This window comes from Cupressus sempervirens, chromosome 9, assembly GCF_028749045.1.
Source record: "Cupressus sempervirens isolate cs-2001-9-10 chromosome 9, ASM2874904v1, whole genome shotgun sequence".
In the NCBI taxonomy this organism is placed as follows: domain Eukaryota; kingdom Viridiplantae; phylum Streptophyta; class Pinopsida; order Cupressales; family Cupressaceae; genus Cupressus; species Cupressus sempervirens.
In genome coordinates, this window is record NC_143126.1 from 233,159,372 (window position 1) to 233,231,460 (window position 72,089).

Genomic DNA, 72,089 nt, shown 5'->3' on the forward strand with positions numbered 1-72,089 from the left:
GACGGTGGTTGGATAATGCGCCAGGCATTTTGGGTCGCCAAACAGAGTTAGACAATAATCCCAAGTCTGTGAAGTATAGATTTTCGAGATTGTTGTCTTCTTTGGGCTGTGATTACTGTGGTTGGGAGGCAACATTGATTGCTGAAGCTGATCGTCTTATATTAGCAACTGAGGGCATTGCATACTGGGTGCAATTGGCTATAAGGGCATTCTTCTTGGTTGGCTGTGGAGACTTTCTTCTCAGACTGTGATCTCCTAAGTTTCGCTGCCAGAAGCTAAAGAGGATTGATAGAGACGTGGTCTGCTGCAAACTTTTGGAATCAGGTTCTTTGCATTTGAAACTGTAATTTGTTGTGCATTTAATAAAGGAATTAGAGTTGTCGATTGAAGTTTTATTGTAGATAACTCATAATAGAATGATGATCTCTTATTGCAAATTGGCCATCAAGAGCAATTTATTGCAGCCTGATTCATTTAATCTCAGTATTTGGCATATCAGTTGTGGCTTGCCTATTTGCATCTAACATTGTTCAAAAGCTATAAAACAACAAACTTGCACAAAGCAATACTTTCATTCGGGTTGAGTTTGTTTGCCAAGTGCTCAACAAAATGTCAACAATTGAATGGTGAAGAAATCGGTGTTTGTCAAAGTTATAACCAGATCGGGGATATTTCAGTGGTATCAGAGCTGAAGTATAAAGAGTTTTTTTGGTGCTGGAGAAAGCAATAACCTGTCAGGGTTATTACAGGCGAACTTTGTTACGAGGTGCATCATGGGGTTGATGTGGCCTCGCCCTAGATATGGAACAACTACTGCATGCCCTGCCATTTTCCCGTGCACCCAATTCCTCGTCAAAATAGAAAAACTGAGTTTATGTCATTTTATTATCTTCAAATGCAAGTTCTCTTGTGTGACTATCCAATGCCAAATGACAGCAGAATTTAAGACCTTCTATGTAACAGATATGATGGTGTCAGAACTAGTTCCTGAGCCTGAACCTCAGCCTGACTGCGAGGTAACCTACCGAAATGATGATGACTGTGAGGCTATGAGTGATGATTCTTATTGCGATCAAATAGGAGCTTGTAGCACCGATGAAAATGGTGAACCCCTGGGATATTGCTATGCATTGACGCTTGCAAGGAATGGCCGCATTGCACTGTCCTTGTAGACTGCCCTGCAGATGGGAATAACTATGTCGATTGTTGCGAATTCGGAACTTGTCTCGATGGATTGGGATACTGTTGTTAATCTCTTTGGTCCACTGGGACTTCTCTTTTCCACTTCTCAAAACAAATGGTCTTTTATGCTTTGGACTTTATTATTATCATATTATAGTTTGATTATGTTTTATTTGATCAGCTTGTGATGCTCTGGCGTGCTGTAATGTGCTATAGGACTCATCTATTATAATAAAGTATAATAAAGATATGTCTTGTTACACTGAATTATTTTAGTATAATGTAACTCATTTATATTAAATTTTTTATTATTATATAAATTATTTATGTTGATATAAAATTAAATTTTGATAGTAATGATATCTTATTTATCTTTATCTTTGATTTTTAGAACACATATGTTTATTTAAGTAAATTATAGGCACAATTCAGCTATACAATCATTTTAAAAGAAATGATGGTCATTTTATTGCGTATAGTAAATTATTTGCTAAGAACTAGAGTAGACAAAAGGGAGATGGTTATATTTTAGTGTATGACATCTCACTTAGTTAAACTAATTATATATAATAGGAAGATGTTTACTGCATTGAATACAGCATAACATTTTCTCAAAATGGACATAGATCAAAGGTAAATGGTTATCTTTTATCTCTTTTATGTATATTAAAGGGATCTAGATAGCTATCTTTTATTTGTAGCAGGTTCTTTTCTTATATTGATCATAGATAAAAGATGGGTGCTATATTTTCTTAGCTACTATATTGGTTTCTTGGAATGATAATAGATTAAACAGAGATGGTCCCTTTAGGCTGTACACACTCGACCAGAGTTATGCTAATAAACTTGATGATTTCTTTATCAAAGTAGACAATGTTGGTTAGATTCTTGCAAAATTATAGAAGTGATAATGATAGGGGAATTAGAGATATTATGTCATAATTGTGAGTAAATCAATTGTATCTACTAAACTAATGAGTTACTCTCCATAAAATTTCTATATGTTTATGTACAAGTATATTTTTGGTAAATAATCACAATTTAGTACTTGTTAATATTGGTGCATAGTGCTACTTATCATCCTAATAATTACATTATTATCCTTGTTTGAGGATAGCCATCTTAAATCATTAACAAAATATATATGTTTTCTAGTTGTTCCTATCTTGAATTGTGTTAAAAGATATTCACGATGAACAAAAGATAAAATATTCATTTATTTCTTAGTTTCTAATAGAAAATACTACAACTAATGTATCTAGATAAGTTATTGTGATAATTTATTTTGTGTCAACCATTATTCTTTTATTCTTGATCCAGTGGAGTAATCACTTGCTATAAAATTAGAAAGATAATTGCAATAGGAATATGTTGCATTCCTACTTTTCATTGCAAAAACATGAAACAAGGAGATGGAGTAAGTTTTTCTTATTTCTCCTTTTGAATTTGTCCCATGATTGAAGAATATTAGAAGAATGAGGAACCAAATCAGAGAAAGATGATTATTGAAAGGAAAGTTGACACTATCTAAGAGAATTTCAAACAAGGAGAATACTCAAGATACAAGTATGATATTTTTTATTTAATTCAGTGATTAAATAGAAAATAATATATTAATTAAATAGACAATAATATATTTTATATAGCCAAGGGGAGAATAGTGAAGATGATGATGATGGGGAATAATTTCATCTCCCTTTTGGGGCATTGGAATGTTCTAGGAAGATTGGTTTTCAACAATTTTGGACTATGCAAATTTGTGATGGATTTCTAGAGTTGGGTTGTGCTATGTTGAGCTATGCTAGGGTTTTGAGTGGCTATTTTTTTTTTGCAGATAGATCTTGATGAAGATGAAGACCCAAATGGATCTTGCTAGTGTCTTCACTAGTGGGTGGGTGATTTATAAAGAAATAGATTGGGAGTTGTTCTCTCGAATCCCCCCACTTTCCTAAGATGCATTGATGATCTCTGGTGTAGCATATTGGGGCTATTTTTCCTTGATATCTTCCCTTTTCCAAGATCTTTACATGGTCTTTAGTGCTACGAAATTTTTTCTTTTGGCCCTATTATCTCTTCTTTCTCTGGAGTTTTTTGTGTGGGCGCTATCCCTACCCAAGACTCTATTGTGTGGGGATTATGGTGGGAGTTGTGTTTTAGGATGGAGGGGTTCTCCACCTTCAATAGATGGGTTGGATCTTCCTTCCCCTATAAAAAATTTAGTCTTTGGTGGAGGTGTCCTCTGGTCTTCTCCTTCACTTTCCAGCATCTTATTGAGGTGGGGGAAAAGCTTAAGGAGGTAGCTTAAATTATTTGGGGAAAGTGGTGCTGAATGGGTTGAGCAGGTACTCTCCTTTTTTTGTTGGAAAGTATCCCTTTCAATCATTTTAAAACAATATATACTTCACACGGTGAAGAATGTATGAATCCTTAAATAAATGCTTTGTTATGGAGATGGGTGTTACTTCTTTTGAGGATGGCTTGGGTCTTTCTTTTTGCTTCTAAATTCATATCTCTTCTAGATGTTGCACAATCTCCTATTCAGGTGGAGATCATATCTGGGAAATGGGAAGAAGAGGAGAAACTCATCAAAATGTTTTGTACATGCACTTCTTTTGGTAGTTTGTTTAGAAAAAGAAGGGAAAGAAACTATTACCTCTGGGTTGGTTCTTCCTCCTCCCCTATTCTCTCATTTCCATTATGATGTGGGAGTTTTTTGGGGGGGATCTAAAAGAATTTTGATTGCATTTTCCAAAACGAGATGTTGATCTTTGCTTGAATCCATGGTTGGGAGATATATCTTATGCTCGCCAAAACTGAAAGTATAGCCTTCTTTGGTTGTATATTACTCTTTAGGATTTTGATAGGTGTGAATGGCTTCAATTTATGTCTTTATTGTGTTGATGATGTTTATTTTTTCTTTTCCTTGTGATCAAGTGATTACTATCAATTTTAAAGGCTACACTCTAGTCCTTCATTGTTGTTTCTCATTTAAGTTTAAAGCTATTGTTGTGGTGTGTCCCAAGATTTTCATTGACACTATTGACCATGGTTAGTGGATTAGTCACTTGTGGACCTTTGTTTTTGATAGAGGAAGATCTGATCTTATGGCATCTTTCATTATTATGCACTTATAATGTCTAGGTATTAGTGTATAGAGGTCTAATTATACTCTTGGCCAACACCCACGTATTGTTTCTTTTCTTAATAAAAAATATTTGTCAAATGGAATGAATAGTCAATTTACTAAATAAAATTACATTTATCTTTGTATAAACATACAAATAAATGATTATGGTATAATTAAATAGATTCAATTATATTCTTCTGTTTGTGACCATATTCTAATGTTGAATAAAATAGGCATGTTCATTGATTTCATATTGATATAATGACTTCAAAAATATCTAATATAGATAAGGGATGAATATGACTCTATCATTTTCAATTGAATTTTCTATGTAAGGTTATTTCAAGAGATATTATACATATTATACATTGATAATCAAGAGTTGCAAACATATAAAATTTTATATATTAATTTATTGCACTATGAGAAGAGATAAAGAAGTCAACAAAGAAAAAACAAGTCTTGAATAATTGTTTGTCAAAATCTCAATGATCTATTACTCATCTTTCATTTTAATTTATATAAATCTAAATATATATCTTCGATATTTTTGAAAAATAATTCTTAGGTTCAAACTCATTCAATGTTTGATATAATTAATAAAACTTATTATGTAGATTACTAATGGAAAAATTGTTAAATAGGGATTCTACATGATCCTTCAAAATGCTATATATTGTGTCTTGATAATATTGCCAATTAGTAGGGACTTACATGTCAATTCATCAAAATGTATTCAAGTGGAGCTCAAATTGGCTATGTACCAATCCTAAGGAATCATACTCCAATTACTTGTTTCTCCTATCTTATTGAAGCATGAGAGATCATCAAGATGACTCAACATACTTGGCATCATGGTAATGAAAAAGGATCTTGGTCTCAAGGGAAATCTTGCATCACCAAAAAATATGTTATGATCCTAATGGGCGACCTTCACTAGCACCTAATGGTTTTTGTGCAATGGTTCGTATCATGTGGAATTATAGCCTCCACCAAGGTTTGAATCTCAAAGTGGGTGACAATGCTAGCATTGCAGTGTTCATCTAGAGCTCATATGGCCAACGGAGGGCCCATCGTATGGGTGCACATTTAGCCTAGAGTCTAGATTGTGAAACATGGTGGGATGTCATGATCTTGTTGGGTTGCCTTCACTAGCACCTTAGGGTTTTGGTGCAATGGTTCATACCAAAATATTTATGTTCTTGTCTTTTCAATAAGGTTCATTTCAGTGTAGTGTTTCCATTTGTGGATACTTACTACTTTTAGTAAGTTGTTCATAGGAGCTTAAAATGTTCTCATTTCATAGGTGCAACATCATTTTCATTATTATCCTAGTAGTCAAATTTCATCACCATACCATTTGTATCATTGAATGTATTATGAATTTTCAGTATAAAATATATGAGCTCAATTTTGAAGGCCTTAGAACCTGTAAGAAGAAGTTAAACCCTGGCTAATTCATGAAGGAGATCCTAAAGTACAAAAACACAAGGAGGTTAAGATTCCTTATATGGGATATCAAAAATAGTTTGATTCATTTATGATGTATTTGAGTTCATAACATAAAGATGTAAAGGCTGGGGAAGTAATTTCTATATTGTTTTTTTCATTGGTTTTTCAGTTTGTGTGTTGTTTCTAGACCTTGTACTACCATGTATGATATGTGAACCATTTATAATATGTATATTAGATATTAGGATGAATAAAATTCTTTCTCTTTTTGTTTGTGATTAATTTCACTAATTTTTGAAGATATTATGAGTATTTTGAAAAAAAAATAGTTGTATGTAGATACGAGAATCCCTACAAATAGTCATATTGAAAGATTAGGTGCAGACACATTGGGATATCTTTGAGAACCTAAATGGATTCATTAGAAGTATATGTGAATCATATTTCATTAATCTGCAATGTTAATGAATCTGAACCATTCTACTTTATGTGGTTACTAGAGCTCGTGGAATGGGTCAGGAATATTGTAAAATATGTTCTTTAATCATTAATGTGTAGGGAAGAACCTAGAGTTAAGTTTTTGATGCCCAAGGGTATGGGGTTAAGTGAGAAAGAGTGCATAAAAAGGGGTATGTGACTGCTCCAAAGGTGGATTTAGTGTTTTCTCCAAAAAATAGTTGCATTTTATGTTGGAAGTCATCTAATATAACCAAAGTGAAGGTTTTTGAACCATCTTGGGGTTCTAGAGATGTTGCAAAATAAGATTCCTAGAAAGCCCTAGGATAAAGTGGCTAGAAAGGAGGGTTTTATAAAAACCATTGTAAAGTTGATCATGAGAGAAAAAAAAAGAAGAATCCTTGTATTTGATCATGTCTTATATTTTTTGGGGTCATGGGAGTTCCAGCAGTGAAGGGATTGTGAGTTTCTTTGTAAATGGCCTCAAACTAGGCCTAGTTAGCAGACTGAAATAGCCAATTTTGAGTGATATTTTACAAAACAAGTGTAGTCAGTTTTGGAGTATATTTTAGAGTGAGGAAAATGGTATTTTATCACCCAATAGTTTAGGAATTTCTATGGGAAATTTTGGAGAAAACAAAAAATTAGTCACTGGCAAGGGCTAGTTGGAACAAGCCTAGAAGTCGCAAAATTAAAAAATTGTAAGAGATGAGTTGTTGAAAGTGTGCAAGGAGTTGGAACATGTTAAATGGGATGTTTTGAGATGATCGAAGGTGTTTGGGTCATGTATGAATCCAAGGATGAGTTTTGGTATGTTGGAGGCACTACGGTACACTAGGTGCATGGTGAACAATGTGAGTGTTTAGAAGACAAACTAAAGATTTGGGTTATAACCTCTTAGAAATGGTTGTAGGAATATGTTACCAAGTCAGAGACCTCCTCTTGAACCCTAGTAGATTCTAATTCCTTAGGTACATTCCAAGAATACAAGAGAATCCCAGAGTTGAGTTGTGGTTCCTAGGGGAATATAGGAGGGCTCTGCATCAAACACACACACTTGTTGTATAGTCACAAATATTGTTATCATTCATGAACTTGAACAAATAAAACCAAGTTAGAAATAGTGTTGTGAAAAAGGACTACAAAATAGAGGGAAATGACCATCAAATATGCATGATTTAAATAGCTACATTAAATCACCCTTTGCTTCTTAAATCACTTCAAGTCAATCAGTATGTTGTACAAACAACCTCATCATATGTCACTTGAACAAACCTATCATGTACAACATGAGGAAAAAATCCACAAAATTAAATCTTAAAATGTTACAAACCTATCATCAGGTCGAGACCTATTATCCTTCTTACTTTTTGATGATTATGATCCTCTGCAATTCTAGGCATAAAATGATTAACAAACAATGGTACTTGAACAAAAAGAACTAATAAATATTGAACAAAAAGAATTAATCAACCAAAAAAATCTACAAATTGTAGACTCACCTTCCTTACCTAGACCCATTGTAGCGATATACCATTGGACGATGGATTTTGTATCTATCAAAATTGCTCCATCTTTGTACTTTAGTTCTTCATGAGCCAAGGCTCTTTTAATGCATGCGTGTGCACCATCATGCTCTCCCTTTCCATGACCGGCCTTTGTGAAATTCCACATATATTGAATTCTACACAACCTATGCATTTTGCTCAACCAATAGAACATTCGTGCATTCTTGAATTGAGATGCACAATTGTCTGACCAAATAATGTGCTGACAATATATTATGTCCCTGTTAGCCAAATCTCCACAAAATAGTTGAAAACAACCATGTACGAACTCTATGGAATGTGATTGATCATCGCTGATGTAAAAATGGTACTCCCTCAAAATCTTCCTGTCATCCTCTGTACTTGTAGGTGAATGCATGAATGTTATGTGAACAAATATGGAAACCTGTTGAGAAGTATAATATTTTGCTTGCACCTCATTTTGTGGTTGTAGTGTGTAGTTCTCTATGAAATCTACAACGGAAATAGTGGTATACAATGGAAATGTATCATTACACAACTTGAATTGCAAATCTAGCCATCGAGCTCTATGGGTATGCCTTGCATACTCACAAATAATATTTTCACAAAAAACCTTGGAGCAGTCACAAAAACCAAGAGTACATAGTGTAAATTTGGATCAATACTTGTTTGCATATTTTTCTATGTTCAGAATACATTCCCATCCTTTGGTACAGTTGGTTGGAAGACAAACAGATCAATAGCTAAATAGATCAATGAATATATTGAGCAAATGGGAGAGAACTTTGAAACTATTATGACCGGCTACTTTGAAGACTTCAAGAAGTCTATGAAATAAAGAATGAGGATACCTATCTCTTTGGTTGAACAATACTACAATGATATATGCTTTCTTGTCAATATTTATTACACATAAGTATAGGATACCATATGTAGGGTAAGATGGCTAAGACCCTTAGGGTATGAGATTAATGTTGATGAAGCCTCAGCTGCCATCACTGCACTTCTTGCTAAAGAAATTGATAAAAAACAAAAATATTTGGAAATTATGATGTCACGAAGTCCAAACTACAAATGGAATTAAAGACAGCCTCCACACTAAAGAAGAAAGACAAATTTGAGAAAAAACTTAAGGCCAAATTTGATGAAGGTGTTGAAGTAGAAGATGATGAAGAGGATGAAGAGGAAGAAAAAGATCAAGACAAAGAACCTCTTACATTGACCCAAGGCATGAATGAGGACAAGGAATAAGAAGAAGGTGTCGAGGAGGGAACTAAAGAAGTACCAGTACAAGTAGAAGTAAAGAAGAGAAAGGCCAAGGCACAACCTATGGTAAAAATAAATGCAAAGAAGCTTGTTAAGCCAAGCCCAACAAAGAAAACAACAACACCAACAACTAGGGCAAGCACATGAGCCACCACACAAAAGGCCAAGGAGAAATCCAAAGAGAAGACAAATGGTACAGAACAAAAAGGCCTAGTACAGAAGAAACAAAGAACGAAATACATTGCACAACTAGAAATTGATGACGAGAGAACAAAATTAGAAGATACAAGTCAATTTAGAGTGCCCAGGTAATGCCAAAGCTGAAAAAAAGGGTAGATTGTGAAAGAAAACAATAAATATGGAGGAAGATTTGCACCAAAATATAGGGCATTTAGCATTCTTCAGAATAACATGGAAGATGTTGTGAAGAAATTCACTCAAATGTGGAAATTGATTTATGGATTGACAACTATCAAAGAAGGAGAGGAAGATCCTTTGAGGGAAAAAATAATGGAGATGAAGATGAGGAAAAGGATAACACTCTTGTCGAGGAGACATTAAAGAAAATAGATGACATGGATATAGCTTAGGAGCAACAGGAAGTGAAAAGTGTGCAAGGCACACAAATGCCAAGTATGAGCCCTCATCATGACATTAATATACTTGCAAAAATTATAATTGTTAAGGATGTTCCTAATAGTTCAGCTCAAAACATCAATCCTTTGACTACAGAAGATCTAAAGAAGATTCATAACCAATCTACACTTCAAGCAATATTATGTGAAAATCCAATAGTTTAGATGAACTCCAAAAAGCAGTAGCTGAAATCACAAGGGATAAGGTGAATACACAAAAACCACCTTCTTCCATCCCTTCAACTACTAGTGATCAAACTTTAATACAAAAATTAGTAGACACATCCATAAAGGTTGACACAAATATTAAAGTTTTTTTGGTTGAATAAAGGCAGACTGCAATAGAAGAGAAAGAAACAAAAAATGATCAACCTAATGCACAAAGACAAGGTGCAAGTCAAATCATTGTGATTGACCAAAGTAGATCTAAAGAAAGTAATGGCACACCAAAGGAGAAGGAATAGGAAGCCATTCAAGCATTGGTAACTCAACCAACATCAGACACTCCTACAAAAGTCCTTCAAAAGCTAAACATAGAAGTTGTACTCCTACAAATTTCAACACCAGGCCCAAGCTTGGCTAAGGTTGAAAAGGTAACTCACTATAGAGATGTAACTTTAGATGAAGAGATAGTGATACCTAAGTATAGACAAAGGCAAGCACTGCAAGAAATTAAAGACATTTTCTTAGATGCATTCATCTTGCCAACACTTGAAGAGACAAAGCCACTATTGGAACAATTGTTAGAAATTGTGGAATAGGTGAACAATGAAGGCCAAGACACAAATGCCAAACTTTTGGAATGGTCTAAAAAGGAAATTTCAAGGGAAATTAAATGAGAAGATATCAAGTGACATAACACTGACAAAAGTTGCATTAGAAACAAAGATTGAGAAAGTGAAGAAGGTACTTGAGAACATATTCTCATTGTACACCAAAGTTTGTGATCCCACACTCTTCGCCAAGACACAAACCATAGAATTTTAAGTCTAGATGGGAAGATATCTAGGCATGGAAAGCTCTAGAAACTATAGACTTAACACTAGAAGACAAAGAGAGGCTTGAAAGTATCCTCAAATAGTGAAAAGTAAAGCATAAAGATAGGAAAGACAAGCTTATCTAGGGAGTTTCCAAAGGAAGATCATACAAAGTTAAGATAGGATACAATCTAATTATTAACTCACAAAGATGGGAAAACATAAACATTTCTCTTAAGGTATGTTGGGATCCAACATGTCTACCAAAGGTAGGAATCTTCTTATGGGCAAAAAGTCAATAAAGAATTTTAATAGTTGATAGGTTTACAAAGATGGAATCTAAAGGCCCATCAAGATGCATTCTTGTAAGGAAAATACTGAGACAAAAAATTATTTACTTTATAATTGTCCCTATGCTAAAGAAAGTTGGTATCTGGCTCTGACAAAAGTTAAGTTGGACTTCCCCTCTTCCTAAGAATCTTAATAGTCATTTATTGGGATGGCATAAAGAAGATAATTATAGCATATATGGTAAACTATGGAACATATCTCTTGCCATACTAATATGGGAAATATGAAAATAACAGAATAGGCAAATATTTAGCAACATAGAACTAAGTATTCCCTCTTTTCTTAACAGGGTAGAAGCAAGCATAACAGAAGTTATGAATAACTACTTAAGAAAAATAGTCAAAATTGAAGGGAAAATTAAAGAATTGGATGAAGAAGTAAAAAAGAAGTGGAACTTCCTAATCAATCCACTATTAGTCTATGAGAAAAAAGATCAAAAAGCAAGAAAAGAGTGCAAATGGGAACCGCCACTAAAAGGATGGATGAAACTTAACTTTGATGAAGCATCAAGAGGTAACCTAAGAAAAGTAGGAATAGGTTGTATAATTAGGTCAGTCTATGGAGAATGGATTATTAAAAGAGCTAAACCATTGGGCATCACTACAAACAATATGGCAGAGTTAGAAGCTCTCAGTGACGGGCTTGCAGTAAGCTTAAAAATGAGAATAAAAAGAATTATCATTGAAGAGGATTCCCAAATCATTTTAAATTACATTAGAAAACAAAAAAAATCCAAATTGGGTCATGTACTCAAAATGTGAAAGTGCTCTACGTTTAATTGACTAGTTCGAATAAACAAGGTTTAAACACATATATCGAGAAGGTAACATAGTAGAAGATTCTTTAGTGAATAAAGGAGTAGAAGGAGAGGATTTTATTCTTCTTGAGCATAAGTATTGCCTCTAGAATTTCCCCAGGGATAGTCTTCTCATTCCTTCCCTTATCCTTAGTTTTCAGCTTCACTCTTTCTTTTTCTTTTTCTTTTTTTAGTATCATCCCATTTAAGTCTAAAACTTAATTTTAAAATGTTAAGTATATATATTAGTGGTTATCTTAACCCTGATTACTAGAGATTTATTAGAAGATCAAGATCACAAGTGATTCAACAGTCATGTTTCTTACTAGGTATTAAGCATGATAGTTAATGATTGATATGGGTGGAACATGAGTATCTCTCTACTTTCTAGATCTTTCTAGGTCTTTCACATAGATCCTTGGCTTCTAGATTCTATTTAATCTTGACCTTAGTATGTACTCCTATCACTTTCAGGTGTATACAACTTTCCATTAGCTTTTAGTCTTTCTAAATCAACATGGAGTCAATGATTTCCTTGTATAATGCTTTGGAAGTCTACACCATGGCTTTTCGAGGGACCGTTAAACCAAAGAGATGGAATAGAATTTTGAATTTGGTAGAAAACATAACAAGGGTCACTATCAACTGGGCTATAGGTGAGGAGGCCTTCAATTATGATTTCATATGGCATACTAATAACTCTATCATAGGCTCCTTCATAGGATGTTTAGCTAGGGCCAAAGTTGGGAAGCATGATATTATTCGTCTGTATCTAAACATCTTCCATCCCATCTAGTTAGAGGGTCTTGAGAATTTTTTCTTAGCATTGATCATAAATTGATGATTCCTCTACCCAAAATGTATATGTCTCATCCCCTTGGCAGTCTAGGGATAGCTAATGTATCAAGGAAGACAACTCTATACATTCGTGACAACATTCAACTCTTCAAGATATGGCCAAATATGGAAGCCATTATAAATTTCCTACTTTGGTGGAGGGGAATTATAAAAGAACATAACAAGAATTGGTTATTTAAATATCTACATATTTTTGATGCCTACATCGAACTAGAGGTGGACTTTGACAATTTCAACAAATTGGAGTTCTCAGTGCCAAATTTGTTCAAGTTAAGAAAAGAGCAATCGACTTTTGCATTCCCACCAAGATCTAGGGTGGACAATCTTGAGAAAGTAGTTGATATTATCATAGTTTGTTAGAAGAAAGGGGAGGATGTGTAACCCTTAAGCATTCTAGGTAGGTTTTGGAGAGGATGCCCTATTTTGAGATAGTTTTTTGGTTCTCTCCATTTTGTAGCTAATGGCTTTGGGCTAGGCTTATTTTCATTAAAAGTTTGGTTTGGTGGTTGGGTATCATTTCCTTTTCCTATCTCTAGGTTTTTCTTTGTCTGTTTAGTTTCCTTGCATGGTTGGATACATCCAGTTTTGTCTTTATCTTCAAATGTTTTGTCTAGTTTCTTCTTACCTTGTTAGGTTGTTTTCGTCTGATGGGTTTAGCAATGTTCTCTAATATTCCTCGACTTGTTCCAAGTATGTTTTTTACTACATTTACAAATGCAAATCACTAATATAAGGTTACTATTTTAGATATGATGAGCAATGACATCTTGTTTCCATCTTTCTAGAGCTAATGGCAATCTTATTAATTAGTTTTATTCCACTTCTCGTAATAGTTTTTTCTCTGTTCATTCTAATCTCTAGCTTAAATTAGCTCTATATCCAAATCAATTAATTTCTAGACTTGTATTAGCCTAGCTTTTTGAACCAGGAGGTCAAATCTCCATTGTTTATAGTTTAAATATTTAATCCTAACCAAAATTTTCAAGTAAAATCAAGGAAAAAGAGATTCAACCTTATAGAATTATGGGTTTCATTATTAATTTTTTCTGTTAACTTAATAATTTGACCATTTTTTAACTTCATTTTGGTACATTCTCACATTAAAATGGATGAATAGTAAGGAAATATGTATTAGCATATCCGATATCTATTAAGGTGTCATGGACTTTATATCTTCCTCTATTTTTTAAAGACTAAAATTTAAAGATGTATTGAAGTGTTTGAGTTATTGAATATTGAATTGGAATAGCAAATATAGACAATCAAGTTTATATTCGAATGGGAAAGAAGCTGCAATCCTAACCATCAAATGCATTGACGTCTTATCACTAATTTTAGCAATGATACATGATAACCATTAGAAGGGGAAGAATGTCTCCCGGAGATACCTCCTAAGTTTGAATGACATATATAAATTGAAGGAATAAGAGTTTAAAAAGATACATTTTTAATAATATTTAAAACTAGGTTATGCCCCTTTCATTCATATAATTTGAAATGACTTAGGTCCCAAGCAAGACTAGAGCTTTTTTTCTCCATTCTTTTCTACTAGTACCCATTTAAACAGAGAATCATGAATCATATAATTTTTACTTTTTTTATTGTTATAATTTCAAAGCTTAAGTCATTTAAGATCAAAAATAAATTATTTAAATTAATTAAATAGATGATAGTTATCTTTTTATAAGAAGAAAAAATTAGAGAAAGTATTTATTTAATTCTTATATAAAAAGTAATTTAAAATTTACAATTTAAAATTTTGAAGATATTATTTCAATTTATTTTCTTTAAATATTATCATTATATTTATATATTTTTTATTTTATTCACTCAAAAAAATTATTGTTTTTTATTAATAAAAAGGAAATTTTGTAATAATTATTAATTAATTGAAAGTTAATTTTTTTTTTGTTTTTACTGCTAAAAGAACAATTAAATCAAAGAAGAAATAAACTTGTTATACTATAATTTATTAAAAAAATAGATTTTTTTAAATCTAAAAAACACATTTTTTAAATTTTAAGTAATTATTTTATTTAGTTTTCCTATTACTTTATACAATGTTATTGTTTATTTTAGTTTTCTATTTGGTTAATAAAAAGATAATTAGTAATAGTTATTTTACTCATTAAAAAATAGATAAGAAGAGTTTTTTCAAATAAAATAAAAAATATATAATGTTGGACATCATTTTGTTATGATAACAGATTTTCCAACTAGTACAAAATGGTTTTATGAGTTTCTAAATGTTGTTTTGTGACTTTTAAATGTGAGACAAATTTTCTATACAAAAAGTATAAGGGCAATCCCACATTAAAAGCCTATCGACTAATTATATTAACAATTCATTTATTTAGTGGTTATGAAAATTCAGCCTAACAAAATAAAATATGGGCAGCCTCTAAAATAAAGGGCTCATATAACACAAAGTAAATTTAGCCAATCATATTTAAGATAAAATTTAAGAGTATAGGCAAGGCACATGAGCCATTTGACAAAATTCCTCAAAAAATGTTTTCCCATGGAGCACCTTGATTGCCCCATATTAACACAATAAATTTTCTGCAAAGGTATTAGAAATTTACAACCAAATACAATCAATGAGTGTGATGTAAAACACTACAACCTCTCCACCATCTAAGCTCAGTGTGTACCAAATAGAGGCTTTGGAACATGCTACAGACATTCATCAAGCATATAAATAGAGGTAGTTGCAATTACTCTGGTGAAATGTTACACACATTGTAACTATACATTCATATATATTGTTAATATAATAGGAAATTGTACCAAAAATTTACCATTAACATTAGGAGGAAATATTTAATTTTAAGGGAGTTGAAGATGTTTAGGTAAGGTATGTTTTTAGTGGAAACTAATGAAATAATTAGTTTGTGTTTGTGTTTTAAGATGTGTGACTTCTAGCTATTAAATTGTGACAACCTACATTTGTTGTGTGATTTTCTCTTCTCCTACCATTTCATCTCTTCTTATATCTCTCTTTAGACATCATCCAATCTACCCATGCTTCTTATACCACTGCTAAGTGCACTTATAAACCTTCACTATAGTAGTGAAGTAGTCCAATAGACTTAAGAATAAAATTTATAGCTCTTACTCTAGATTATTACAAAAAACCATCTACATTGCATAATTTAATCATCCACATTGCACACATATAGCACTTGAAATTATCACTATGACTGAAACATAATCTCTTATTGTAATATTTTTTATGCCTAATACTAATATTCTCTATTTATCCCTCAATTGATCTTCTATATGTTTGATGTACCCATTGCTCCCCAAGATGGATTACTAATATATAATCTATTTTCCTTATTCCATAGATAGTCTAGAATGGTTAGGGCCCGTTTGGTGAGTGGAATAGGAATACGTATTCCAAAAATTTTGAATTTCTTGTTTGGATGCACCAAAACAGGATTGGAATATGAAGTAAAAATGGAATACGTATTCCATTTTTGGCCCAAAACTGGGGTTTTGCAATTCCACCAAAATAGGTGTTATTGAAATACGTATTCCTATTCCATTTTTATTTATTTTAGAAAACATAAATTTTCGGGTCCGCGAATTCTTATCAAATATCGGCTGAACCAAATGGAGAACATGAATATATTCTATTCCAGAATACATATTCTAGAATACATATTCTTATTCCGCTCACCAAATGGGCCCTTATTACGATGATCAAAGTGACTTGCCGACAATCAATTTTGGTGCAATACATTCTTCATGTATTTAATCTATTTTCCCTATTCCTAATTTGCAGCAACAGTGGTAGGCATTTATAGATAGTCTATAATGGTTACTTAAAATGCAATCAATTTTAACTTCACAGATATATGAAGTTTTACATCATATAAAAAATGCTCATGCATGACATCATTCATTCACAAGTGAAGTGCATCGAATTTGAAGTTCAAAAATAGTAGGTTGATAAGGTGAAGTGCACTACATTAATTCCCCCACTCTCTGTTCATGAAATGAATATGAAGATTTGGGATGCAGAATCCGCCATGGAAGGGGTCGATTGTGTTTGCCAGAGAATCATCTATTTTCTAGTCCTAATTTTGCAATTGCATTTCGCTGATTCTGTTCCTAATTTTGCTTATTTTTAGTAGAGGATAGGCATTCATAGATAAATAGTATCATCAATCCTCCGCATTGTTCATCAAATGAATATCAATCTTTGGGATGTCGAATGCACCATGGAATGGGCTGAGAAACCATTTTCAAGTCTTCAAACCTTGAAATCAAAGATTTTGGATGATAAAGAACTTGAATTTGCCATGTAACAGGCCGATTGTGTTTTCCAGAGAATCATCTGCAGTCTACATTGCTTGAATTCAAATCTTTGGATGATACAGAGCACAAATTCACTATGTAACAGGTCGATTGCATTTTCCAGAGAATCCTCATTTCTAGCTATAGATTGATGCCCTTAATGGCTATCCCTTGCAACGGCTAACTAGAAATTACTTATAGGGGAAGCTTATATAAAAATCATTTTACCGCACACGATCAATCTTCTTTGTGCCTACTTGAAATCAAACCAAGTAACCAGAAGCTCATTTTGAAGAAGATAGAATGCTCCCATGGTAATGCGTTCCACTCTAGCAGCAAGCAAAACCAAGGCAAATGCGTCCCCTGCGTCCAAAGGCATGAAGCTCAAACATGGAATCTCATGTCGCACACCTCATTTCAAACCTCAATCTCTCTGGACCCCCATCGTCCTGCTTAGTCGCCGACACTTTGTTTGGTTGGGCAGTTCCTCTTACTAAACGACTCCATCTACTATCCGCTTCCTTGTGGACAACCTCTGTCACAAATTTTTGTATCTTGTATCATTTATAAATGAGCGGGCAAAGTAATAATTCCTTTTCATAGGCAAGAGTGGAAATTTTAAAATGAAATTCAAATTAACTGCAGCTGTCAGTGTCACTGGCTAACTGCAGCTGTCACTATCCCCCGAGAGAGTTAAAACAACTGTAATAGAAAATGGAAAAGGGACAAAATGCTAGATGGGCACACACCAGCCACCTAAGTGGTCAAAGCTTAGTGTGTGATGGTTAAGCCAAGCTGTATTATCTCGCATTTGTAAATGCACAAACTAATTGGGAGAGTTAAGCAACTAACTGATAGTAAACTAATTAAATAACTGTCTAAACAACTTATTGAAGGAGAAAACTAAATGAATATATGGTTTTGCATCGTACCAGTAGTTATCGACATACTCGCCAGTGTCGTTGACGAAACTCGAAATATGATCTTAAGGCTTTGAACAATTGGAATCTTGGCTACTCACTCTCAATAGGACAAAGTCAAGTGTTTTGAGACAACTGTTATAGACAGAACTTGAATAATATCATAATTTTATTTTTTATATTTTTCATCTATCTTTTTTATTTTTGATATGAGGAGGTATCTCTGTGGCCTTGACCAGCAACCTGCAACCTATGTCAACAAGAGTGAGACTAGTTTCTACCAAGTGAGATCATCCACCCGCTAGCCATCACACATTTTTAACTGAAAAGCACTTTTTAAACCTAGACCATGGGGAGCTACCCACAATCATGTGGACTATTTTTATCTATCTTATTATTTCTATTCTCATTTTTTAATCTCTGGAGTGAGATAAATATATGTTTCTAAAAATAAAATTAGGGCGGGAAAGTTATTTTCATCTCTTTCTAAAATTTATTGAACAGAGATAATGTCTAAGATTGAGGGTGGAGAGGATGTAGAGTGGTAGTGGAAAGGGAGGTAGTTTGAAGGCAAGTTTGGAGAGGTTCAACAATTGTTCTTCCAAGTAAGCCCTTTTTTATGAAAACAAGTGCAGAAATTGTTGTCGATGGTAAGATTCATGTGTTAATAGATTTTGGTATAAAAAGGAATTTTTTTTACCAAAATTCTAACTATGGTGTTGTGGATCGTAAGCACCAAGCTGAAGATCCTCTACTCTAAACTTGAGCTTCTCAAGACTATAATCTTGATCAGAAAAATTATAAGTAATCCCTTTATTCTTATTGTTAGTGTATTTATTTAATTATACTTAGGCTTATTAATCCTACTTAGTCAGCCATGCTTATTTGACACTTGCCTACACAAGTTGTAATCATTTTGGAGTCTATTAGAGAGGTGTATGTTCTATTTTGACACCTCATCCTAGTTAATGGGTTGTTATTTTTTATTTGTCCCTGCTCATGTTTGAGGATTTAATATCATTTCATGGAAGCACTGAAACCTATATGTATTCCCCTTTTATGACTCCGGCTCTCATTTTGTATTAGTATGTTTCTAATTTATCTCTTAGATGATACTAGTTTATTTATGGTATTGGAACATTTTGGCAAGTGACCAAGTATAACGACATGAGTGTTGTCATTGACAGAAAAATATTCATATGGTAAGATTTATTGAAGGAACAACCACTTTTGGTTTTGGTTAAGTATGAAAAAATGCCAAGTGTTTAGCATTAAAACTGCTAGCAGTCAACTTGTTTTGTTTAACAAGCTTGGCAGAGTAAGTTTAATTGGGCATAATTTTTGAGATAGTCAGTATCATGTCTAAATAAAATGTTACTATGTTTTCCTAGTTTTTTTATATTAAAAGAAACCAATATGTTTTCATGATTTAATAAGGAAATTGGTTCATATTTTGGTTATGAAATATGAAGATGGTTCCATATTGTAATATACATGAAAAGTGATAGAGCTCGAGCATTTTCACCTAAGGAATCAAATGTTCATGTCATTTCAATTACTTGGAGATGTAGAGATGACATCCTAGATATTAACCCTCTATTATCAACTTTTGACAAATATTTTTGGATGTGCCACATCTTTCATCATTATCATTGATTGGAAAAAGTATTTGAAAGGGTGTATAAGTGAATCAATTTCCACATGCGAAGTGTGGTAATGTAATTTGGACATTATGGGATCTTTATAGATGATGCTATGATGATCAAATGTGTGTACTTTTTGTATAGCTAGAAACAAATATGAGATACAAAAAGGACTAATCAGATATTTAGATATCAGTACAATCACTTTTCTATTTCATATATTACTCATTATATTGATTTAATATCATTATAGAGAAATGAGCATCTATTTTATTACAACTCCTAACAAGGTTGACATCTTGAACAAGGTCTAGTCCTATTGCAATAACTTATCTATTAAGTATACATAATAATTCTGAACGAGGTGTAAACTCCTAACATAAAACCTTTTGATTATTACATTATTGTGGATATCATCCCAACTAGGGTTTTGCCTTAGCCAAGATTTTTTCAAAAAAAAAAAATCTTGTTATTATAAGTTTCTTATTGTTGTATGCTTTACATTTCAGTACTATTATTTGTGTACTACTACATAGAGTGAGGCTTAAAGGCATTTTTTGAGACAATTTATTAATTAGTTGTCATACTAAGAGACAATAAAAAAGGTGTGTATCGTCTAATATATTGTCTTTGATTGGGTGTCTTACAATATTATATCTATAAGATAATATTAAATAAAGGTAATTTTTTCTCTTTAGAGACAATTTCAACTTTGTCTCTTTGGAGACAATATTTCTTTAATAACTACTCTCTCTAAAGAGACAATACATGTTTAAATCAACCTATTCTCTCTTAAGTCATTTTTAAATAAATATTTTTTTTCCTATGGAAAAAATAATACAATATTCACTATAATTATTTTCAATTTTTGTTTCTTACAAGACACTCAACAAAGTAGCATAATAGACTAACTTGGTCAGAAAAACTAAAATAATTATTTTTTCCAATGTTTTTCTTCTTACAAAATGATGTGTGAGTTCCTCCACCATAATCAATAAAATGTATCATGGATATGCCATAACCATCATTGAATAATAATATTGACTTCCCTTTAATATATAGCCTCATGGTGAAGTACTTAAATAGAACAACACACCTTCATGCTACGCATGTCCACCAAGTTTAATGATGTACAACAAAAGATCCTTGATTCAAATACATATTTTTATTAGGAAAACCAAAAAGGAATTCTTAATTTCCAATACTTTAAGAGTCATAACTCTTTCAACATGTCACATCTAGAATGACTACATTTGGATACAATTTCTCAATAATACTTTTGAAATGAATAAGAAGCTTCTCATTTTCTTCATATTTCTTTTGTAGCCAAAGGATAGAAACATTTAGTCAAGAAGGAAGAATCTCATATTCTTCATGGTTTTCTTGTAGTCCAAAAGATAAAAGAAGTATAAGAATATAAGATGACTAATCAAATGATGATGTTCATGTATGAAAAACACATCAACAAAGAAAAGACATAGATGTACAAAGAATATCCTAAGTTGTGTTGGTTGCAATGAAATCCTTTGATTTTTGAGCAAAATTCATTAATTATTGGCATGTCTAAAATACATAATAGATTTTTATTCCATTTGATATAAGTAACTTTCCAAAACTTGGGATAATAAAATCCCCTTTATTACATCACACTAGGAGAATCAATAGAAACTTGCCACATTTATTAGTTTCAAAAAAAGTAAAAGATTGTATTTAAGAATTAGGTCTATTGTATGATAAATGCATATGTTATTGCATCTAATTTTTTTAAAGTAGTGAACCATCAAATAAAATGGGGTAGTGGTTGACTATAAAAGATATTGATGACCATAGTTTCATATTGTGTGCAGGCCAAAAACTTCAAGTAGGGGTAACTTTCTAACATGTTTTTGTATTTACGAAGGCATGAGACATTTTCTCTTTGTGTGCTATCATCTAGAGTCAATTATTGTGTAGGGAAAAAAATAGTATTTGACTAGAACGTTACCCAATTAGTTAAAGATAGAATATTATGTTTCTATTCCTCTCACTCTATAGAAGCAGTAAAATGGATCAATATAATATTGAGTAACCTCATTTACTTTGCATATAGCCACTACAAGCTCTTTCTAAAATTAAAGCATATTCCTTAATTTTCATAGGAAATATGTCATTTTATGGGCTCTAATATCATAGGAATAATGCCTTGTACCTATAGTCATTAACCTACTTTTCTTATGTAGTGAGTTTGGACACTTTTGCTATAAATAATATTTACTTTTCCCTTTAATTGAAAAGGTATAATTATTTTTTGTTCCCCTTTCATTTTTGTCACAAAGTTGTATTTGTTCTTAGAGAATGCATGCAACAACATGTAGTGATAAATGAGTATAAGGATAAAATTTTAACAAGTGTGTAATAAATGATCATAAGGATAAAATTTTAACAAGTGTGATAGACATGAAGAAATGGAAAATTCCTTGCTCATCCTCCAATAACAATTAACCCTACTACAAAGGATAAGTAGGAATGGTGGTAGCTTCATAGATAGTGTCTTACAATGTTCATTTTGTTAAAGCTTTTATGGGACGGTTGCATATATTTTACCTCACAATAAGAGATAATTGTGTCAAATTTATGGAAAACTAATGATACTCTAATATTGGCTTATACTAATTACGCAATTCTCATTATTTGCAAATTTTTATAATGGATTTGATTGTTGCCCATGTTTCTTCCTATCATTGACCTTAATATTTATACTATTTTAAAACATTATTTAGTTATAATATTTTCATTTTTTGTAGACCTAGGAAATGATATATATGATATATGCTTGTACTTTAAATTTTATTTTTATTTAGTTACTTTTTCTTCTAAGCTTACTTTTTTCTATTTTCTTGTTATTTTGATTTAAGTATGTATTTATTTTAGTTTAACAATAGTCCATAGCCTTCTTTTAACAATAAGGATTGATGAAATTTTTGTATAGGTTTAGACGTATCACTATAGCTTCGATGCACTTCTATAACATGGGTTTCATAAAATAATCTAGTATTCATGGTGTTATCACATGATTGACATTGGTAGACACAAGATTTCATGCAATTCAAATTTATGTTCAACCTCCTAGAATTTGAGAGGCCATCTAATCATTCAAAAAGTAAGTTACCACAATTATCTTTAGTGAATATACTATCATTTTGTATTTGAATCTACCAATTCACAACATAATTATGTGTAAATTATGTTTTTTTTCTGATTGAATATGCTTATACTTTGGCACAACATGGAGATAGACCTACAACTATGAAAAATACATGTAAAATGTGATTTTTATTATTATTGTGGATGCTTCTTCTTAGCACAATATGAAGATAGACCTGTAACTATTAATGTGGGTGCTCTTGTAGCTTATAATTCCACAATTTGGAGAGTGGCAAAAAATGTCATTGGATTGGTAATTGAAGATGTTAAAAAGTGATAAAACTTTGCTCAAGGAATCTAACTTGAGCCCTTCGAGGAACCTAACCTAAGATCACCATTATGGACTATAGTTGTAGGGCTTTTAGTAGAAAGTTAGTGGTTCCTTTAGATCACCATGATGGAATGCAATTGTACGGATTACACTCGAACTTTAGTGGCTATGTTCAAATCTCTAACTAGGTTCAATATATAATTTTTATATTTAAATTTGGAAAGTTATTTTTTGTTTAAAGAAATGTGGACATCTAAGATGAATTCCTAGAAGAAAAATGTTGTAAGCTAAATTGTTTGTTGATATCAAATATCATAATTATTGGTGCAAGATGGTTGAAATAAAAGGAACAGTAACAAGTTATCTACTTTTTGTCAACACTTGCAAGTTATGTACTTGTTATCAACTTTGAGTGCAAGTATTCATGCTTTATATTTATGCAATGGAAAGATGAATTGATTGTTCCATACTTATCAAACATTTCTAGAATGTTTTTACTCTTAAGGGAGGAATGTGAGATTTATGTTCAATGCTAAATTGTCATGGAAAACTTGCCGTCCATTTGTAGCTCTATTACAAAACCACAAGGAGCTCTCCCTTTGAGTGTGCAAAGCCTCTTACCAAATATACAGAGGTCGGACAATTGGGTTTCTATAATTCCCAACATGACTTCAATTTTAAAATAAGTTATTAACATATTTGGAGTTATATTAGCATGATTTCTACTACAAAATAATTTATTTATTTTTTCATTTTACTATTAATTATTATACATTATTTAATATGTTATTGTATTGTTTTCTCTTGACTTGTGCATTTACAGAAATGGAATATATTTTATTAAAAAGTTAATTTTTAACTTACGATATTAAATTATTAATTGGGTATATATATATATATATAATTAAAAATATAATATCTTGTTAAATATAAATTTAATAAAATTCAATTTCAAAAAATACATTTACAAATTAAATTCGACTAACTATAATATAAAAAATAAAACTTTAAAATTTTGTACCAAAATATGCCACAAAATTATCATTTTTGCCACCATCATGTGTATTAACAATATTTATTGTAAGGTTTGTGCACTCTCCATGATGATTTGCTCCAACATTCATGTGCATCACTTGAAGGGCCAAATATGGTACATCTACAATTTTGATAGCACAAATGTTACATACTTCATGGTACATCTACAATTTGTGCTTAGTGAATGACACTCTTGTTGATGTTTCCATTCTTTTGGAGGACAAAGAGCTTGTGAAGTTCATTGTGGATGAAATAGGGTGCAAAGATACTAGTAAACCTACGAAGAAGGTAAATTTGAAGGTAAATTCTAGAAAAGATAGTATGAATCTCAACCAAGAAAAAATCTAATATAGTGTATTAAATGTGTACAAGGGACGAAAAACTAATAAAGATAAAAATTATCTTACTAATATTTTAGTATGTAAAGAAATTTTCTACATTAGCACTATAGTGACATCATTTAGTATATAGCACTATCCTTGCAGCTTCAAATATAATATATCAAATGAGGACTAAACGAATTCGAGATTCCTGTGATATCCTTGACCCGCCGTGCATTACACGAATATCGAGAACTTCTGTAGACGAATAGGATCGAAAGCATTGCGGGTCGTTCACGTCTCCTCATCTTCCGTCACTTTTTCAGTACTACATGATATCAAAACCTAAAAAGCTGGCTTTTCATGGTTTCTAAGCACCACGTAACATCCTTCATTTGTATTCGTTGAAAAATTTGGCTTTTCATGGTTTCTACAATTTGATATCAGCACCGACGTCATAAAAAGATGGTAGCGGAAACAGGAAACTTATTAAATTAAAAATCATCTAATAGTGGTTCTGTGAACATTAAATTAATTAATAATTAATAAATTTAAGTAATGGTCAAATAGTGGCATATTTCGTCTGTTTAGGCAAGGTCTTCTCCCTTGTATCAGGTGCATATTTTCGGCTCTTTAGGAAGGGTTTTCTCCATTGTACCTACAAAGCCAGCGTTTTTCTTATCATAATTCGAATTTGCAACGATCATTGTCCACCCAATGCTCGCCTTCTTTTCATTCGTTCTAACCTATTTTCTTTTGCTTCTCCACTGCTCTTCCCTCTCCCCCGACGGAGCAATTTTACTTGATATTAGAAATAAAGATTGGAGAGACAGCAATAATGCTTTGAGCTATTGGAATGAGTCTCACCAAAATCCATGCGCTTGGAAAGGAATTGCTTGTGATGAGTTCGGCACAGTTATCACAGTCGATCTCACTGGTGCGTTGATTTCTGGCAACTTGACTTCTGCCATTTGCAGCCTTCCCGATCTGACAGAACTGACTCTCCAGGCCAATGCTTTCACTCTTCTTTCCCCACATGCCTTCCTCAATTGCAAGCGTTTGCAAAAGCTCGATTTGTCGACTAACAACTTCACTGGAACGCTACCAAGTCATATCTCAGAAATGAGTGAGTTGAGAGTCCTGAATATCTCAGGTAATTCTTTCAGTGGCTCCATTCCGTCTACTTTCTTGGGCAATTTAACGCTGTTGGAGATCTTGGATTTATCGGAAAATGATCTTTCGGGCACCATTCCTAACACTTTTATGGCTCACTCGAATCTGACACAACTCTCTCTTTATAAAAACAACTTGTGTGGACGAATTCCGGAGAACATTGACCAGCTCACAAGGTTATCAATTTTGGATTTGGGCCACAATCAGCTTTAAGGCACACTTCCCAATGCAATTGGCAATCTCACATATCTGAGACTTCTTCAATTGCAGGACAATCGGCTTACAGGAAAGATACCTTCTCAGATCGGCAAGATGCCCCACTTGAGCAACTTGATGCTGTACTACAACAAATTCAGCGCTTGGTTGCCCCAGAGTTTGTGCACATATTCTGACTTCGTTGTCTCTGATGTGTCTCAAAGCGGATTGGAAGGTCCCCTGCCGAAGAATTTGTGCAGGGGAGGAGTGTTGTATGGCTTCGCAGCCTCTTCCAACAATTTCAACGGTACTTTGCCTTCCTTCTTTGCAGATTGTAAATCTCTAGAGTATCTGTACCTCGACGACAACCAGCTGAGCGGTGAGATTCCAGCGGGGCTATGGGGTGCTGTCAAACTCAAGGGGTTGTTTCTAAACAACAATAAGTTCCAAGGCAAGATTTATCCTGCCATTGGCCAAGCGAAGAATCTGAGTCGATTGAAGATAAGCAATAACTGTTTCGACAGAACAATTCCTCCGGAAGTTGGACAGCTCACGAAACTTCAAGAATTTGAAGCAAGAAACAACAGCCTGTCAGGCCCCATTCCACCTGAGCTCGCAACCTTAAGTCTGCTCAATGTTCTCAAGCTGGACAACAATCTTCTCTCTGAAGAAATTCCCGAGAAAATAATGTCACTGAAGAATCTCAATGAGCTCAATTTGGGTTACAATCGACTATCAGGAGAAATCCCCGGTATTTTGAGCAACGTAAATAGTCTTGATTTGTCAAATAATCTTCTTTCTGGAGGCGTTCCTACCGAATTGGGACGAATGAATCTGAATATTTTCAATGTATCCAACAATCACTTGTCTGGGCGGATTCCTGATGGCTTAGACAATCCAGCTTACAAGGACAGCTTTGTCGGCAACCCGATGCTATGCGGAGGACGGAATGTGATGCTACCTTCGTGCTCCTCGTCAAGTAAAATGTCACCGCAGAGGTTAGCGAGCATTCTAGTGCCATCTTTAGTTATATTAGCCATTGTAACCTTGCTCTCTATTTATGTGTGTCGCTCCTCGAAGCGGCGTTACCCAGACACGCAGTCGTGGAAGATGACGCCATTCCATTCCACAGATGTGGACGAGGCATTCATCCTTCGCAACTTCAGAGAGAGTAAGGTGATTGGCTCTGGAGGCGCTGGAAAAGTTTACAAGGTCATTCTAAAGAACGGGGAAGCCGTAGCTGTTAAGAAGATCCGGAACCGCCGGAACATGAGCAGATCAGGAAGAAATCGCAAGAGAAAAGGTTTGCAGGAAGTAGAGAGTAAAATGGGGAAGTGGAGGTGGACAAATTGGGTCTCAACAGGCATGCTAACATCTTGAAGCTTCTCTTTTCCATTTCAAGTGAAGACTCCGATTTCAAGCCGTTGGTGTACGAATTGATGCCCAACGGTAGCTTGTTCTACTGCCTGCACGGAAATCGATCTAGACCACAAGTAAATCTCCAATGGCCGATCCGTTATCATATTGCTCTTGGTGTAGCCCGTGGACTGAGTTATATGTATCATGATTGCCCCCCTCCGCTATTGCACAGAGATGTGAAATACAGTAACATCTTGCTGGACGAGAATTTTGGGGCTAAAATTTCAGATTTTGGGGTGTCGAAAGAGCTGAACAAGCTGGGGTATGAATTCACGGTGTCTGGTTACGTAGGGTCACACGGATACATCGCCCCAGGTATCAAAACTCACTCTTTCGGATCGACATAATATAGTTATCGTGCAGATATTCTCTTCTTTCTTTTTGGAGATTGTCTTCTTTCTTTTCATTATCTTTTTGAAAATTGTGATGCAGAATATGCGAACAGGCCAAAGGTGAACGAGAAGAGTGATGTATTAATGTAGGTACGGCTCTGATACCACTAACGAAGGGCCACACCACCCTACCAACTCACAACCAAGAATGCAACAATATGAAGACAATTTTATTATACTTGAAAATTCAATAGTAATTACAATAAAATGTCTGCAAGATCTCTCAAGATCCAATCCAAACCCAAGCTAGTCCAAATCCACACTCTGGTAGAAACCTCCAAGATCTCAACTTGTGCTCGCAAGCCACCAAGCAATCTTCTTGTTTCTAAACCGCAGTCACTAGCTCTTCTCACAAACTTAATCCAAGATCCAAATGTAAACTGCCTCACATTTGGCGCTCTGTCTACACACTCAGGAAAACTCACTCTTCACTTCCTCCTTCTCTCTCACAACTTCCAAGCTTTCCAAGCTTCACCTTCCACGACTTTCACCTTTCCAAGCTTCCACTTCTCGAGCTTCTCCTTCTCAAGCTTCCACTTCTCAAGCTACTCCTTGAGCTTCTCCTTCTTCTCGAGCTTCTACTCCTAAAGCTTCCCCTTGAGCTTCTCCAAGCTTCCACTTGAGCTTCCACTTGAGCTTGATTAGAAATGCTCATATGCCTTGCTTAAATAGGCACTTACCACCCCTTGCATGACTTATCCACAACCTTCTAGAATTCCTCCACAACCTTCTACAACTTCCACAACCTTCTACATCCTCCACAACCTTCTACAACTTCCAAAACTTTACAACTTCCAAAACTTTCTACAATATTCATAACTTTCTAAAATTCTTCCCACACACCTCGATAAATGGAATGATAACTATTTATTTTTTTATTTTTTCCTATTATGCCACCTATGCACCTCGAAAATAGAAATCCTCTTTTTCTTTCTTTTCTCCTTTTTCCCCTTTTTTATTTTTTTATTATTTTTCCTCTAATTTTCGTCACTTTCTCTCTCCTCCACAAATTTTTTTTTTTCCCAATAATTTTTTCATGCAAGATGCTCCTGCATCAGACTCCCCCGGTAGATAGAAAAGTGTGTCTCACACTTTGACGCCAAAAGAAAAATCTACCACCATCTTCATCTTCACAAAAAGCTTCCACCTCAATAGGGACAACAAAACCACCATGCAAATCCTCCACACCAGCATCTCAACCATCTAATCAACATGCTCATTCCCAGAAACAAACTGAACATAATGCTTGAACAAAAAACTCTCATCCACATTAGCAACTAGTGAATTCACACCCATAGCAACAAACCCCACATCAACAACCACATGTACATTTCCATCAACACATGCCAAACTCTCAACACTAGCAACCTCATTGCTCACAACAAGATGCTCTGCAATACATAACTTAACTCCAACAACAACTGGATCATCCACGACCAAGTGCTCTACAATCTCCATGTCAGACTCAACCAAGTGATCATGAAAACCAACATCTGTCCCAACATCAACAACATTAGGAATATCTTTAGCAACAACCTCTAGTTGCTCTACAGGTTCTGCATCAGGCTCCACAAACTAATCAGCAAAACCAACCTCTTCCACCTTGACCTTCTTAGCTTTAGCATCCAACCGAGCAAACATCTTAGAAAAATTCCTCTCCACTATATCATGGATTTTTGCAATCATCTTAGGGTCTAGTCCTCTTGGAGCCATCTCCCAAGATCTTTGTAAACCCTCTGCAACAAATCCTTCCTACGCTCCTTGTGACAACCTTGAATTGTTTGCAAGTCAGATTGCAACCTGCCACCTCGCACGAACAATCAGGAACCACATCACAAGTCTAGGACAACAGATTTGCAGTCCACAAGCTCTGATAAACATTGCCCATCCAAGGTCCTGGTACAAACTGCCTCACACTTCGGCGATCTGCTTGTACACTTAGGATCTCCTGCTCTGATACCACTAATGTAGGTACGACTCTGATACCACTGATGAAGGGCCACACCACTCTACCAACTCACAACCAAGAATGCAACAATATGAAGACAATTTTATTATACTTGAAAATTCAATAGTAATTACAATAAAATGTCTGCAAGATCTCTCAAGATCCAATCCAAACCCAAGCTAGTCCAAATCCACACTCTGGTAGAAACCTTCAAGATCTCAACTTGTGCTCGCAAGCCACCAAGCAATCTCCTTGTTTCTAAACCACATTCACTAGCTCTTCTCACAAACTTAATCCAAGATCCAAGTGTAAACTGCCTCACATTCGGCACTCTGTCTACACACTCACAAGTCTATCACAAGCTTGCTGTAAACTGCCTCACATTCGGCGCTCTGTCTACAGACTCAGGAAAACTCACTCTTCACTTCCTCCTTCTCTCTCACAACTTCCAAGCTTTCCAAGCTTCACCTTCCACGACTTTCACCTTTCCAAGCTTCCACTTCTCGAGCTTCTCCTTCTCAAGCTTCCACTTCTCAAGCTACTCCTTAAGCTTCTCCTTCTTCTCGAGCTTCTACTCCTTAAGCTTCCCCTTGAGCTTCTCCAAGCTTCCACTTGAGCTTCCACTTGAGCTTGATTAGAAATGCTCATATGCCCTGCTTAAATAGGCACTTACCACCCCTTGCATGACTTATCCACAACCTTCTAGAATTCCTCCACAACCTTCTACAACTTCCACAACCTTCTACATCTTCCACAACCTTCTACAATATTCATAACTTTCTAGAATTCTTCCCACACACCTCGATAAATGGAATGACAACTATTTATTTTTTTATTTTTTCCTATTATGCCACCTATGCACCTCGAAAATAGAAATCCTCTTTTTCTTTCTTTTCTCCTTTTTCCCCTTTTTTATTATTTTATTATTTTATTATTTTTTCTCTAATTTTCGTCACTTTCTCTCTCTTCCACAAATTATTATTATTATTTTTAAAAATTTTTTTTTTCAACTTTTTTTTTTCTCCAATAATTTTTCCATGCAAGATGCTCCTGCATCATGTATACAGTTTCGGAGTGGTGATGTTAGAGCTGTTTAGTGAAAAGAAAGCTACGGGTGAGACGGAGTATGGAGAGGACGGGGACATCGTGGAATGGATACGCAATAGAATTCTGATGGGTGGACAAGAGGCAGTGTTTGACGATCGCATAGTAGGAAATAATTGCATAGAGAAAATGATGTGCGTCTTGCATTTGGATTTGGTTTGCACAAATAGAGTGCCTAACCAGCGGCCTTCTATGAGAAATGTAGTGGTGAGATTACTAACGTGCGGTGAAGATTTCAGAATCTCAGAAGAAACTTGAGTAACGATTTCGACAGCGATAATAATGAAGCGGTTTGTTTTGAAGAGACGAACTTGTAGATAATTGTCCACGTCTAGTTTTGTAGAATTGCTTCCTCAAGCCAAAACACATGTTTGATTTTGTCTGTATAAAGATAGGGCCCGGCTTAACCGGCCTACTCGAAGCATTGCCTTCAAGTGCGCTGTGTCGTGTGGGACCCATTTGACTGCAACCGTTGTCGTTATGTTTAAATTGAACTTGTGTTCAAAAATTTATTGACCCATTATCAAAGATGATTTGTACGCCGTAGGCATTTCTTCTATGAAGTTGAGAGGCTCATTACGCCATCCAATGGTTGACAGCCATGGAGAGCAGATGACTGCCATTGAGAGGCTTTCAACGGTTGACGTTCCCTATGTGAGATTGAGAAGCTGGAATATCAATCTTACTGCAAAACTATTGTTTCTTTCATGCTATATTGCTATTGCATAATAGTGGCGTCTACGATAGACATGGTGGGACGATAGGTAACTGTACCAGAATTTATTACAGGCGGCTGAAAAGTCAGTCAACTCGCCATTCAATCATGATAAGTGGGGCAGTAGAGATGACGCTCACCGCTACTAACACATCAATTTATTGCAGTCTGACCGACAGATATTAATGCTTACCTGCAACGTCTTTCAGACCGCCTTTAAATAGATGCGAGCAACCATACATTTTTGCACGACTACGCATTGGAAACGTAAGGGGACTCCAGAAAATAGAGCTTTGATATCATTTAGGTGATTTTTATGCTGGTTTTTATATTTTTTGCGTCCAAAAGCTACAGATTTATAGATTATTGACTTGAGTGTGGAATCCGAATGAGTTATATTTAGTGTTTTCCATTTTGGTTCCCACCATTTATTTATGCTGACATCAGTTCTCTCTATTCTGAGTGTTGCAGATATGATTGTTCTATCTGCTGATTAATTTACCAAGTGCAAAGAGATTTATTGCTTTCTGTTGTAGTTAGCGAGGTTGGAACCAGAGCCTTCTTTGAGGTTAGTATCATTGTTCTCCAGAGGCCCTTCAAGACCATTGATCTGCTTTCCTGTTAATTGAGATGAATCTGGTGGTTGTGTCAACCATTAGAGGATTTTGTTTACCTTGTTGAATAGAATTTTCCAAGGATGTTTTTGGTTTTCATCATTTTGTTTAATTGAAGAAAAATCAATCGTTTGCTTGGCATCAGAAATTAGTAAGTGTAAAGTTGTACATTGCAACCTTTTCCAGTACCTTTCTTGTCTGTATCACCATGATAGGTTTCAATATTTGTATTTATTTTTAGAAGGTAAGAAGATGGGTTGAGATCCCTGGTGTGATAAAGCAGGAGTCAGTAGAGTCCTCGGGAAGATAGAATATTCTGATTTTATTCACACAAATGACCCTAGGATTGGCACGAGCTTTCTAGGATAGGAAAGCACAATCAATATGAGAGAGGATAGTAATAGGCATATGAAAACAGTAAATGGTGTCCTCCAGTGCTTGGTTGGGAGGTGTGTGAAAGTTAATAAGGGTTGATCGATATGGGAAGAAGGAGACGTGATGTTGTAAGAGCCAATTCTTAAGCTAAGGCTGTTGACTTTATGGATTATAATCACCTTATTTACTCCTTGTTTGATTGTATAAAGAGTAGGAAATTCCCAAATATCTTTTCATTAGTTGCATAAATGTGCTCCCTTGGTTGTCGTGTTTTACATTTTTAGCTGCAAGTGAGATTTATTATTCGTGCTTTTCATTCAACACACTTTTGGTATTTTGGGTCATTCCTATGTAAAGGGAAATGTTTCTTTCCTGACCAATTTGCTTGTGACTTTTAGTTGACGAGATTGATTTGCCATTATTCAACTTTACAAACTCTTTTCCCTGATTACTAGTTGAAGCCCTTGACACCAGTTTGAAAATGATGAGATTTCCCCTCAAGCCATTTGATGTCTCTGCAGCAGAGAGCACATGAATGCACTTAGACGCCATATTTAACATCATGTGGATGCTCAAATTTTTCATTTTATTGTGGGAATCTTCATTCGAATGCTCTAAGTTTTCCAAGAGGTGCTCGAATTTACCATAAACTTCATATTGTTTCTCAAGATTTTCACTCGTGTGCCCAAAATTGCTGTTTGCTCTAACAGGTGCATAAATTTTTTTTGCGAGATCGTCAAGTTTTACATTGAGTGCTACATTTTCATCCACGCACTCAAATTTCCATGTGTAAAATTAGGTTCTACAAGTGAATGTAATCCAAAAAAATCATTTCTGAAATGACGTATCGTGAAGTGACAATTTGGGGTCCTTGTTGAGCCAGTCCTTCGATGCCCACCCTTCTAGAGATCTGTACAATGCCTCCCTCCAGTACTCACAATTTGGGTTCTCTTCATACGATTACAATTGACATATACAATTCATAATGCCCACATTATGATCCTCTTTTGCATCAATCTGAAGTTTAATTTGGCGTACTTAAATGAAATGAAGACCTATAATTTTCATTTGATGAATGCAATACATGAGAAGGGAAGCAATAGGATCAGAACTATCTCAATCATTCATGTTTTAATCCGTATCTATTCATCGTAAAGGAAGCTGAAAAAAAATCCACTTCAGAGGAAGCTATAGAACCAGAGGAATTGAGGAAGAAGATTGGGTGGCTTCACAAAGAAATTCCAGCTCATAAACCCTCTCCCATGGTTAGACTCCTTAACAAGAAACAGAAATAGATTAGGCAAGACGATGTTCACTATTTCATCAACCATCTTCTTTGTCTGTGAGAAATCAATATCAGGCACAGGGTAGGTTCTTAGTAAATGTATTTTTTTGAATCTTTTGTGAGGTTATAGGGGACCTTCAACACTCTGGAATACGTTTGAAATATATTGTAAATAGGGTTTAGTGGCAAAGGTGTCCCATAATATTAATAATTATAGTTCATAGATTGGTGACTCGGCAAAACTTGACAAATTTAAAATAATGAGTTACTTATTAAAAAAAAAATTTATTGAAAACCTAATTATAAAAAATATAACATATGAAATGAGTTTTTAGAATGTGGGGAATTTTTTCTTTTATATTTGAATAATAGAGTATGTGGTGGCATCAACATGTAAATACAACTACATATAATCTAATATTAATCGTCTACTAATTAAATATTGTCATTAAAAATTACAATTTCATTTAATTTACAATCATTTACATTTTTGTAGGAGGGAGAGAGATAGAGATAGGGGGTGGATCAAAGATGTACATAAATAGATAAGAGAGATAGAGAGAGGGGGAGATATAACTATAGAGGTAAAAAGTGATATAAAGAGGGAGAGAAAAATACTTTGTTGACATTTTATATTTACAATTTATGAGAAATGATTTCATTATTTTTTACTTAGTTTTTTTCAATATTTCAAATTATATTCTATGGTTCTTAAATCATTAAAAAATTAGTTTAATTTTACATATTCTAATTTCACAATTCAATATAACTTAAATTTATGAACCTACCGACTATTCAAGAAGAGAAAATTGTAGTCTATGGTTCTTAAATCATGAAAAAATTAGTTTACTTTTACGTATTCTACTTTAAGAATTCAATATAACTAAAATTTATGAACCTACCAACTATTAGGGAAGAGAAAATTTTACAATATGGTTCTTAAATCATTAAAAAATTAGTTGAAATTTTATGTATTCTAATTTCACAATTCAATTTAACTTAAATTTATGGACCTACCAACTATTAGGGAAGAGAAACAAGTTAGTCATTAGAAAATCCCTTGCTTATAAATAACACAAATACAAGTAGTCATTAGAAAATCCCCATGTATGAGTTGAAGATAGAAAAAAATCAATGTAAAGTAGAAGACCATTCCCAGGGGTTGTTGTTGTTGGAAGTAGTTACTACAAGTCCATGTACAATCCACTTTGATACAAACACATGTACTGAGATTCCCTCTCATTTCGTACAACTATGTATTTACTTCTCACTTCCCAATTAATATACACATGTGCCCTACGTGTTCCTTCATATTTTATATATGTTGTTTATTGTATAGCTGTCACCACATATTATATACATTTCTAAATATCTATTTAACTATTTCAATATCTCAAAAAAGCTTATGCATACCATATACACATTTTGTTATCCAACTATGATTATTGTGCTCAAAGTATAGTACATTACATATTGTAATTTATGATGTTCCTACACAATTTAAACCTTGAAAAAGACAACAAAATGTTTCGTATTTATGTTTCATCTCGTGCAAAACATATTGAAATATATGAGAACAAAAGATCTAGTAGTTTTTAAATTTCATATCATGGTATAACTATTTAAATCCCCTTGCAAGTACAAAAATTATCATACCCTTGCCATACCCTCTTGTTCAATGATACACCTTCAATATTTGAAACTTATCTTTGTTCCAAACTGAGTGCATGTTTTCCTATTAAAATATAAAATAGGATGGACACACAATAGCCATTATATTTAATTTTTCGTACATTGAAACTATCAAACTTCCTAATGCCAATAACGCTGATTGCAGAAATACCCAGTCTCTCTTTCTAGGTATACAATTAGAGATGGACATATGCAATGCTACAATTCAAGAGAAACACACTCAAAGTAGTCAAAAGAGACGAGCAAGGTACCAAGCAACAAAGGACAAAATCAACAAGAAAAGATGAGAAAGTTGCTACAAAAATTTTGATGGAGCACACAGTTCTACCAGACCTACTTGCCCCATGTCATACCATGTACAAGAATGCAATATAGAGTTACAAAATGCTACTCAACTAAACCAACTAGAAAAAAAAAAGTTGCCACATTTCTCTGAGAATTATTACAAAGCTAGAGATAATTTTCATAAGAAATTGGATAACCTTTCCAAAATTTCTACATGCTTGGTCTGCATGGAAAGATACCTAGGAATACAAATAAAGAAATCAAATGGATGAACCACTTTCTATAGATGCACATCAAAAAGGAATGGCAATCGATTCTCAGAATGGAATAATATGAACCCTGGTGAACAACCACATTGTTTACAAATACTCAGCCAAGTTGAGGAGATGTTGATAGCAAGAATAAGCCTTATCCTTCAAGTTACTTATGCAAGAGGTGGGCAACTAAAATACAGTGGTCATACTATATGTTTTCCTCAAGATATTTCTACAATCGCAACACTTTTGCCAAGGACATTAAATGCCTTGGACATAATTATTGTCAACAAAGAAAACATAGACCATAAACAATACAGTTTCATGGTAAGTAGAGATCATGTCTATGCAGCACTAAACTATAAAATATCCAATGATCCTTATTACAAAGATGTACAGGTAGATGGTTCTGCACTGGCATGCTTGCCCATTGCATCCACTGACATTTCAAACATTCTTTACTCAACAACTCTAACTCCACTCCAGAATCAAAGCTTGTCGATTGAAAGTGAATCAACAATAGAAGATCCAATAGAGGAGATCATGCACAATACTTCATTTGTGCCAGACCTACCCACTACATGTAGAGAAATATAAGAAGTTAGATCTTTGCTACAATTAGGAGAAGGACGACCAAGTCCAAGCATACAATGGCCAAACATTTCTACATCTCCCATCAATGAATACACAACTAAAGGATTATTTGCAATGATGTTCCCATGTCTATTTCCACAAGCGAAGGCCACATTCAAACAACATTGTATTAAAGATGTCAAGCTACATGAATATGCTTGCCACCTTATCCGATACCATGACAACAGGTTCGGCCAACACCCTCAATTTAGGTACTTCATACTTAATATTCTAATGCAACATCGAAGTCAGGCCACATCATCAGTATTTGTTCACAAGAAACTTGATGGTTCTATGCCAGCAACAATTGAGGACCTGAGCCAGAGATTAAAGAACTTGCCTAATGACAAGCTTGTTGACCAGCTCATGCGTTTCAGCTCAACAATTTGTAGCACGCGCCCATTCTGGAGTCAACGAAGAGGAGAGCTTATTGAAATGGTTGTTTAAATAGGTTGTCCAACTCTCTTTTTCACTCTTAGTGCAACAGACACAAAATGGCCAGACTTGCATATGTCCATGCCATCCACTGCACCAACACACCCGAGCGCAGCAACTACATGGAGGATACAAAACATTATTCAATATCCACATCTTGCAGCACTATACATGCACCATAGATTTACAACATTTCGTGAGGAAGTCTTAGACAAGCTTCTCCATGCAACAGATCACTGGTATAGGTAAAGCTCTACTACACTTCCAATTGGTTTAAAATTTAGTAGTGCCTTGTACTTACTAACAACATTATATACTATTAGGTATGAATGGCAACACAGGGGATCTACACATATCCATGGGTTCATCTGGCTACGCTAGGCACCAAACATTAGCAGCTTATAGTGGGATGAGAGTCAATCCATACAAAATGCACTTGATTTCATCGATAGATATGTATCTGCATGGAACCCTCGAAGTCTACATTTGCGCAGCAAAAAAACACACCGTTCGCTTCTTGATGACCCTTGCTTGTTGGATACAACAATGATCAACAACACAAGCCCAATAATAGACTACACAGAATTAGTAAACCGTGTCCAACGTCACACTAAATGTACCCTGCAAACATGCCTTCGGATGAAAGGTTCTACTCCTACATGTCAATACAAAGCCCCTTGGAGTACACAAGAAAATTCATCACTTTCTTTGGCCACAAATGGTCAACCAACCCACACCCCTGCTCGTAATGATGACCGTCTAAACCTACATAATCTAGAAATCCTATCCATTTGGAGGGCCAATGTAGATTTCTAGCCCATCCTTTCAATAGATGCAGTACTCAAATACATTGCAAAATATGCAACAAAGGCTGAGAACAAGTTAGAAATGTATCACTCCATGTTGACCAGAATCTCAAACAAACTAAACTCTACAAAACCAGCCCCAATTGCTTTTCAAAACCTGCTTATGGAAAACCTTGTTGATCAAGATATTGGTGCCCAAGAAACAAGCCCTCTCTTGCTAAAATTACCGCTCTCCATTTCTAGTAGGACATTTGTATCTTTAAATGTCAATCATCAAAACCTCCAACATACCAATTGAACCCCTTAGAGAGCCAACATACCCAAACAAAATTGAAGCCTACATCTCATGACCTATACATTTAGAGAATACTTCACTTATCGAAGTAACTCAAAAATGGACCTTCAAGAATAGTCGAAAACAAATGCAATGGAAACGATGTGCTAGTAATGCAATAGTCTGTGTCAGCCCATGCTACATAGCCATCCCTGCAAAGGAAGACATAAATTATGTATCCTTTTGTTGGACTGAATTAATTCTATACAAACTATTTCGCAACCTTTCGACAGATATAGGTGCATCAGCTGAACAAATTGAACACAATTGGGAAACTTATGCAATACAATACAAACCCTGGCATGTACGCAAAAATGTACAAGAACCAATAAATGATTTTTCTAGCCCATAAGATCATGAAAATATCATTCTAGATAGTATCCCTAATGAATGGCAAGTCTTGGTAGGACTGTACCTAGGCTTGCCTATCCACTTAAATGACCTAGACATGCTAGGAAGCCATGATTTTGATTTAAACAATATTTGGGAAGATCAAGAATTTAACACTCTCCAACCAAAAGTTGCTACAACATTCATACAATCAAATCGCCTTACATTTCATGCCCCTCAAATACCTATTCCCTTAGAACAACATGTATTGTCAGTAGCACAAAAGAAGGCACATGATATAATTGTAGCACATCTACATTTCAACACTCAACAATTACCTCTAAAGCTGATTGTTCAAGGAACAACAAGCACAGGAAAGTCACATCTCATAAAAAGTGTCAGAAACACAATGGTAAACTCAATGCCACATGGGCAGTCACCAATGCTATTACTAGCACCTATAGGCGTAGCAGCATTCAACATTCAAGCATCGACAATTCATTCCTCTCTCTGAATACCAATCAACGAAATGGCACCTCTACAGGGACAGGCACTTGCTAGCTTCCAAGAGTGCATGTACTTCATTCGCTATATTCTAATAGATGAAATTAGCTTTATTGGTCCAAAGCTACTAGAACAAATAGACATGAGATTGTGACAAGCATTCCCTACATAGAATCACAGTCCCTTCGGGGGATGTTCTCTTATTCTATTTGGTGACCTGGGACAACTACCACTAGTCAAAGACATACCTATGTATGCCTCTAGCTCCTATGGTGGCACACTATGGCATAGCTTCCAAACTATTGTTACATTAGACAGAATATTTCGACAGAGTGGAGATGGTATTGTACAATTACAGTTTCGTGAACTCCTATCAAATTTACAAAATGCAACACCAACAATTGTAGATTGGAGGCTTCTTATGTCAAGATTAGGCTCCACAATCAGCTCAAAAGAGAACACCCTCTTTTCGTCATCAATACATCTTTTTGCCACAAATCAACAGGTACTACTACATAACAAATGCATGCTACACTCATTGGCAAAACCAGTTGCCCTTTCTGATGCAGAAAAACTAAAAGGTTTACCATGTTCAAATCCAGATGAAGAACAACTTCAGTCAAGAATCCTCTTATGCACTAACCAAAAGGTCATGCTCTATGCAAACTTGTGGGTAGAAAATGGACTTGTCAATGGCGCACTTGGACAAGTAAAAAAAACTTGTCTATAATGTTGGTGAAAAGCCACCTCAACTCCCTCTATTTGTAGTTGTTGACTTTCAAAACTACATTGGGCAACCCTGGGACCATAACAACCCACAAAATATTCCAGTTCTACCAATAAGTCGTGGCATTCATAGACAAATACCTTTAAAAATGGCATGGGCCCTAACAATCCACAAGTCACAAGGACTGACACTACAAAGAGCGACAATCGACATTGGGAAAATAGATCGACAGGGGCTAACATTCACAGAAATATCAAGAGTACGTGAGGTTACTGACCTCTGCATTCAACCCACATTCACATTTGAAAGATATGCACGAATGCAAACAAACCCATTTGTTGCATGAAAGAAAGAAGAGGAGAAGCGCCTTCAAGGATTATCAAATACAAGTACTACAACAATCACAAATTTGACACATATACTATAGGTAAGCTTGAATTACTTTTTCTATACATACATTACAAATTAGACTCTACAAATTCAAAGCTTATAAAAATACTATAATCTACGCAGGTGTAAATGACATTGCATACACACACAAAAAAAGGCCCAGACACAAGATCGACTGGAAAATCAAAGCTCATCGAAGTGTGCTACACAATAATATTTGCTACTTTCCATCTCCCGCCTAATTATTTATGTGCTTGTTCATTACCAAACATATTGTATTAAATGTGAGGAACAATTACAATGTCTCCTTTGTCGTAGTCAAGCAAAAAAACTTACACCAAAATACGACGTACCTATTGCACACTAAGGTGTGATTGCTAGTTTAATTTATTATTAAATTAAAGTTGAAATCCACATTATTACTTGATGGAATAAAAAGGAGAAGGGGATTGTAAATTTTTTTAAGAGTTACTTTGATTTAAGTTTATGTTGTGGGTAAAATAATTTTCAATCTATATATATATTTTTTTAGAAATAATAATATGATTTATGTAATGAAAATAAACTATCTAATAATTATTTTAATATTTTAAGTAAATGATCAATTTCAATAATTATAATTTTTTTTTATTTGTATTTATTTTATATAATAATATAATAATAAAAGTAATTTATTTTTAAAGTGAAATAAGGTATCTAATAATGTTCTTTTTTTAATGTATAAGATATTTATTAAAAACTAATGGTTAGAAATTTTAAGATCTATATTGATTTTTTTTTATAGATATAATTAATATTCCACCATATTAATAATTATTTTTCATGGATATTAAAAATAAATTAAAATTATTAACAAAATTTAATTTAATTTTTTTTATAAAAGATTATATGAAAAAACTAAATTTATATTCTTTCATATATAATGTAAAGAGAATTTGTTATACAATTGATGCAAGAAAATATACATATTTTTATGACATTTCTCACATTTTAAATCATTTTGAAAAAAAAACCATAGATGTATAGATCATATATACACATAATATTAATAGTATTACAAATGTAATAGTTTTAATTAACTTGTTTTTTCATTCTAACAATTGATTATAGAAATAAATTTAATAAAATTATCCTAAATTTTTTTTTTAAAATATTATAAAAATTCAATTAAATATAAATCATTTTTTATAAAAAGATTATTAATTTAAAATTATTTATTTAAGATAACTATTTTCTCTAATGTCAATTATAAACTGATCAATTTAATGAAATATGGAAAACATTATTTCTTAACATTATATAAAAAATTATATATTTTTATATTTTAAAATTAAATAATAACTAAATGAAAAATAAATTCTTTTTTAATTATAACTTATAATTGTTACTTTTATATCAATAAAATTTATAAATTATAATATTTAATATTGGTAATTGAAAATTAAAATGCACGCATAACAAAAATTAGTTATTGAAAATTAAAATATATGAATAATAAATACACATTTTAAATAGTCAATATAATCAAACATCAGAAATATTAAATAGTTTACTTCAAAAAATCTTGATCTCGTGTCTAAAAAAAATGTTAACTTTGAACATTATGTAACAAAAAATAGAAAGGATAGCCAAATAAGTGAGTCCTCCATTTATGACACACTCAAAGTCAAAGCTTCGAGTGTGCTAGTTAAGTCAGGCCTAAAGATAATAAACAAAGCTTGCTTGAGAAGGTTCAAAATTTTAAATTAAATAACACTACCTTTTTTGTCTAATTTTGTAGTGTGTTTCCATTAATATTAATAATATTATATAATAGTGTTTCAAATGTGTCTTTTCATATGGTTGGTCAAATATAAATTTAATGTGTTTGTTATCTAAGGTTTTGCAACCCTAAATTTTTCTCTCCAAATCAACTATGTCACAATATAAAATATATTAATTCTTTAAGAATTAATATTATTGTAAAGTGCAAAATGAATATTGCACTTATCATGGGAGTAAAAGTGACGGAAGGCAATAGAAGTTTGGTAAGAAGTAAGTTAGGACAGTTGCCCAACTTCTTGGCAAAATTTATATAATGGGAGGAAACTATTGTAAGGGTTTTCGGTGGAGCAACTCTTGCTGTACGTAGGGCTGAGGACAATGTACGGTTGATGGGACCCGACATCTTGGTATAGGATCTTATTTGTGCTTCTTGCTATCGCTCAGTGAAAATTGGTACCTAAGATATGTCCCGGTATCCACGCGAGTTCGGAACTGCCTGCTTGCCTGCTTGGGTGCCAGCTAGGTTAGGAACCTTTCCTTAAACTGCCATTATGTTGGTTGGTAAAGGGCTCCTACTGACTATAATTTACTATAGAGCACCCCCTCAATCTTAGTTATAGGGGACCCCATAAGTGCCTTGCTCTCGCTACAAGGAGATCCCTATTTCGGAGAGTGAGGGCAGGATCCAGCATTAACCCAGTCCTTAGATAAAACAATGGAACTCTCGGTCCGCTCCTTAGGTTGGAGCCTGCTGTAGGGGGGCACTGGGATCATTCTCAGGAAGCAAGGGCAAAGGTGAAGCCCCTCCCCTAAGATCAGGTGAAGCATAAATAAGAGACATCATTGGCCTTTATCCTTCTGAAAGAAGAAAGGCAGGAGTAGTAACAGAGCAGGGAGGTTGGTTATTAGGTTGGTTCAAGAGCACCCACCGTTGGTTAGGTTCTTGTTCCCTAGCTTGGGTTGGGGATGGGTGGCCTTCCCCTTGTCTTAAGGTTCAGGCCTCTCTTGGAAGAGTCCCTAACCGTTAAGCCTTCAGGAAAGCTGGCCAATGAACTTGCCTTCCCCTCATCTTAAGGTTCGAGCCTCTCTTGGGAGAGTCCCTAACCGTTAAGCCTTCAGGGAAGCTGGTTTAGGTTGGGGATGGCAACGAGTTTTGGTATCGCCCTTCGGGGGTTCCTCTTCGCCCTTCGGGGGTCGCCCTCCAGGGGTTCCTGTCGAACCCCATTCCCTCTCTTTGCTTGCTGTTCATTTACTGTTTAGTGAAGTTACTGCTCCTGGTTTGGTTAGGTTAGTTTGGTTAGGTTCAAGAAACCCAACCTCTTCATTCACTACCTAGTTCAGTGAATGCTCCTACCGAACCATACCATTTCTTACAAGTTCAGTTCGGAAGGAAAAGACCAATTGCCAGGCTGTAGGGGGTACTGGTATTGCAACAGAGGTACTATGGCAGTAAGTGGACATATGGCAAATAGCCGGCTTGAGGGGGGGCATTGTATAGAAGAAATTGGAGTTCCTTCCCTACTTGTACATCCATCCTACTATCCCTTTCATTGGTGTGCTCTCCCTTTCATTGGTGTGGTGTTGTTGACCCTATGGCTGTAATTGCATGTAGTAGGAGCGTAGTGATCCTCCTAGCTATAATAGGGAGTCCTCCCCTGGCATAGGTATTGAGAATTACTCGTCCTATTCAATACCATCCCTCCTTTGTCAGTCTGGTATTGGGCATCGGTTAGTCATCATGAACAGATGCATGCATCGATTCGTGATGTAAAAAAAAGTGCAACTGAGATAAAAGTTGTGTTACGTTAAGATCTAGTTCCAAATTTATGAGTAAAAAGTGGAGGGGCACCTGTCAAAACAAAATGGGTAGAGGTTCAGGATTGCTCATTCCTTTGCTTCGACTCCAGTTGGGGCAACCTCATCCCCACAACTATTTGTTTGTTTGTCAAAGAAAGTTTGTCAAACCAACAGGCGCTATAAACAAAGAAATAGGTGTAAGTAAAGCCGAAGCGAACACGTAGGTGCCGAACCCCATTGATTCTTTCTTTGTTCTCCCCTCCCAATAATTTATTAGGGCTCCCCTTAAGAAAAAATGGCAATAAAAAATGGCGATTATTGCCCTCCCTATATTTATAGTGTCCTATAATAGGTTGGGTTGGGGATGGGATTCCTACCTTTCTGGCTGGAAAGTGAAGCGTTCGTTGGGATTCCTGCCGAACCCCATTCTCTCTCTTTCCTTGATCCTGCTTGCGTGGGTGGTAACACAAGCAAAGGTTGGATTAAGATTCTATTGTTAGGATACGAGCCACCTAGTGTAGGGTAGTAACAAGAGGAACCCCGTTCTCTCTCTTTCCTTGAAAAAGCGCAGGTGGTAACACGAAGGAGAGTAACATTATTTTTAGATTGTTAGGATCTATGCCACCCAGTGTAGGGTAGTAAAAAGAGGAACGGAACAGAACCCCATGTTATGTTCATAGATTAGTGTGGTGTCACCTAGGTGTTGACCTTGTTCAGGTTCGAATCCTGTTTGATCAGAATCGGCATAGAGCGAATGCGACTCCCGATGATGACTGGCGCAACTCGATCTAGAGATAGTTCTATGCCGGTCTCTCCATTCAGATATCAATTTTTGGTGGAGCAACTCTTGCTATATGTAGGGCCGAGGATAGTGTACGGTTGATGGGCCTCGGCATCCTGGTATAGGATCTTATTTATGCTTCTCGCTATCGCTCAATGAAAATTGGTACCTAAGGTATGTCCCGGTATCCACGCGAGTTCGAAACTGCCTACTTGCCTACTTGGGTGCCAGCTAGGTTAGGAACCTTTCCTTAAACTACCATTATGTTGGTTGGTAAGGAAGGGCCCCTACTGACTATACTATACTATAGAGCGCCCCCTTAGTCTTAGTTATTGGGGACCCCATAAGTGCCTTGCTCTCACTGCAAGGAGACCCCTATTTTAGAGAGTGAGGGCAGGATCCAGCATTAACCCAGCCCTTAGATAAAACAATGGAACTCTCGGTCCACTCCTTAGGTTGGAGCCTACCTTAGGGGGGCATTGGGATCATTCTCAGGAAGGAAGGGCAAAGGCGAAGCCCCTCCCCTCAGATCAGGTGAAGCAGATATAAGAGACATCATTGGCCTTTATCCTTCTGAAAGAAGAAAGGTAGGAGTAGTAATAGAGCAAGGAGGTTGGTTATTAGGTTGGTTCAAGAGCACCCACCATTGGTTAGGTTCTTGTTCCCTAGCTTGGGTTGGGGATGGGTGGCCTTCCCCTCGTCTTAAGGTTCGGGCCTCTCTTGGGAGAGTCCCTAACCATTAAGCCTTCAGGGAAGCTGGCCAATGAACTTGCCTTCCCCTCGTCTTAAGGTTCAGGCCTCTCTTGGGAGATTCCCTAACCTTTAAGCTTTCAGGGAAGCTGGTTTAGGTTGGGGATGGCACTGAGTTTCGGTATCGCCCTCCGGGGGTTCCTACTGAACCCCATTCTCGCTCTTTGCTTGTTGTTCATTCACTGTTCAGTGAAGTTACTGCTCCTGGTTTGGTTAGGTTAGGTTGGTTAGGTTCAAGAAACCCAACCTCTTCATTCACTACCTAGTTTAGTGAATGCTCCTACCAAACCACACCATTTCTTACAAGTTCAGTTCAGAAGGAAAAGACCAATTGCCAGGCTGTAGGGGGTACTGGTATTGCAATGGAGGTCTTTTTTTGCAGTCGAGAAGTTCTACAACTACAACAGAGGAGAATATAGTTCAATTTTGGTGACAGGGAACACTTATGTTCTAATAACAAAGTAATTTTTGGAAAGTGTGTACAATTGTTATTTTTTGTAATCAATTATTTCTTACTTTCTTGGTGCAAAGAAATAAAGGAAGTGCATTGGGTGTTCTTTTTCAAAATAATCTGAATTGTTGAAGTGTTAATCCATTTATGAGTATTTTCATGGTATGGTGTGAGTATTCATGAATGGTTGAATTAGCATTGTGTCTGTGATAGCTCTCAAGCGTAGTCCTTGATTGCTCTCATTAACAGTTTACATCATTTTTATGAAAAAATTGGAGGCGAGTGGTGCATTCGCTATCAATGGTTTTCCTTTTTATTTTCTAAGTTCTACTCATTTTTATTAAAAAATCACAAATTTTATCTTACGAGGGAGCTGCCCCTCTAAATGTAGAGGAAGGCTGGATATTAAGGGCCTATCCAACTATTGGAGACATCGATTTTCCACACTCCATTGGGCAAAATTGTATATTTTCTAAGGGACAAATCTGTTTACCAACAATGTTTAAATTTTTCTTATTTATATAATTGCTATCATAGTGTTTACAATGTTGTTTTCATCAAATGGCTTGTCAAATATGAATTGAATATGAGATTAGATTTTTCATATTAATATAATTGTTTAATAGATATTCTTTTTTTAAAAACAAAAGTGGACATACCCACTACATTTTATATATATATATATATTTTGTTATACGAGTTCAACAAGGACTCGTGGAGGAAAGAACCCAACAAGAATACCTCCACTTTTGCTCATTAAAATTCTAAAGTGACTAAAATGTACAGAAAAAGAGCATGATAATAACTTATTGCCCAACAAACCTAAAACTACTAAAGTTTACAAAATTGGTCATATAGAAGGAGGCCAAATGTAATTTTTTTAAGAAATCTAAATCATAATACAATTGCCAATTTGAGTATATAAACACACCCCCTCCCAATTACATGAGTGGAAAATGTCATACATATTTGTCCCAAAATATAATCCCACCCCATACCATGAAGAAGTCGTAGACACCTATGTGAGTTACACATAGAACCATCATAATATCTCACCCAAATGAGCCATAATAAACCTAACTTTGCATTGTTTGATATATTTTTCATATTGTTTTGTAAGTTTTTTATATTCTTTTGTAGGGTTTTTACACATTTCATTTAGATTTGTTTATTTATTTGAATTTCAATTGATTTTTTATCAGGAAATGTTCATAATCAACCAGAAAATCCACAAGAACATCACAAAACCCTCAAGAACCCCAAAACCAAAACCCTCCTCAAGAAGAAGAACAAATTCCACAACCTGAACCAATTGCAAGACCTCCACCAGGCACACAAGAAAATATAAGAAATGAAATAGAGAGAGGAAAAATTGAATTAGAAGGAATCATTGCTCAGTTGAAAGAATCCGGACAAACCAATCCAATGAGGGCTCAATTGGCATCATCACTTGAATCCATTAACACTCAGATAGCCTCAGTTAGTGGTCAGTTAGATATTTGGCAGGCTAAGAGGGATGAACAAAAAAGATTTTATGCAAATAAATTGTCATATGAAGATGTTAGAAAAAAGGAAATACCAAAAGGTAGTATATGTGCATTATTTAGAAAACCCGGTGAGAAAAATACTGTTAGAGAGGGTACTAAATGATTCCCCATCCATTGGTGCATACATGATGCTATTAGAAATAATTTTTGGGATAGATGGTGGATGGTTTTTGATGCCCCTCCTTGCAACAATCACGAGGTTCCCATGTATTTTTTGAAGAAATTATATTTTGAGTTTGTCCTTGGGGAGATCCCCAATTATTTTGATATGTTAGACTCCTAGGGTAGAGGTGGGAGGTCATCATTTGAGAGGCCAGGAGCACGTCATGACCCTAATGTAGTTAGGGTAGCTGTGGTCCATCCACAGCGTGAGCATGTGATTATTCCTTCAGTTGTGAAGGAACATGTAGAGGCCAGCACTCTAGGGACCATTAATGCTTTGACGCAGACCCTCATCCATTCCATGAGCCCATTAGTTGAGGGGGAGCCTTCTATATGTCGTGGTCACATGTGCACTTCATGCGGATCCCTATGCACATTTGGCACTCATGTCGGAGATGGTGCAGATGATGGGCTTGTAACCGATCAGTTCCTGAACGAGACATTTGGCATTGACACATAGGTAAATTACTAATTTGATCACATCTCATACGTATAGTGAATGATTAATTAATTAGGATTTATTGACATTGTTCAAAATTTAGGGTCAAAGTGTTCCTGGGCCTAGCTGCAATCCTCCAGGCCCATTTTTTGTCCCTTCGACGAGTCCTGAGGTATGTATCAATTTAATCATTTTAATTAATACATATATTTATTACATAATCATATTAAGGATTGACCAAAAAAAATATGCATGTGCATCAGTTCTCCACAGGACCCTCAACCTTTACCACAGACGCAGAGCAGAGATATCATACGAGCTTCACACAGGTACAGTTGTTTCATGTTAATTTAATTCATTTGATTATATTTATTCCATGTTTCATGTTAGATATAACGTGTATTGTATGACATGCAACTCATGATGTCGGACACACCTCCTCATCTGCGACAGTCTTTTGATAGTGGAGTGGCCGCAGTTGTGGCTAGCTCACAGCCACTGACGGAGGTATGAAAGAATTTTCTTCATTTTAGTTGTTGTTTATAATAGTTAATATCAAAATTTCTAATGTTATTTATAAGTGATTATATTTATTGAATTGTTGTAGGGTCTTGTCACGCCTGATCGTCCATGAGCATTTGAGGTGGACTTATAGAGTGACTATTTGTTGGCAGTAAGATAATAATTGATTTTGTGAGTACATATATTTGATTTCAACATATAATAAATATTGATTCATATCTACTTTCTTTGTATCAGTTGGACCTAGAGAAGAGCCTCAACAAGAGGTCAAGTGAGCATGTCAGGAGGGCCCCGTCATCTCCACTGTCTCCCTCCACACGACGGCAGAGGACGTCGAGAGACTTGTTTCCTTCCCCTCGTGGGAAGGAAAAGATGTAGTTGAGATATTTGATACATATATATAGAAACTTGTTTACTTCCCCATGTATATATATAGGCATCTGAGAGACATATTCGATACACATTTGATGTACATATGACATTCTATATTTGATGTATGACATATTTGATGTATGCCATTATTGGTTAATATATGATATGTTTGTTCATATATGACATTATTGGTTATCATAATATAGTATGTGTTTGTTAATGTATATGACATTATTGGTTATCATTTTATATTATATGTTTGTTCATGTATGACGTTAAATTAGATATGTTCATGTATGACATTAAATTAGATATGTGCATGTATGAAATTAAATTCAATTGATAGAGAGTTGCCATTATGTCTACCAACTAGTAGATATTCTTTTTTTCTTTATTAGTATTTCTCAAAAATTGCAAAGAAGCTGTTTCTGGTGAATAGTTGTAAACAATTGTGATCATCGACTTCATGTACTCATGGCTTTGGCTGCGAACACTTGTAACTTTGGCTATAAGCATCCATGGCTTTGGCTATGTGCACTAGTGGCTTTGGCTGTGAGCATTTATGGCTTTGGTTATAGGCACAATATAGCCTTGGTTGTAGGTTTTCTTTCTTGCTGCATGTCGAAGTTACCTACAAGAATATCATTAGTCTAAGATCATTACAATTAAAATACTATGACATAATACCTTGGAAATAATAGTCTTTAACCCCTTACTTTATTTTTTAAAACATCATGTAGTATCTACTGTAGTCCTTCTACTCAAATATGTTTTCAAAAATACTTAGTATGGGAAAGAAAGGTCTATGGAAAGCTTGTCAAATAGGATATTGAAGAACTAAATGTGGATAGTCATTAGTACCCATCAATAAGAACACGGAAATCTTTCTCAAGCAAGCCATATGACATTAGCAAGTAATTTATAAATTTCCTTTGCAAATAACTAGAAGATGCTATGAATCTTAATACAGAGTTAATCACGAACTCATTATTCCATCCAAGAAGCATATATCACCCTAAGCCAATTAATCGACAGGATAAAAATTAGTTCAATTTCAGCAAAATTTTGAGTATAACAAGCATCTTAGGGATTCTTACAAGAATTAACACGATGTTCACAAGAGCATTACAAGTTCTTGTAATGCTATTTCACATATTATAATCATATTCAATTTTGAATGGCCATTTGTGTTACAAGCATAAATGTTCTTTAAGGTCTTTTAATTATAGACATGAATTTTATTATGAAGCTTTTTTATGACAACCCACTCAATGCATATATTGTTGTTCCACATTATGCTAATTTGACTTTCATTGGTTGATTTGGGTCTAGACATGACTTTATTCGGGTCTAGACATGACTTTATTCACTACCTTTTTTATATATTATTTATTTTTAGTGAGGTTCTGGCCTAAATGAATGTATTAATCATCAAAGTTGTGAACCTTGGTTGAGATCCTTACAAATATATTTTCAAATTGGACCTCAAATAGTTTTCTCAGTCACCCCCTGTACACAGATACTGAAATTGTAGTTAATTACAAAATTAATACTAAATTAACACAAGTTTAATTTAGAAGTATTATGTTCCTCAATAGGCTAGATTATTATTGACCGGGAAGCTTTATCTTACAACAGTTGGTTTCCTAAATCTTTAGCACAATGACAGTCTTATGGAATGTGGAATTAGGTCTGCTAGCTAAGGAATGTTCTTTAAAAGGTAGAGGAAACTCAAGACTCACGTGTTTCCAATCAATATAAATGTTTAAATCACTTCTCTAATTTTTTCTATTTATGATCTTCTTAAAACTTAACTTTCTAAATGCATTGATGGGGAAATAAAGATCTTCTAGGAACTAAAGGCTAATCATGTTTAATACTTACAATTCTCTATTTTTATCTAATAATTTAAAAAATATTGTACAAGTGTTTTCAAAGAGCAACACTTGTCAGTAACATCATAAGAAGGAATATCCAAGGAGACTTACCACTGATCCCCCACCACCAAATTCAAGAGAAAAAAAAATTCCACTACTAAAGAGATAGTAATAATGATCATCCTTAGTCTCTCCCTTATCACAAAATGATTACCATCAAAATTTGCATTTCCAATTGCATCATGTGCGTTGAAGCGATAGTAACATTTTCACTCTCTTACCTAATGTCTCCCATTTCTAAAACTCCTAGGGAAGGGCAAGGCCATCTTCTCAGTACTTCCAAATACAATGAGTTTCATTTTTTCACATATTGATAATCGTTGACTTAAATTATAGTCAAAGTATTGATAGCCCATAGATATGCCCCATCAAAGATCGCAACCCTGTGGCATTTAGTGACCCTTAGGGACATTCTGGTTCAGTGTGCCTGAGAACGTTCGAGCACTGAAGGGGACAGGAAGAGGTTGGGGATAGGGTTTACCTGGCCACCCGGAGCTAATGGAGCAGACAGTTTGATCCCATGATGAAAGATGAGAGATATTTGGTAGTTGGCAACTTTGTACTGGCCAACACTACAAGTTTCAGCATCACCCGAGATGGCATTGTAGAATGAAAACAGAATGTGATCTCCAAAAAGTGAGAGAGGTTATTGTAGGTCTCTGCAACATAGTCCTGTAGGAATTGGAATCTCATCCATATCTCGCACAAGCTCTGAGATATGCCCCGTCAAAGATCGCAGCCCTGTGGCATTTAGTGACCCATAGGGACATTCTAGTTCGGCGTGCCTAAGAATGTTCGAGCACTGAAGGGGACAAGAAAAGGTTGGGGATAGGGTTTAACCAACCACCCGAAGCTAATGGAGAAAACAGTTTGATCCCACGACGAAAGATGAGAGAGATTTGGCAGTTGGCAACTTTGTACTGGCCAACACTACAAGTTTCAGCATCACCCGAGATGGCATTGTAAAATGAAAACGGAATGTGATCTCCAAAAAGCGAGAGAGGTTATTGTAGGTCTCTACAACAAAATCCTATAGGAACTGGAATCACATCCATACCTCACACGAGCTATGAGATATGATCCATCAAAGATCGCAGCCCTATGGCATTTAGTGACCCTTAGGGACATTCTGGTTCAGCGTGCCTGAGAACGTTTGAGCACTGAAGGGGACAGGAAGAGGTTGGGGATAGGGTTTACCCAGCCACCCAGAGCTAATGGAGTAGACAGTTTGATCCCATGACGAAAGATGAGAGAGATTTGGCAGTTGGCAACTTTGTACTGGCCAACACTACAAGTTTCAGCATCACCCGAGATGGCATTGTAGAATGAAAACGGAATGTGATCTCCAAAAAGTGAGAGATGTTATTGTAGGTCTCTACAACACAGTCCTGTAGGAATTGGAATCTCATCCATATCTCACACGAGCTCCGAGATATACCCCGTCAAAGATCGCAGCCCTGTGGCATTTAGTGACCCTTAGGGACATTCGGGTTCGGCATTCCTGAGAACGTTCAAACATTGAAGGGGACAAGACAAGGTTGGGGATAGGGTTTACCAGCCACCCAAAGCTAGTGCAGTAGACAGTTTGATCCCACGACGAAAGATGAGAGAGATTTGGCAGTTGGCAACTTTCTACTGGCCAACACTACAAGTTTCAGCATCACCCGAGATTGCGTTGTAGAATGAAAATAAAATGTGATCTCCAAAAAGTGAGAGAGGTTATTGTAGGTCTCTACAACACAGTCCTGTAGGAACTAGAATCGCATCCATACCTCGTACGAGCTCTGAGATATGCCCCGTCAAATATCGCAGCCCTATGGCATTTAGTGACCCTTGGGGACATTCTGAATTGGCGTGCCTGAGAATGTTCAAACACTGAAGGGGACAGGAAGAGGTTGGGGGTAGGGTTTACCCGGCCACCCGGAGCTAACAAAGTAGACAGTTTGATCCCACGATGAAAGGTGAGAGAGATTTGGCAGTTGGCAACTTTGTACTAGCCCACACTGCAAGTTTCAGCATCACCCAAGATGGTGTTCTAAAACAAAAATGCAGTGTGATCTCCAAAAAGTGAGAGAGTTTATTGTAGGTCTCCACAACATGGTCTTGTAGGAACTAGAATCACATCCATACCTCACACGAGCTCCGAGATATGCCCCATCAAAGATCGCAGCCCTATGGCATTTAGTGACCCTTGGGGACATTCTGGATTGGCGTGCCTAAGAATGTTCGAGCATTGAAGGGGATAGGAAGAGGTTGGGGATAGGGTTTACCCGGCCACGCGGAGCTAATAGAGTAGACAGTTTGATCCCACGAGGAAAGGTGAGAGAGATTTGGCAGTTGGCAACTTTGTACTAGCCGACATTGCAAGTTTCAGCATCACTCGAGATGGCGTCGTAAAATGAAAATGGAGTGTGATCTCCAAAAAGTGAGAGAGCTTATTGTAGGTCTCCAAAAAGAGTGTTTAAAAATGCAAAAATAGTGGGGGGTCCTTTGTATGGTTTGGGAGTTTGACTGTTAAAACTAGAAATTGTCCTAGTAGTAAGTGTTGGTAACAGTTTTGAAATTTGATTGTTGAGTGTTGAGAAACCTCAAGTTTTGGATTTTTCTTGTTGATTTGAGTCTATAATAACCATTTCCATTTGAAAATTTGAGTGTTGAAACCATTTAAGAAGTATTTGCATAGTTTTCCCTAAAATTTGAGTGCATAAAAAGGGGTATGTGATTGCTCCCAAGGTGGATTTAGTGTTTTCTCCAAACAAGAGTTGCATTTTATGTTTGAAGTCATCTAATATAACCAAAGTGAAGGTGTTTGAACCATTTTGGGGTTCTAGAGACGTTGCAAAGTAAGAGTTCTAGAAAGCCCTAGGGTAAAGGGGCTAGAAAGGAGGGTTTTGTAAAAACCATTGTAAAGTTGATCATGAGACCAAAAAAATAGAAGAATCCTTGAATTTGAGTCGTGTCTTAAGAATTTTTTAGGTCATGGGAGTTCCAAAATTCAAGGGATTGTGAGTTACTTTGTAAATGGCCTCAAACTAGGCCTAGTTGGCAGACTGAAATAACTAGTTTTGAGTGATATTTTACAAAACAAGTGTAGTTGGTTTTGGAGTATATTTTAGAGTGAGGAAAAGGGTATTTTAATCACCCAATAGTTTAGGAAGTTCTGTTGAAATTTTTGGAGAAAACAACAAATTAGTGACTGGCAAGGGCTAGTTGGAACAAGCCTAGAAGAGGCAAAATTGAGAAAATGTAAGACATAAGTTGCTGAGAGTGTGTAAGGAGATGGAACATGTTAGATGAGACGTTTTGAGATGATCCAAGGTGTTGAGGCCATGATATGATGCCAAGGACGAGTTTTGGTAATTGCATAGGGTGTTCCAACCAAGCTACAAATGCATAGGATAGGACCTTGTAAGGTACTTGCAAATTATGGTTCTAATGCCGACAAAATAGAACTCCCACCAAACTTGGAAATTTACCTTATCTTTAATGTCAAGGACTAAGTTCAATATAAAGGGCCTACATTCATAGAAGGACAAACAAAATCAAAGGTTGAAGAAGTCACTATCCCATTATAATCTCAGCCAAAAGCTGAAAAGGTTATGGATTCAAGAATCAAGAAGAAGACTTGTCATGGCACCTATATGGAGCATATTATCAAATGGAAGGATGAACCAGAATCTGAAGTAACATGGATAGATGAGAGTGATTTTGGAAAGAAAGGTATTCCTACAAAATTCCTTCAGATTTATCCACCATGAGTTCTTTGTCACATGGGGAGAATGGTGCAAGAGCACCTAGTGAGTTTGAAAATTTTGGCCTAATTGGGGCTCTAGACCTAGTAGGTCAAGTAAGAAAGAAAAGGACATCTATGATTTGGGTTGGTGAGTGGAGTCTTGTGATGATTAGGAGAGTTTGGAAATATCAAGTTGAGGACCATATAATAACCCTAGATATTGCATTGGGGTTTGTGCCCAATTTTTCCTAGTAGAGAGAAAATGCTTTCATTTGAATATTGGGGTGATTGAAGTTGACATAGTCAATTGGTGTGCATAGATCCTAGGGAAGGGGATAGTTGGGAGATATCCTCTTGGGAATAGGGTTAGGAAGAAACCTTATAGGATTAGAAGAAGTCATTGGTTAGTTTGGGCATAGTGGCCTAAACTAGCAGGGTGGGTCTCCTTACATTACTGTTTGTTAGAGAATTCCAATTTTTATTTGTTCAAGGTTAAGAGACATATAAAAAACTACATTTTCAATTATGATCTCAAGGCCTGCATGGCAGTCCAAGTACATGGATGGATGATGAAATAATTATTCTTGAATTGGCTAGACCACTTTGTAAGAACAATTCCATGTGGGGTGTTTCTCTCAAAAAGGTGTCTTCTAGTATTTGATGATCATGGAATCCAAATGACATGGAAAATAATTGATAAAGAAAATAAGTTGGGCATAGATTGTGTGTCACTTGTAGCGTATACCATCTATAGGTGTCAATCATTGGATGTTAGTTTTTTCTCACCATTAAAATCTTACTTAAAACGTATTTGGAATGTGTGGTTGGCTAGGAACCCTCAAATCAATATTGGTCGTGAGGAGTTAGGAATGTTATCCAACAAAGCCTCTAATTTGGCACTTGCACCTGATAATATAATGAGTGGTTTCCATAGGATAGGGATATGGTCTTTGAATAGGGAGGTTTTAGTGAATGATATAGGCCCAAGAAAGTGCTTCATTGTTGATCAGGATGGAAAATAGGGATCTAAACCACAACCCACAAGTAGTGGATCAGAAGAAACAACTACTATAGATGATGCAAATATTGATGAGTTGTAAAGCGAGGGGGAGGAAATCACTATTGAATCCTTCCTAAAAATCAATGGCTTATTAGATGAACCAATTAACAGTTTGTTGAGGAGTTATGGAAAAAATATGAAGGGACTAGGTACAATTGAACCTAAAAATACCCAACCAAAAAACCTGAACCAAACAGTGGACTATTATAGGAGATAAAACCTTGAGCATACAAAAAACATTGATATTAGATTAAGCTTGCTAATGCAAGATTCACAACCAGATTGGTTGTAGGAGGTTGTCACAAACCTTGGGTAACCAAATACTTGTGGGGATGAAAATGTTTCCCTTTTAATTTCATCCCCACCACATGTTGACCCCAAGGACGTCATCTAATGCTTTGCAAATGGTGGCAACCATGATGAAATAAATAGTTAACAATTTTTTGATACCCAGGCCCAAAATGACTATGATGGAGATGTTGATTTTATATGTTACATGCCACTAGACAGAAAACAACATAGTGGTTTACCCAGTAGATTCCTATAGCTACCAAAGAAAAGGATACAAAATTATAAGGAACAAGAGAGACTAAGAAGTTATTTGAGGCTAATGCACTTTACATGAAGGAAATATTCTGATATACCTTTACATGAAGAAATATTTGAGGCTAATGCCCAACATACCTCTTCTCCCATAGCATAAATCACATTCTGATATGTTCAATGGTCTAATCCCTAGATTAGGAAATATTCTTACTTAATAAGTGTAACCCCAAGCATTGTCACCATAGTTGGTAACAAATGGTGAGAGTCCCAATCAACTAGTGAAAAAAATGACTAAGTTGATGGAGCTGAATCCTAGATTACACACATCTCCTAGTAGTGGACAGGAGGATGTTGGGATTGGGAGCATAGCACCTATTCCCTTTCCTAGTTTTATGGACAATTGATGGGAACTGAAGTAGATGGGAGAAATTCCAATTTTTTTGAAGTGATAAAGTTTTGTGATGTATTTAGAATATCTAAGATAGACTTATTTTTTATGTGAACTAAATCATTCTTACATTACTATTTAAATGTATTTGTATTGTTATAATAGTTTGATTGTTGGTCATGGTGTACCACTAGCATACCTAAAATTTTAATTAATTTTTTTGGTAAATTAAGTCAAGAGATATCTAATTTAAAATATGTAAAGTTTAGAAATATAAATAGTTCATCATAGAGATATTATAGAATTAATTTATTTTAAATAATAGAAATAATCATAACAAATAGATAGAAATAAAAAATAATAATTTTATACAAAATTTTTTAATTTATTTTAAATAATTAAATAATAGAAACATCATAGAATTAATAATTTAGTATAATCATAACAAATAGACACTAAAATATCCCAAATTCAAACATACGAAGGTCCAACTAGAATAATGACTTTAAATAACCAAATACCAAAACCAAACAAAGGAAATGGGACTTTTACCTTAAATGAACAAATTACATGAAGAAGGGTGGCTAGCTGTTTGGAAATCTACTTATTTTTCTTCTCTCCCTCCTGTCATCCAAGAGAACATGCAATGAAAGAAAAATATCGTCACAATAAGAAAATATGAAAAATATTGTTCTAGCTTTAAAAAAATTGGAGACATCAAAACATAAAATCTATATTCTGAACAAATCAAAACATAAAATATATGATTTAAACTAAATCTCATCACTTACGCATCATAAAAATACGGTCCACCTTAGTCATGTGGATAGTCTTGGGGAAGAGGTTGCAACAATGTATTTGGATCCAGTTGATCACTCTTTCTCTCTCTCCCTCTCTCTGTATTCAATCTAATGAGCCAACTTGATCTACTCAACATTTTAATGTCTCAAGTATTGCCTCGTGGTCTGACTCGCGAACTTTCCAAAGATTCTTATTATGTGGTTTTTCACCATATTTTATCAAGTGGACATTTGATGCGACAACAAGATTTGAATAATGAAGAATCTTCCTCTCTGTTTGCCAATCCTCGAATAACCACAAGTTAGGGTTCTTCATAGAATATCGTCTAAGCCATGTGTCAGTTACAACCACCGCACCGACATGGTACTCTAAACCTTCACCATCTATAACCGAGTGATCCAATTTTTGTTTAGCTTGAACACAATGACACAAATAATAATTTGTCCCTTCTTCATTGTCTTCAAGTGCAATAGCAGCAAAAACATGGCCTGTAGTGACAAATGTACAAAATGCGATCATTAATTCAGAAAATACTTGCGTAAAAGTTATAAAGTTACATATTGAAATTACAAAGATATATAAATATATATATTACCAGGTTGCACTAGATCAGACAAGCGGTCAAAGTCAATAGACGATTCCATCTGTACCATTTCCAGTGGTTGTGGGGGATGATAGGTGTCAATTAGGTCCAAAACCCGTATATCCCATTTGTCCACCCATTCAGTTGACTCACAGTCATCCCAATTTTCCTCTGCACATGATGGACAATAGCATGCCATTTTTCGTGTGTGGATACTCCATGAACCTGCATCAGAGCTTCTAAAAGAGTGCAACTCACTGGATCTTGTTAGTGTGCAACAATCCTGATATGGTGCAATGTTAGTATTATCTATCAACCAAAAAAATCTATGAACCATAGACTCACCTTCCTTACCTGGACCCATTGTAGTGTTACACCATTGGACGATAGATTTTGCATCTGTCAATATGCAAAAAATTACCCATCTCAAAAAATCTTTGACTTATTCAAATTTGAGGATACATACCAATAAATTTTGCAAAAAAATGTGTCTGAGTTGTGTCCAAAAAATGTTTCGCATGTGGCTCGCGATTTTGGCTACCAATCCTCCTTCTTACAACATCTCTTTGATTAGGGCAAACAAGTGTGTTATTTTTTTAAAAATCTTCGATCAATGATTTCAAGGCTTCACTAATTTCTTTATCCTTTCGCGGTAGTCTACCGCTAAATGTCCATAACTCATTTTTTGTTGGATCTTCCAATCTCTCACGCCTTAGCATGGCTCTCCTTAGAGTACCTCTAACAAGTTTTAATGTTTTGCTTGTCTTTCTCATGAGTCGAGCTTTCTTCATTTGGCTACTTACTATTGTCGATGTAAGTACTTGTCTTGCGATATTACTATCTTTGGTGCATGATTTAGAACCCACTTTGTCATAAGCATTCATTAGATTCTTTACAATGTTTTTTTCATTTGAATCATCCATCGTTCTTGCCCAAGAATCTTCATGATAGGCCTAAATTTTAAATTCCTCATCATTTCAAAAAATAATTGGCATTGACCTGTAATATTTAATTCATCAAAAAATAATCTCCACATATGATTAACTTTTCTTTGACAAGTACGCTTGCTAATCTTGTCAGGCGTTGATTTCAAAATGTTACTATCAATATCAATCAAATATTTTGGTCTTCTAAAACGAATTCTAGAAGGTGTTATAATCTCTTCAATTCTCTCAACATTTTGAACATCAATATAAGGTTGAGTGTATTGTGTACCTTGAACCGAAGATGATGTGCCTTGGCAATAAGATGCAAAATATGGAATATCACCTACTTGATGTGTTGATGTTGTGCCTTCAACATGACATGATGGAGTGTGTATATCGTCGGATCTACAAATCGATGTCTCTTCAAGATGAGAGGACGATATGACTTCAACATTGGAAGATGGTGTAGCGGACGATATGACTCCAACATTAGAAGATGGTGTAGCTTCACAATTCAATTGTCTTCTTGAGCGTAACAGTCTCATTCGTTCTCTTTGTCTTTCCAATTCTTCCTCTTTGTTTCTTGGTACCGGTGGTTCTTGATCCTCTTCGAAAGTCAATTCTTCATTATTGCTTTGCAATTTTCTTTGCTCACGTAGTAATTTCATTTTATCTCTTTTAATTGCCAAATCTCTCTCCCTATCTTCATTTGTTTGATTTTTTGGTTTCTTCCTTAGCATGATGATGATTTCTACATGTCAAATTATTCAAACATTTGAATTACTTAAAATGTGTAAATTACAAATTATTCAAATACATATAAAAATTATAATTATTTGAATGAATACACAATATATATATAAAATGACTTGTCAAATTTCTAACCATTTCGAAATAACATTTCATTGAAACATACAAATTTCAATGAATTCACTATATATTAAACAACATGTCAAATTATAATCAAATTTGTATCTATATATCAACAAACAATATTTAAAATAGATTGCACTAACCTTTTCTATACAAGGAATATTCAAAAAGTCTTCAAATCGTGTATCCAATGATTGAATTTGGTGTTTGCTAGCTTCCTAAAGTGTTTGCCACCTTGAAATAGTGTTTGTTAGCTTGAAATAGTGTTTACCACCTTGAAAGAGTGTTTTTTGTGTTGAAACCCATGATTTCTGTCGAGATAACAGAGTGCAGAACAGAACAAAAGCAGAAAATGAATGAAACGGGCCCCAAAGTTGCTTTTTGACCATTTTTAGGTGATTTCACATAGTGCGTACGTGCTATAGCACATACGCCCTATGTGAGAACACATCACTCTCCACCCTCCCTACTCTCTCTCTCTCCCTACTCTCTCTCTCTTCCTACTCTCTCTCCCCTCTCCCATCCCCTACACACTCTCTCTCTCTCCCCTCTCCCATCCTTTACTCTCTCTCGCTCTCCCTCTCCCACTGCCTACTCTCTGTATCTCTCTTACCCTCTCTCCTCTCCCATCCCCTACTCTTTAGATCTCTCACACACACTCCCATCCTCCCTCTCCCACTTCTTACTCTCTCTCTCTCTCTCTCTCTCCCATCTCCCTACTCTCTCTCACACTCTCACATCTGCTACTCTCTCTCTCATCCCCTAAACTCTCTCTTTTACAGATACACACTCCCATCCCCCTCTCTCTCTCCTCTCCCATCCCCTACTCTCTACTCTCTCTCTCCCATCCCCTACTCTCTCTCACACACTCTCTCCCATCCCCTACTCTCACTCTCTCTCTCTCTCTCTCTCTCTCTCTCTCTCTCTCTCCCATCCCATTCTCTCTCTCTGCCACCTCCTACTCTCTCTCACACTCTCTCCCATCCCCTACTCTCTCTTACACACACTCCCATCCACCCCTCTCTCCCATCCGCTACTCTCTCTCTCTCTTGGGCTGCTCTCTCTCTCTCTCTCTCTCTCCCCTCTCCCACCACCTACTATCTCTCTCTCTCTCCCTCTCTACTCTCTCTCCCATCCCCTACTCTTACTCTCTCTCTCTCTCTCTCCAATCCCCAACTCTCTCTCACACTCTCTCCCATCCCCTACTCTCTCTCACACTCTCTCTCATCCTTTCACTCTGTCTCTCTCATCTCTCTCTCTCTCTCTCTCTCTCTCTCTGTGCCACCTCCTACTCTCTCTCACACTCTTTCCCATCCTTTCACTCTGTCTCTCCCATCTCGTACTCTCTCTTTGCCACCCCCTACTCTCTCTCACACTCTCACACTCTCTCCCATCCCCTACTCTCTCTCTTTCATACACACACACACACACACACACACACACACACACACACACACTCCCATCCCCCCTCTCTCTTCTCTCCCAACCCCTACTCTCTAGATTTTTCACATGCACTCCTATCCCCCTCTCTCTATCTCCCTCTCCCTACTCTCTCACACTCTCTCCCATCCCCTACTCTCTCTCTCACACTCTCTCACATCCCCTACTTTCACTCTCTCTCTCTCTCCCCCATCCCATTCTCTCTTTCTGCCACCTCCTACTCTCTCTCACACTCTCTCCCATCCCCTACTCTCTCTTACACACAATCCCATCTGCCCCTCTCTCCCATCCGCTACTCTCTCTCTCTCTCTTGGGCTACTCTCTCTCTCCCCTCTCCCATCCCCTAAACTCTCTCTTTTGCAGATACACACTCCCATCCCCCTCTCTCTCTCCCCTCTCCCATCCCTTACTCTCTAGATCACTCACACGCACTCCCATCCCTCTCTCTCCTCCTCTCCCACTCCCTCTCCCACCACCTACTATCTCTCTCTCTCTCTCAAGTTCTCTCTCTCCCTCTCTACTCTCTCTCTCTCTCATCCCCTACTCTTACTCTCTCTCTCTCTCTCCAATCCCCAACTCTCTTTCACACTCTCTCCCATCCCCTACTCTCTCTAACACTCTCTCTCATCCTTTTACTCTGTCTCTCTCATCGCGTACTCTCTCTCTCTCTCTCTGCCACCTCCTACTCTCTCTCACACTCTTTCCCATCCTTTCACTCTATCTCTCCCATCTCGTACTCTCTCTTTGCCACCCCCTACTCTCTCTCACACTCTCACACTCTCTCCTATCCCCTACTCTCTCTCTTTCACACACACACACACACACACACACACACACACACACACTCACACTCTCATTCCCCCTCTCTCTTCTCTCCCATCCCCTACTCTCTAGATTTCTCACACGCACTCCCATCCCTCTCTCTCCTCCTCTCCCACTCCCTCTCCCAGGTCACCTACTATCTCTCTCTCTCAAGTTCTCTCTCTCCCTCTCTACTATCTCTCTTCCATCCCCTACTCTTATTCTCTCTCTCTCTCTCCCATTCCCAACTCTCTCTCACACTCTCTCCCATCCCCTACTCTCTCTCACACTCTCTCCCATCCCCTAATCTCTCTCTCTCTCTCTCTCTCTCTCTCTCTCTCTCTCTCTCTCACCCCCATCCTGTACAAGCTCTCTCTACCACCCCCTACTCTCTCTCAAACTCTCACACTCTCTCCCATCCCCTACTCTATCTCTCTTATACACATTCCCATTCCCCCCCTCTCTCTCTCTCACACTCCCTCTCCCATTGCCTACTCTCTCCCATCCCCAACTCTATCTCTCTTACACACTTCCATTCCCCCTCTCTCTCTCCCTCCCACTCCCTCTCCCATCGCCTACTATCTCTCTCTCTCTCACTCTCTCCTTCTCTCTCCCATCCCCTACTCTCACTCTCTCTCTTTGCTACCCCTACTCTCTCTCACACTCTCTCCCATCCCCTACTTTCTCTCTTACACACACTTCCATCCCCCCTCTCTCTCCCTCTCCCACTCCCTCTGCCATTGCCTAATCTCTTTCTCTTCCATCCACCCTCTCTCTCCCTCTCGCACTCCCTTTGCCATTCCCTACTCTCTTTCTATCCCATCCCCTACTCTCTCTATCTCTCTCTCCCCTCTCTCATTCCCTACTCTCTCTCTTTCACACACACCCATCCCCCCTCTCTCCTCTCCCATCCTCTACTTTTTCTCTCACTCGCTCTCCCTCTCCCACTACCTACTCTCAGTCTCTCTCTCTCTCTCTCTCTCTCTCTCTCTCTCTCTCTCTCTCTCTCTCTCTCTCTCTCTCTCTCTCTCACTTTCTCCCTCTCTACTCTCTCTCTGCTACCCCCTACCCTCTCTCACATTTTCACACTCTCTCTCTTTCTCTCTTACACACATTTCCATCCCCCCTCTCTCTCTCCCTCTCCCACTCCCTCTCCCATTGCCTACTCTCTCTTCCATCCCCTACTCTCTCTTCCATCCCCTACTCTCTCTCAAGCTACTCTATCTTCCCCCTCTCCCATTCCCTACTCTCTCTCTTTCACACACATGCACTCCCATCCTCCTCTCTCTCGCTCTTCCTCTCCCACTCTGTCTCCCACCACCTACTCTCTCTCTCCCCCATCCCCTACTCTCAATCTCTCTCTCCCAACTTGTACCCTCTCTCACACTTCCTCTCTCTCCCATCCCCTACTTTCAATCTCTCTCCCCCATCCTGTACTCTCTCTTTGCCACCTCTACTCTCTCTCTCACACTTCGTCTCTCTTGCATCTTGTACTCTCTTTGCCACCCCTACTCTCTCACATTTCCTCTATCTCCCATCCTATACTCTCTCTGCCACTCCTACTCTTTTTCACTTCTTCTCTCCCCTCTCCCATCCCCTACTTTCTCTCTATCTCTCTCACACACACAAATAGCCATTCCCTCGCCCCACCCCCCTAGCTCTCTCTTGGTTTTGGTTTGCAATTTAGGTCTCAATAGTGCGTGCGCACTACCTCGAATTCAATAATGTTTTAATAGCGTGTGTGCGCTATAGGGCGCACGTGCTATAGGGCACATGCGCTATTCAAAGCTTTGCATTAAAACCAAGCCTAAGGCTTGGTTTTGCCTTGGAGATCCAACCCAAAAGTTTGGAGTTTATAAACAGGTCTGAGACGTGTTTTCCAGCAAACATACAAAAAATGATTGATTTTTCTTGTGTGCTCCCCTTCAAGATTCCTCGTGATTGGGTATCGATAAGATCAAGTTACATAACATTATAGGTCTCTGTGTTAGCTATCTAACCATATAATTTATTTTTAATTTGAACTATTTTAAGTCTTTCATCTATAATTTCTTTTGAATGTATGTTCATTTTTTGTCAAAAGCCACCATGTACTAATTGGGCTGTAGATTTTAGCTCATTCATCAAATTTTGTAACAACTTAGTTTTTTAGAAACTAGACTCCATTCTACACACTTTGAAAAAAAGAAGTTTTGATTTTAGATTAGTTTTCAATCATTTCTAGGGGGAGCACACAGATATTTCACATTTTTCGGATGGGTCTAATTAAAAAATTCATTAAAAAAAAAATACACATTATAAAATTACCCGAAAAATTTGGGATAAACTACATAGTGTTAGGTAACTTTTGACTGGAGCGATTAAAGAATTTCAAAATAAAAGTTAAAATTTTAGGGGGGCCACACTTTGTACTATGTTATGTTTTTTTGGAATAAACAATACCACTTTCTGTGGCCCCCTTTTTTGAGGACATAAAACTAAACCATTTTGAAAAAAAATTAGTATTTTAGAAACTAGATTCAAAGGACTATGACTTTTGTTTTTGTCATATCTTAAAATTTTGAGTGTAACTATCTTCAAATTCTTGTTGAAGTCCAGAATTTGCTGATTTCAGGAAAAAGGTGTCCACTTATACCCCCCTTTTGGCACCACAACTTTGTGCACTTACCCAAATATCAGTGTATGTATCTAGTACAAGGTTTCATATCAGTAATTTTGGCCATGGTATTTTTGTTCTGATGTGTGAATCATGCTTTGATTTCTTACAACATTTATGTTTTTTGTTTCTATTTTGTGCTATTAATGACTTTCATTTTCCAAATTGTAATATGTTCTCTACAACCTCACTGATCTCGAATAAGCACTCTTAACATGCATGATTTGAGTATGACATAACCTCTTAGTATTTGATTTACCAAACTATCTTTGAAAATACATTTGTTTCTAGCAACCATATTTAATAGGGGAAAATGATTAAAATTATAGCTACTATTGTTGTTTACTTATCGAACCTCTTAAGGGATATTTTGGTAAAGGAAATCTTTAATAGGAATAAAAGATGAAATTTAGTGTAGTTAGCTTCCCATTTTACTAAAAAAAATTTCACAATTTCAAAATTATTTGACAAATTTCCCAACTTTTATGCTTCCATAAAATGAATTTTGTTTGTATTTGGTAAAATAGTCTTTCAAGCATACACAAGGAACTAGTTGTATTTCCATATAGATAGATGGGTTAAACCTTAATTTGATGATGAGGACATAGAGGAATGGATGAATCTAGTCATACTACACTCCAAGGTAAGAGAGAATTAAAAGTGACTAATAAATCAATCATTGTAGTATGCAAAAAAAGACACCAAGCTGCTAGTAATCCCTTCATATTCATAGGAAATATTTCAGGTATTATAACTTATAGAGTTCAACCAATTCCTAGTGAACATGATGCAATTTATAGTAATAGAACAACCAGAGATAGCCTCCACCCAAGCAACTGTAAAGAAGATCATATGGAGCATCTTAGTAACTAGTATTACAATCTAATAGTGCCAGAATAGATGCTTGAATTCCCCTTATTGAAAACACTAAAGGAAGTCTCCTAGTAGGTTTTTCTAAACAACAATGCACCAAAAATAGGACCTAAATATATATTATACTAAATATGTATGCCATGAATATTACATTTATGAAAACTTCCAAAACTCAGAACTAAGAATATAACTTGATTTCTAAATTATATGAACCATTTATAGTACAAAATTTATATAATTTTTCAATGAACTACACCTTGAAGAGCACTAAAAGTATACTAGACTATAAATATTGAAATAAAAGTTGATGAAACTCTGATTATAAAAGCATATAGTTATATCAAATTAGAATCCTTGAGTATAGCAATTTTCATCTAGTATCATCAAATAACAAAACTATATGTAACCAAAACCTATGATACTTCATTGATAACAAACAACTATCCAATTGTAGATTCATACACCAAATTAAGGTTTAACTCAATTATCAAGTGTAAAGTGTTATACAGTCATGAAGAGTATTGTACATTTTCACACACACACACACACACACACACACACACACACACACACACACACACACACACACACACACACACATCAAAAATAGAAGTTGATATCTTCTTGAACCCCTTCAAACCCATTAAATGATAACATATTTGCCTAAGGGTCCTAGAACCCCTAGGTACATATTATATTTGTTCTAATGGGTGACTTTATACTATATATTATAGTAATTAATCATTATATCCTATATAATATAATATCATATCATAAGATATCATATGATATAATATATTAAAATATAATATAATATATTATGATATCACATTTAATATAATATATTATTAATGATTAGGATTTCATTTATAAAACAATAAAAAAGACACAACCTGTATATCACATGAATCATGGAGGAGAGAATCTAGTACTCTTCTTAACTTTTGATCCACACCCTCCATTTTTCATGTGTTTCTTTTCACTAGTTTGGTGATAATGTATCAAGTATCGGATAGTTAGATGTGCTGGATGTATCGAGTATCTATTTTTGATGTATTAGATAGAAGCCAAAGGATGAGGGCTAGCCCCATAGTATAGAAGGATAGAGACCAGCAGATATTTACCCCCTACTATCTAACCAATACCTTTTCTAGTCATCAAAAAAATCTTCATGGTTAAGACCATAATATTTTGTATCAACCATACTAACCTTAACATACATACTTTTCCAAAAAGTAACCAACAACATAAATTACAAATGCTACTATTAAAATGATTGATATCCACATTAATCAAAAGTGCCACATAGGACATATAATTCATAGTTGACCACAACATAATAAAAATCAAAAGAAATAAAATAAAATGGGCTAGTTCCCCGCATTCTCCTCCAAGTCCTCTCCATCCTTTTCATTAGGCTCCTACATGGTTAGTTTCTCCACCTCCTCCTTGACAGGTTTCTCCAATAGAGTCTTGAGCCAATCATCTACGAGGAAGCTATAGAGGGATCCACTTCCTTCTCATCCTTGTTCACCTAAAAAAAGTAGAGAGTGGTGGATGTCGAATGCATGACTTTTCTAGAGAACTTAGCAAGGGTTCCTACCTTTTTCCATAGGGCTTCCTAATTGTCGACTAGGTCATGCATTGACTTCTCTAGCCTATCCAACTAAGTTTTACTTTGGTCCTTCCCAAGGCTATGATGCCCTTTCTTCCTCCCACCCTTAGTAACATCCTTCATAGGGGAGGTCATATATTCCCCAAAGCTTTTATCTGGGGATGGGTTGGCTTCCAACATGTCTGAAATGTTGGAAGGACTTGGAACATCCTTACTCTTAGAGCTAGGGTTTATAATCTTCCTCTTCATCCTAGTGGATCTCCTTTCCCTCTCTATGGACTCAAGACTCACCTCCTATTTGGGGGTGTCTTAAATTTTTCCAATTTAAGCCTTTTATTGGACCTCCTAGTAGTTTTATTACTCCAACTATCAATATCAGAGTATCCTCTTCCTCTTGGTGGATCTCTTTTCACTCTTTGTGGACTCATAACTCACCTCCTATTTGGGGGGTGTCTTAAATTTTTCCATTTTAAGCCTTTTGTTGGACCTCCTGACAACTTTATTACTCCCTAAGTATCTGTTATTTAACTAGTGAATTTTTTTTAAAAGTAACTATAGCTCCCCAAGCTCAAGAGATGCAAAAATCAAAGCACTTGTTTTTACAAGATTTGAGAGTATTGAAGGCAAAAGAAAAAAATAGGGACCTAGACTTTGAGAAAGTGTTCAAATCAGTTGATTAGGGGTCTTGGAATTGTCGACCTTATGGAGAGTAGTAATGGGAAAAAGTCTAAATGGAAGAAGAAGGTAACAAATGATGATATAGAAGAATATAAGAAAAATGATAGGCAAAACCATCATAAAAGGAGACAAGGTATGTTAAATGAGAATGAATTTGATCTCATAATAGTAGTTTCTAGTGAAGATGATCTCGTATTTCATAACATAAATCAAGTTAATATTGTGACTGACAATGTATTCATAAAAAAAATTAGTATGGAGCTTGACTGCAAAAATATGACTATTGAGAATGATAGTGATAATGTTGCGAATTAACCTTACATGTCTCCTACTTATAAATGAAATAAGGTCCTTTGTATTGAAGAGGGACAAACATCTGACCCCAAACTTAGTAGAACACCGAAGTGGTTAATAGAGATAGATGAAACCGTTTTGAGCACACTGGAAGGGAAGAAATCATATAGAACAATTCTTTGTGGGCTTCAAAATGACAATACATTTGTAGACCAATGAGAAATTTATGTGCAATTGTTAAGCATGCAAAGTTAAGACCTATGCTATCCAAATTGAAAATTCATGTCAACAAGAAAATGAAGAGAAATACCATTATCAAGAACTCTACCTTCTAGTTATTGTGCTCCAAATCAAAAGTGAATAACATTGGTAGGTCACCAATTTTCACCGGAAGTGAAGTTCCTCCTATTGATCGATCCTACTATAAATTCATGACAATTAGAAGAATACATATCAATATTATCTAAAAAATTCTAATATCATTGTAACTGGGAAGAAGAAAATGAGAAACTGATGCAAATGGTAGAAAAACTTCTGGAAGCTGAGAAGTTGCAAATGTTAGGTAAGAGCAGTAAAAAAAATTCTATTTGAATTCATATATAATCTAAGTTTTTTCCAAATTGGAATCAAAATGGGAACTTGAGCAATTTGACCTATTTAGATGGAAGACCAAATCTTCAATTTGAAGATAAATGATGATACTAAATTTTATTTTTCCCTAATTCCAATTCTAATATTGTACATCCAAACAGCGAATTAGAAATGTTTAAAAATTACAAATGTCAATTCTTGTCTAATTCCACAACCTGATCCTAAATATGATATTTTTGTTATGCACTCATGCATTGAGGTACATTCAGTACTTCTAACATTCAGTGCGTCGAATGTAGATGATCAAACGCATTACGGGTCGTTCACCTCTCAGCATCTTTCGACCCTTTTCAGTACCACCTAACATCAGGTCCTACAAAGCGCAATTATATCAAAGGAGAAATTGAATCCTACACAGCCCGCACTAACTAAAATGTTTCTTATATTTGTTAACAAAATTAGGCTTCTTCACACCACTGGAAACTTTCTGGTTTTTCCAAGTTGACATCTTTGCTGACGTGAGGACAAGAATGTAATGGAAATCTGGAAGCTCTATGCCGTTGTATCCGCAAAGCGAGCATTTTATTATCGTGGTTTGAATTCGTTGAACATAGTGCAACAATCATGGTCCACCCACCGCTTGTTTTCTTTTCATTAATTCTCAGCAATTTCCTTTTGCTTCCCTACTCATGTGCTTCCCTCTTACACGACGGACTAATTTTGAATAATATCGAAAAGGGAGATTGCAGAGACAACAGTAATGCTTTGAGAAACTGGAACGAGTCTCGCCAAACTCCATGCGCTTGGAAAGGAATTACCTATGATAAGCTCGACGGTACTTTGCCTTCCTTCTTTGCAGACTAGAAATCTCTGGAGTATCTCTACCTCGACGACAACCAGCAGAGCGGTGAGATTCCAGCGGGGCTATGGGGTGCTGCCAAACTCAAGAGAATGTTTCTAGACAACAATAAGTACCAAGGCAAGATCTCAGCTTCTATCGGCCAGGCGAAGAATCTGACAAGATTGAGAGTTAGTAACAATCGGGTCGAAGGAACAATTCCTCTAGAAGTTGGGCGTCCTACGAAAAATCAAGTGTTTGAAGCTAGCAACAACAGTGTAGCTGAAAAGATACATAAGAGATAACTAACGTTCACTGCTACTAGTAACAGTTTTATTTTCTTCACTATATGTTAATCTAGTTTGCATTGATTGAATAGTATTAAAACTACCAATTATTCAATGCTGAGCTACCGAAGTTTAGGGAGTCAACAAGAGCAACCAGTGTATTATCATGCATTTATAAATGCAAAAACTAATGGTGAGACTGAAGCAACCAACTGATGTAAGATAGCTGCATTTTGGAACATTTTGTGCATACCTAAAACATCTACCAAGATGTCAAACCAACATACCACAAAATTTACCAACCACTTGTCATCATCCCACTTAGAATTAAATCCAATTATTACAACTGATTGAATTGTTAAAGATTAAGTAAATATAATAATAATATATTGTAATTTGTTTTCCATTAAAAGAAAAAATAAGTTTTCAAGGTATTTGAAACTCTTTACATCATAGTTATAAAAAGATAGTAAAAAAAATTCTCAACGTAAAATGTTATCAAAAGCTTGGGGACACAAAAATTAGAAAAACAGAAAATTCTAGTAAAGACAAAATAACCAATAGAAGATGAAAAAATGCTAGGAGGCCATTGTTAAGGAAGGTTCCTAAGGGAGCTTATCATCCCCTCTTGAAGATTGTACATCTTTTGAATTTCAACCTAGACATCAATGATTTTCATAGGAAAGGTGGAGACATTTTTTTTCATACTGGCTCTAGTCCTTTTTCCCGAGTTAGAAGTCTAACTAACAACCTTACCAAGATCAGTCTTAAGGTTAACAACAACTTTCTCACCAAGAGAGTCCTCTAGCTTCCCCACCATAGTATTAATGCTATGTACTAAAACCATAGCATTATCATGACTTTTCCAAAGGATCTTCCTTAAAGTTTTCTCTATTTGGTCCACCCTCAAGCTCATGTCCTCCATTTTCCCCTCAGTCAAATTATTGTTAGCCATAATGTAAGTCCCCTAACTAGCCTCCATGATATTGTCATACTTAATAGAGAGGACCTTGTATTTTAAATTAAGATTCTTGATCCACAGATAAGTCTATCTATCTAGGTTAAAGGAGTAAATTGAAATAGCTTTGGCCAATTGAGAAACAATCAGGGTATGCTCAAACTTGTTTTGAAGTTTATTCCACAAGAACCTCACATTGGCCCCATTAGGATCAATATACTACATAGGGGCTTTCTAACCCTTTGAAGATTCCAAAGACACCTCATACCTATCTAGAGTTATAGGCATCTCATGGTCCATTGAGATGACTTAAGCCATAAAGATAGGAACCTTCTCATCCTCCATACCATTTTTATTATCCTTAGAGCTATTGGAATGAACATTATTCTTTATCCCAGACTTGGTGAAGTCATCTGTATGATCTTTTGTAGAATCTTGGATTACACTAGTCTCGGAGACACGAATATGAGGGTTCTTTCAATTAGCCAATGTATCATTATCATTCTTACTAGGAATACTCAACTCCTTAATATCCTCATGCTAGTATTCTTCTTTCTCATCACCCTTATGAGAACTTGGAACCCTATTGTCTTCTGGTTGGTCTTCTTCTTTGCCTTCAAAATTGTCATCCTCAGTATAATGCCTTACCCCTCTAAATCATATTCTCCAAAGGGGTTTTGCAAGAGGAATTTGGGGCCAAATCCACTTTATTATCATCCTCTTTAGTTTCCATATATTTATCCTCATAATGTATTTTATTTTAAAGGGTGCCCTTATGTTTTTTAGGAGCAATAGGGAATTAGCCAATACCTGAATACTTAATTTTCCTTTTCCCTTTATCTTCCTTAAAAGAAACATGCTTAGTGATAAAATTATGAGCTTTGTCACTTACATACTCATAAATAATTTAGATGATCCCTTTGAGTGGAACTGGTATATAGACCCTCTTCTTATGATCCCTAATGTTTTTATCAAGACAACACAAAAGATAATGTCAAAAAGAAAATTTCATTTTATGTCTAAAATGATTCAAGAGAATAAAATGGTACATATGGACCATTGTATAATGATCATCAAAAGTGATATATTTCTTTAGGGCTATTTGAATGTTTCTTGAAATGAGCATTATTTGGTTCAGATCAAAACTATAACCAGCCAAATAAATTTAACGTGTTTATTATGCTCACCATCATAACCTTTGAAAATTTCATACCTCTATATTGCAGACCAATAATATCATAAATGAACTCATCATTTAGTGCAATGTTCTTACCTTGTAAAACTTCGTACCATTAATGTTAGTTCTCTGCAAATTATCTTGTAATATCATCAAAACCATGGTTTTTCTTAAGAGATGGCATAATACCACCTTTCTTTAGGCTCTTTCAAACCTTTAGCTCCTTCTTTCATTTATCATAGATAGGTAATTCTACATGGTTCATATTACCACCCATAGCATTAGCTCTATAAGAAAGATGAATAGCTTTGACAATACTTTCATAGTGGATAAATTAAATGAACATGATGTTGCCAATTAATTACCTTAGTAATATCCCTCTTTCCAAGTTGGTTAAGTAAATCTCTAAAAATCCCAAAGTAATTATGTGTAATCATTATAATTATTTAAAATAAATCCTATTTTACTATTAGTTTTGTCAAATTGTATGAAGGATAGAAAACAACCATTAACATATTTTTCCATTTTTCAAG

At 35.7% G+C, this 72,089-nt stretch overlaps 1 pseudogene across 1 annotated transcript; it reads left to right on the top strand.

The window, feature by feature from the left end:
- The first annotated feature begins 24,892 nt into the window (after nt 1–24,892).
- Nucleotides 24,893–48,677, top strand: LOC149538351 (uncharacterized; annotated as a pseudogene). The gene is made up of 12 exons (XR_016356521.1): nt 24,893–27,408; nt 27,526–27,571; nt 30,501–30,744; nt 30,881–30,971; nt 31,067–31,235; nt 31,327–31,418; nt 31,759–31,820; nt 47,711–47,779; nt 47,871–47,936; nt 48,061–48,114; nt 48,215–48,280; nt 48,367–48,677. The product of XR_016356521.1 is annotated as an uncharacterized LOC149538351 (transcript).
- Nucleotides 48,678–72,089: the final 23,412 nt, after the last annotated feature.